The sequence below is a fragment of the Triturus cristatus genome, chromosome 6, assembly GCF_964204655.1.
Source record: "Triturus cristatus chromosome 6, aTriCri1.1, whole genome shotgun sequence".
In the NCBI taxonomy this organism is placed as follows: domain Eukaryota; kingdom Metazoa; phylum Chordata; class Amphibia; order Caudata; family Salamandridae; genus Triturus; species Triturus cristatus.
Window position 1 is genome coordinate 1,079,912,748 of NC_140589.1, and position 72,089 is coordinate 1,079,984,836.

At 43.4% G+C, this 72,089-nt stretch overlaps 1 protein-coding gene across 1 annotated transcript; it reads right to left on the reverse strand.

Annotated features, from left to right (window-relative positions):
* Nucleotides 1-10,377: 10,377 nt before the first annotated feature.
* LOC146821021 (uncharacterized) lies at nucleotides 10,378-45,428 on the reverse strand. The gene is made up of 8 exons (XM_085609785.1): nucleotides 44,944-45,428; nucleotides 44,801-44,856; nucleotides 36,987-37,048; nucleotides 36,228-36,286; nucleotides 22,770-22,810; nucleotides 12,850-13,287; nucleotides 11,677-11,892; nucleotides 10,378-10,641 (listed from the first exon to the last, which is right to left on the reverse strand). The coding sequence occupies exons 6-8, from the start codon at nucleotides 13,285-13,287 to the stop codon at nucleotides 10,378-10,380; spliced, it is 918 nt and encodes a 305-aa protein (XP_085465911.1). The 5' UTR covers nucleotides 22,770-22,810; nucleotides 36,228-36,286; nucleotides 36,987-37,048; nucleotides 44,801-44,856; nucleotides 44,944-45,428.
* Nucleotides 45,429-72,089: the final 26,661 nt, after the last annotated feature.

Genomic DNA, 72,089 nt, shown 5'->3' on the forward strand with positions numbered 1-72,089 from the left:
GAGACTACGCAAGAATTTATTTTCAACTGTCTGAAACCCCACCTGCTGTTTAAATCCCCATTAGAAGAACCATACGACGCAATGGCAAGGCACTTTGAGCTATATACCTTAAGAATGGCTTCTACCAGCCTATCCCCCAGGCGCTGGGCAAACCCTAACAAAGATGTTGTAGATCTAATAACTGCATTTTTAAAAATTTTCTCTTGGGGGGCCCATGAGCCTCTCTCGTCAAATAATACCCCATGGTATGTAAAAGAAGACACCCTAGTCACTTCCACCCCATTACAGTAAAAGGACTTAGTTTTCCTATAGCTTTTGCCAGTAGTCATAGTATGAGACTTCCCAGTGTTAACAATCAGGTCCAATGACCGCATGTAGGCACCGAATGCATCCAATAATCTCTGAAGGCCTTCCGCGCTCCGTGCTAAATGTACGGCGTCATCCCCGTATATGAGAACCGGAACAAGACATTCTCCTACATGGGGGATATCCGGACTCGCCTCTACTAGAGATTTATCCAGAACGTTAATATAAAGTGTAAAAAGCAAGGGCGCCAATATGCACCCTTGACGGATGCAACTCTCGGATTTAAAAGACCCAGTTTGTTTACCATCCTGGGAAGTCCTAACTGATGCTAGAAGGTCCCGATGAAGATCCGCCAAAAAGTAGACTAAACACTTCTCAATCCCCATTTCAAGCAGGATACTCCACAGCTTCGACTTATTAACCAGGTCGAAAGCTGAGGATAAGTCCATAAACGCCATCTGTAGGGATCCTTCTTTAGCTATAGTATATTTATTAATTCAAAGATATAAATTAAGACATTGGCCCATGGTGCTTCTACGTTTCCTAAATCCATATTGTAAATTGGATAGAACCTTATTATCATTGGCCCAATCGGAGACTTTAGCTAAGACCACCTTACCTAATATTTTTACCACTGAATCAATCAGTGATATGGGTCTATAGCATTGCGGGTCCCCTCTGGCCTTTTTTAAAAACAGGAATGATGGTTGAGTCGGACCAAGATACAGGGAACCCTTGCGACCCAGAGGCATTAAAAACATTTGCCAATATTTTTGCCCAAAATTTAGGGTCACATTTATATAGGTCTGCTGGTACACCATCAGGACCTGGGGCTTTGTTACTAGAGGTCTCCTGTATGGCTCTCTCAATGTCTGCCTCATTAAAGACAAATGGTGCTACTTCCAGCTGGGGTGATAGCCTGGGGGAAGAATACGATGTCTCATTAGAACCATAGATTCCTTCAAAATGGGCCAGCCACTGTGCTTCAGTGATGTTGTTATCCTGAATATCATTTTCCAATCCGAAAACAAAAGGGGTATTAACAATTGCCCAGAATCTAGTGCTAGCCTTCAAAACCTCAACGGATAAAAGAGCATTCCATGCCTCTGTCTTAATCTCTGTCTTTCGTGTGTGAACAGCTAACTTATACTGCTTCCGTAGGCTCGCTATCAATACCCTATCGCGGGGTATGCTTTTCAAAGCTAGAACAAGAGAGCGATGAGCACGAGAGCACTTTTCATCAAACCACCTTTTCCCACAGAATCCTCTAGGTCTACAGGCAACGGTAAGATCTGTTGCAATCTGTCTGCATATGCCACCAAAGGCAATAAGGACCTCACCCTTGGGATTTGATGAGTCTGCGCATATTGCAAGCTCCCCTTTCACCTTCGAACACAGGACTTTAAAAAAGGAGTCTAGAGTGACTTGAGCCCATTTAAGCCTCCTCCCTTGATCACAAGTTATCATCGAATTTCCTCCTTGTTTTCCCCCTACCGTATCCATAAAGCCACAGCTATTATCCAATACTAATAAAACAGGGTTATGGTCACTGAAGGGAGACACCCTCGCGTTATAAAACGATACTTTATCTAATAACTGGGGGGACAAAAATATGTAATCGATGATAGTATCACTACTCCTTGACTTAAACGTTGGGCACCAATCTTATTGAGTGAAAAAAACAGGTTCAAAAAGATCGGCTTCGGCCAAAAGAGATTCGAAAGCCTCCCCCTGAGATGAGTGTTCAAAGTGAGGAGTCACCAAATGATTGTGCCCTAGATCATCAATAAAACAATTCGAGCCACACAAAGGTATATTAAAATCGCCCATAAGTACTATATAATAAGAAGTGGATTGGTTTGATTTATAATCTTCTAAAAATAAGTTCAGGAAACACAAATGTTGGTTCCTAAAATCAGATTCCCCCGGAATTATAACAATTTACAAGTAATAGCTTGGGATGATAAGGGGAACTAACTTCTACTGCCAAGCAGCTGGGATGGTCTACCTCTACCCTTTTTAGGAAGCCCTTTAATTTAACAGAAAGGAGAAGCACCTAACCACCTATTGCACTACCTTCTTGTTCTCCACCTTCTCACGGACCAGGTCACCAACTCGAGGTAGCCAGCCAACTACCGGGATCTGAAGCGCAGCATCAGTTGTGGAGGGCAAGTGCCGCCATGTCTAGACCATCAAGGTCAGGGACAAACATCTTTATGCCAAAGAGCATTTCGTATGGGGTCCGCCCACCCAGAGACCTTCTAGGGAGAATATTAAGTGCACGTTGAACGCTAAACAGATGGGCCAACCAGTTCCTGGCAGTACCTAAAACCCTAGCTGTCAGGGATTTCTTTAAGTCACGGTTCATTCGCTCCACAACACTATTGCCCTCAGGCCGGTATGGAGACGAAAATTTGACTTGGACCCCCCAAGATCTCATAGGCTTCTTTGTACGCCTTAGAGGCGAACGCAGGACCTTGGTCAGAATGAAGGGTACCACATGCAAAAATTCCCAATGACACGCAAATCCCTGATGACAGTTCGAGCATCAGTACTGCGTTGTGGCCAGACATTTGCCGAAATGCCGGAATGGGCAGAAGCCATACCTTCGTGATCTGCTGTTATCAAGGAAAGTCTGCAGTGCGCGTTGGGAATCAATCTGTCACCAACGTCGTTAATTCTCACATAGGGAACTTTATCAGGACTTAAATGATAAGAGTATTTAGAAGGGAAACCTCTAGGGAAATCACTTCCCTTCTCTGTTGCAACAATAGCTGCCAAGATGTCATCATCAATCTTACTTTTGGATCTTGTAACTACTGCTACTAGATATGTTGCCACTGCTGTTTTCGCTGCTTCGTCAGCTAAGCTGCTTCCGACAGCGTGTACACCTACTCGCTGGTGCCCAAGAGTATGAATTACATTCACGAGCGACAGACGTTGTTTAAGGTCTGCGACCCAAACCCAAAGCATTTTATGCTTGATTGTGCTACCTTTGTATCGCGATACTCATTTTGAGCCCAAAAAAATAAATTGTCGTTGAAAGACTGAACACAGTAAAAAGAGTCACTCACTATAAGAGTAGTAATTCGAGGATCAGCAAACTCCAGTGCAAGCACCAGAGCACGTAGCTCTGCCAACTGGGCGGTACAATCACCCAATGTCTGCGTGTGCATGACATCAGATTTGAATTCACTATTCACGAAAGTACCCGCCACTATTGCGCAGGTGGCTGAATAAGCATGCTTGGATCCCGTTGCCGGTTGTGCCGAACCGTCAGTGTAAATGACACAATGGTAATCCTCAAGCGGGCGCAAGGACAGAAGAGCTGGATGAACAAATTCATACTGCAAGTACTCCTGAGTCTGCAATGAGGCATCAAAGATGTAAGTGGCATCCGGCGATGTCAAAGAAGTGGCCCATTGTATCCAACGTGGATGTAAAGCTTTAGAATTAGGTACATTGGCTTCCGTTACCGCCTCTAGGGCAGGATACGGTGTGACAACCAACATGCGTTTTCCTTGCGATAGCGCTCTCTCCTTCAGAATCGCCATCTGCACTGCAGTCAAAACCTTTTCAACAGTGGAAAAGCGCATTTCAGTCGATGTGTACAAGTGCCATTTGTAAGCAATGGGGACTGTGTCGCCCTCATTGAACATTAAGTAGGTGAAACCAACCGCGCCAGGCACAATTCTTATTACCAGGTTTGTGTGGGTATCACGCGTCAGTAAGTATTTCGAAGAAAGAAGATCAGACTGCAAACATTGCAGGATAGCTGAATGTTTTGGCAGCCAGCTCGATTTGGAAAAAGTAGGTTGTACCAAGGCATATAGCGGCTTGATACGCTAGGCATAATCGGGAATATAAGTACGGCCGAAATAAAAAAAAAACAGCAAAGATTGTAGTTTCTTCAGTGTTGTCGGAGCACGCAAACATGCGCACTTCTCCAGGAAGTGAGGGGCTAATCCTCGACCTTCGTTGTTGAGTTCATAGCCCAAAAACAACACTGTATACTCTGCAATGTGTGACTTTGCAAAGTTGAATTTGTAACCGAAGTCCGCAAACATGACAATGATGCGGTCAACGCGACACAGATGCTGCCATAATTCGTTGTATGTGAGATAGATATCATCAACATATGAGTATGCATCAGGGTCAATGCTCTCTAACAGAGAGACAACACGAGCGGCAAAGACGCCTGGACTGTTTTTGTAGCCCATGGCTAATCTTTTAAACTGGTATTGCTTGCCGCCGGAAGTAAAGGCTGTCCATTGACTACTAATCGAGGACAGATTATGGCTATAAAAGCCATTGGAGATGTCAAGTGTAGTCGTAAACCTGTTTCTCACGAGACTATCAATGAGGGCAGAACTGTGGGTATTCTGTACGGCTAAGGTCCGACAATGAGTGTTCAAATGCCGGTAATCCAAAACTAGGCGGTACGACCCACCAGGTTTAGTTACAGTGAATAGAGGATTATTCATGGGCGACACACGTTTCAATAACATCTTGATATTCCGCGACGTGCGATCTAGCTTCGCGGCGCATGGGATATTGGGGTTGCGGCTGGGGCATAGACCGTAATGGAATCTCATGGCTTGGCGTCAACTTATCCCACCCAACCTCAGTACGGTACAACGCCGGAGCAAGTACCTGAGCCCACTCTTCTGCAAAGTTCTGATCCTTCGGCACAGTGTGCGCGAAAGATGGGAGGACTACCTCCTTCCCTCTAGGAGCAGCCAAAACAAAAGCTGGGGGCCAGTCTGCCTCTGCTAACAGAATGCCATATGTAAAGGTCAGATTTCCCCCAAAAATCCATTTTATGGTACATTGTAAGTCACCTTCTATTAAAAGGAATATGTCATATAGTCTGTCAGGGGGAGCGACTCTAGTATCAGCAGTTTCTACAGTAATGAATGTGTCAGTTGCGGTCGCCTTCAGATATCGACGCAGTGCTTGCCGCACTACTGTAACCTCCACTGCGCTGTCGAGCAGCGTTAGTGCCCATGTCAGGTTCCGAAGTTGCGTTCTCACTATCTGTGGCATACCTCGCTGTCAGTGCAGCAACTTTCTTCTTTTGAAATGGGGGTCGTTGTCATGCAAACTCGTCCTGTTTTCCTTTACCGTCAGTCTGGCGGGGCTGCTCACGTCCTTGTTGGGCACCCCGACCTTTGCCACGTTCTCCTCCACCGGACTGTGAGACCGATGTTTCCTGTGAAGAACGAGGAGAACGTTGTTGAGGAACCTGAAATCTATCAGGAGACCTAATCCTACTGCGATCGCGCAAATCATATGTGCGTTCAGTAGTCGCTTGGACAGGCGACGCGGGACGAGACCCCTGTTTCTGTTGCTGCTTCCCCTGTTTTTTAGCTTTCCAATTTTGTTTAGGAAAAGCTGGACGGTCGTCTTTAGAAGACGTCCCTGTCTTAGTTTGCGGCTGCGTAGTTGTTTTCTGAACAAAAAGCTTAATCCCTAAACTATTGCGGCCAATGGTCTTATAAGCCTCCGCAATAATCTTTGGTAAGTGCCGGGGTTTATCGACGTCGTCGACGAGGCACAACGCATTCGACACTTGAAAGATACCGCATCTCCCTTGACATTAGCAAGGATGAGCGTGGCAACTACGTCGAACACGCCGACAAGCCTCATCCCTAACTCGACCTCCGCCTCCGGACCGTGTTGATCCTGAACACGTTTGATCACAGAGGGCAGTACAGCCATAGATGGGGCGCCGAAGTACTTCGAGTAGACTGCTGCAAACACTTTACCCCAGTTATCACAATCTGCTACCTGTGGGACCAAGTCTTTCTGCAAACTGATGGTGAGAATCCTGTGTTTTTCCACAGGAGTAGAATTTGGAAAAACTGCTTCCAGCTGGTCAAATTTCTCAGCAAGCCAATAAGGCATATTGTCCTTATTTGGGGGGCGCTTGCCCATTACCGAATTAACTATGACGGGACTAATAGTAATCCCAGCCTGGCCAGCTGGTTGCGCCGCAAACCCAGGTGCCCCCACCTGGACACTGCATGAAACGTATTGCACTAAAGCCCTATGTACGGTAATCAGGACGGTATGGAGTTGACGTAACTCATCCACCGGGGCTTACAAATAACGTGGATGTGGTGTAAACCCCAAGACTGGCCAAGTGGCCCCTGGAATGGACAAGGGGCCCAAACGAACCGGTGTAACCATGTGGGGGAGGGCGCCATTGAACCAAATATGGTTCTGCCAAGCAGAAATTGGAATTTCCTGCCTCCTATATGGCGTGTAATTAGCAGAGACTGCCGTAGTAGTGTTTGAGTGAAACGTATTATCATCCGCATTCACCTCCGGCAAAGTAACCAAAGAGTAAAATAGCTCATAGGGATGCGATGCATCGGCACTCACTACACAGATAACAGACATCCCATTGTCAGGCACCCGAACTGAGTCAAATGACGCTGGAGAGGTGCGTGACTATGCCTTGCAATAGCGACTACAGCCATATGGACACAGAGAAGAAAAACAATCTATAGTAGCACAAAAAGGGTACAAGATAAAACAAAACCTTTTTAATTGTCAAGCTTGAGAGAACCTATACATTAACTATTTTGGTAGGTTTAAACCGTCACTCCCGTTAACAGGAAACAAGAGTGAGGGTATTGTGGACTAATATAAGCACTACTAAGGCGTCTCAATCATAAGACCAAACGCTAGGTGCGCCATGTTGCAGGGATTCTGCTCATGCACAGAACTATGCGCAGGAAACCAGGACCTCAGTGAATTGTGGTGTACCAAAAACTCACCTCAGTACCCAGAACCCCTAACCGACTAGCATCAGTGTCTCATTCGTTCTCCGTATGATCTCAAAGCTACCAATGATTAGACAACCCAGAACAAGCGACTTCGAGTACTCTCAGGAATGGTGGGAATCAGAAACACCTTTTCATTATTATTCTCATATCAGTCCACAACAAGAGTAATCAGAGACACGGTAAAGTTTAAAATGTTTATTTTTATCTACGTGCCCTAAGGAGCAGTACTTTGGCTAACATAAACAGACAAATGATTAAAAACAAAACCATCAGCATTGTTACAATACCATAGAAAATGAAGGGAGAAATCATATTACAAATGATAGTGGAAAACAACCCCCCTTCCTTCGCTAGTAAGCTAGTTTTATTAAACTAATAGAAGGTCTCTAGGCTTGAATGGGGAACCCCATACCGTAAATATCAGCTTAGGTGAATCACATCACAGGATCAGCTCTGCTCTGTGTCTGGAAAAGGTTTTCTCCAAGTGTCTGAATCATGCATGCAAATGCAATATTAAAGGCACCCGAATTTCAGATATTTACAGCTGTGTGCGTGTTATGGCTAGAGCGTGGGCCGATCAACCTGAATTCAAAAGCATACATTGTTATTTGACCTTGACAGCTTCTGCACACAGTGTTCAGACTAAGGTCGCGGTGCACGTCTAGGGATGTGAACAACAGACCGTTCTTATGTGACGCAAAAAGCAAGCAAGCAGTTTGTCTTGTAATAACAGCTACCTGCAGTGTCGTGTGCAAAAGCAGCAAAGTGGCAAGATGGCGTTTTACATCTAAGGCGCTTATGCTAACATGACAATGTGTGTACATAGAACCCCATCTCCACTACAGTATTTGCAGGTGTTAGGAAGACCCCAGTCAGGTACTCCAGTAGAAGTGGCACCGTAGTGGCAGTCTCTCTTTTACTCCTATTCCCCTTTCCCCCTCTTTGCTGTGAGTTGATTCTATATCAGCAGCAGCGGAGTAGGGGAGTTGAGAAAAGTTCTCCTCATCCTGTGGAAGCAAGGTTCAGGTACACAGCTCTGACAGGATAGGCCCTTTCTCATATAGTCTCTACTATCTCTCAGTACACATTTATTACACCCTAGGAAACATCTACTGTTGCCCCTAGGTGTCCCCCATTTTACACTCCAGCATACAACTCTATTCTCTACTCGAAGAACTTGATCTTTATAGGACTGGCCTCATTATGCCCGAGAACATCTTCTCTGTCATCCTCAAGTGTCCCTCTTTTACATTCCAGACATAAGTCCCTCACAATATCCATTTCTAGCAGACTTATTGAGACGTTATAGTACCTTTAATTGTTTATAGCCATTCAATAATGGCCGCCATTTTTTATCCACTTATTTATCTAATATTTCACGTCAGTTGTTACACTCACAGACAGCTCACTGGGTCATGTGACTGTTCACATGAGCGCCGTCACTATTTTTAGACCACTCCTAGCCTCGGCGTCTTTCTAGGTATAGACGGTGTCGAAACCTGGGCCGGGGGAGGCAAAGCCTTATGCATTAGGGGCCAGGCCAAACGCCAGCCTTAGGCGGGATGCCCCTCCCCCGCAAAGTTAAATAGCCTGCGCAAAGGGGTCGACCAGGATTGGTCGCCCCAGAGCAAGAGCGAATCCCCCCAATCTGGGAGCGAGCTGACGAGGAAAGGGGGGGGTTAAATAAGGGGCAACAGGCCCAGACAGGCACATACCCCTTCCTTGCACATTAGAAAAAGGAATTGAATTGCTGCTGCGAACAGCAAGACGGCATCGGGAGCGGCGATGATATTCAGGCTACACCCGTCGGGAACCTGGGTCCAAGAGGTCAGGGGTCGACGACCAGCAGTTGGGCCTGGCGATCGAGGAAGCCAGGGCGGCGGTGCTCACAAGAACGTCATCCGGGGTGGCTGGCAGGCTTTGCGCATGCAGCTGGAGCACATAAGGGCCAGCCGGCAAGGTCACAAACCATGCGGTGGTCGGTACGGGCGGCGGTGCCCCCAAGAGGACGAAGGTCGGTGCGGGCGGCAGTGCCCCTGTAGCCATCATGGAAAAAAAAGACAAAGGAGGTAAGAAACGGGGCTGCGCGAATCTTGTTTACGGCTGTTTCAATTTACAAAATAGAGACGCAGCCATCTTAAGCAAAATGGTAAATGACCCCCCTCCCCCACCCCCCCTCTCCCAGAGCATAGAACAAAGAGAGGATGTAGCCTTATGGTTGGGGCTACCGACCCCGAAGCGGGGGAGCAGGGTTCGAGTCCCGGCAACCACGCTCGACATCCCGCGATTCTAGGCGGGTCACTGGATCTCCCCATGCCTGACAAAAACAAATGTGTCCAGCTGTAACGAAACTGGGGCTCATGCAAAGCGCGCCGATACCTGAATCTTCCAAGACGCTCGGCTCCGAGTAGTAGCGTGGGTGGGCTAGCCATAGAAATGCAACCTGAAATGCTCTCACAGGAGCAATCCCCAAAGATGAGCAGGGAGACATGGCTATGCCAACAATGGATAGCGCTTGCTCGATCTCTCCAACAGTTTCTGAATACTTCCCTACAATTAACAAGCATTTACAATGCAATGGTCTCGGCATTGGTAAAGTTAGAGCTATTGGCATTGTCTATGACATTTTTTTTGGTTAAGTTTTTGTTTTTAAAACATTTAAACAAAAGGTATTGTTATTTCCAATGTCAATACCTTAATCTGTCTTAAATGCGACATCTATTGCCTTTGCACCTACACACAGAATTACCTACACACATATTGAGTAAGCTATTGATACAGTAAATACTAATGTTTTTTTTTAAATGTTTTATAAAGAAAAGCAAACCAAAATGTCATGAGCAATGCGAATAGCTGTAACTTTAACAATAGTAGTATTGTTGGGTGAGCTAGTGTTTAGATAGTGTACTATTACATGAGTAATAGTTGTGAAGAGAAAGAGAAAGGTTTGAATAGGAAGTTCTATATTCTAAATGGAGGAGTAAGTATTCTTAGCAGAGTGCAGTAAGTAATATTGAGAAATTATAGAGATTTTTTATTTTTTTTGTAATACTAGTACCCAATTCTTGCAAAATGTATACATAAGTCATTGTGTAATTATTTATCCGAATGGTGCACATAAATACATGCAAGTACATATCAAACATTATTATTTCTTTGAAAAAATAAACAGTAAGCCAAATGTCATTTGAGATTTTTATTAACTAAAATATTTATTTTGTATTTATTCATTTTATTCAAAGTTACAAAAACAGTTTTTTTTTGCTTATTGCATAATTTAATCTTTGTCTAGAATTTCGATAATGTGTTCATTTTTAAATATTATATTTAGTGTTTTCGGTAGGTGTGGCATAAGAGCCTCTGCAAAGTCCTCAATATCTGCTGGAATATGTAGGTGGTCCATTAAAAGCGTATTGCTTATTTGTACAGATTTTAAATGTTCATTATCTTTAATTTGTATGGTGATGGTGCTTTTTTCCTGAGTGGTATTTTCGAGTCCATATATTGTTATTTGCAGTTGTTCTTGGGGTGGCTCAATTTTCTGCAAAAAGAAAAAAACATTTGTTACGAAACCCATTTTTTACTGTATATGCTTTTTTTTGTTGCTATTTTTTAACGTGCTTTTGAGAGAAATACAAAATTTCTATAGATGCTGAAGGAAGTTATTCAAGATTTTACTGTGAATTGCATTTGTTCTGCGAGGTTGGGAGAATGTGTGTATATTTAGTTAAAGGCAAAGACCCAAAGTGCGTACTTATGTGTTAGTACTTATGGAATTTATGAAGGAGGTGTTGTATTTTTTTTGATGCAGAGTGTTTCTAAATGTAAAGCAAGATGATCTAAAGGTGACAGATATTTATAGAAATGTATGTTTGTGTAGCGCATTATGTGAAAACTTTGCAATAGAATTTGAATATGCAGAGGAAAGTAGTGAGAGAGTGCAAATAAACTAGAAGTTAAGTAATAGGTAATGTAAAAACAAAAAAGTGCATTTAAGGCAGTTTTTTATTAGTATGTATTCCAAAAAGGTAAATATAGACATAGATAGAGAGTTGGATGTTGCTTTGCTTGAGATGTAGTAATGTATGATTTTGGTGCTATTCTGATAGAAAGTTAGTGCTATATATAAAGTAAGCTATTTTATGTTTGCATGTGTTAGTAGGTAAGGTATAGATATGGACTAAAATAGTTACTATGGCATGGTTATGGACTAGCATTTTAAAATGTGTGCAAAATTATTAGACCTAAAGGTGTAGTATGATTTGCAATGTATTTCCCTACATGTTTTGCAGTTTGTCGTTAGGTGTTGAGCTGTAGGAAAGGTAAACAGAAAAGTTGTTTGAGATATGTATATGCATGTATGTAAAGGTGATATAGTATTTTGGTGTTTTATCTATGTGTATGAGAGTTATGTGTAGAATTACAAATTGTATGTTGAAAAAAGAGCAACTGATGTTACTACGTGTGATATAAAAATGGTGAATTTAATTAGTGTTGTGTTCTAGATGTGTAAGTAAGTTCTTTGTAAAGAATGCATTTTTTGTTTTTAGCATCTTTTTTTTTACTTTGTACTTACTTGCAATTGTGTATTTCGAGTAGAATTCAATATTTTTTCGTTGTTAAATTCATGCACTGTTAAATGGGTTATTTTGATGTAGCTCCCAAGTTCGATGGGAAAGTCCGCCGCGTCTCTCCACAGTGTTATTTTCACTGAGTCTGTTGCATCGTTGACTGTTATTGATTTTAGTTTTGTTTCTTGTCCTCCAATGAATACAGTTTTTGTTTCTTCCTCCTGTTAAATTTGATAAACAATCATTGTTATTGGTTCTTGCATAGATAGTATACACTTGTGCTGTATCTTTGTTTATTGGAGAGAACATGCGAATGAAAAGTTTGTTGATTGGTGTTGTGTATTTGTTGTGTAATAGTGTGTGCTACAGTGTGTATGTTAGAGAGTGTGCGGTAGAGACTTTTGTATGGAAGTATATACATGATATAATTTGTAGGAGAGTGCACATAAAAGAGTAGATGATGATATTCTGTATAGCTATCAATTTTACAAGTGTTGCAAATAAATAGTAAAAATACTTTACATATGTTTGAAACTGGTGGGACTGTTCCATGTAATCAACACTTAACAGTGCATTTAGTGTCCGACGTGTATTTTTACAGATTGGTACATTTTTTTCGTAAATTATATTAGTTAAATATAATTTATATTATAAATTGAGCGAGTAGAGTTGCTAGGATATTGTATGTGTTGTGCAGTAAGTATAGTGCTATTAGCAGCAACGTTGTGTATTCTATTTGATTTTCTACATCGATTAGTCCTAAATATAGCCTTCAGATGGTATTTTTTCATAAAACATTGTTGTATGCTTGTAGTAGATTGTACTAGAGAGTATTGGCAAAGTTTATGTAGCAATGAATGAGATAGAGAGTGTTAGTTTTTAACTATATGTAACATTGTGGTGTGTGTAAAAGGAGTAAGTAACAGCTATTACTTGAAATGTTTGTAGATAGCATGTGTGTTGTAGTGAGTGTTGTATATAGTTTATAGTAAAGTGTGCTGCTATTAGTGTGTGTTTTAAAGAGTTGGAGTTACTAAATGTGTTATAGAATGTATGTTATAGTGGTTTGAAGAGTGCTATTACAAAGTGTGTGTGGCAGATAGTGTTGCTGACAGTATGTAAGTTTACTGACTACTACATGCAATTGCTAATATGCACCTTTTTTTTATGATACATACCTCAGATATTGCCCCTAATATGCTCATCAATGACCGTAAATTTGCTTTCCTTATTGTTTTTATTGGAGAAACTGGGGGTGCAGGCGGCTGTAGCAAATATACTGCTTCTTGGGTTATTGTTTCCGGGATTGTTAATGGTGGCATTCTTGAAATCTTTGTTTGTTTCGTTAAGATGATGACATTGTTCTTGTTTATAAAATTCCGAATTATAATTCCATTCCCTTCTTTTGTTAGCTTGAAAAAATCATCATTGTAGCAAGTTCCTTTAATTGACCCACTTTCATCAGCATGAGCAATATGGAATAAAATCTTATTTTCTTGCTTAGCGTTTTTGTAATGTGTTTTTGCAGAGCATTTTACTATGTTTGCTCGTATTGCTTTCTGATACGGTTTGCTTTCCTCGTGTTTGGTTTCCTTAATTTCTTGTATAGAAATCATCTGCAACGAGACAAATAATGTAAGTAGACCTTCTGAATATAGCATGTAAAGAAAGCAAATTTCTAAAGCAAAATAACATACCAATTGATAATTTCAGCTTATTAAATAGCTACCCATAATGCTTTGTGATCGCTATAGTAGGACTCTAGTATACCAAAGTGAGTTACCTCTTCATTAACATATATATGGTCTAAGGTTGAATTGTAGTCTGTTGTGTAGTTTTGTATTTTTTGGTGACATTGAAATCGGTTTTGCATGTATTCTAAAAGTAGTGTTGCATTATGCGATACTTGTGCTAAATCTATGTTGAAGTCGTCCATTATTATATATTTGTAGTTTGGGTAAAAGCCCAATACGCTAGTCAATACTTGAAAAAGTTTTTGTAGTTGTACATGTGGTGGTTTGTATATTATCACAAATAAGTAATCACAATTCTTTATAATTAAAGTAAAATGTAAAATGACAATTTCGTGCTGTGTTTCATAAATTGGCAAAAGGCAAATATTTTTTTTGTAATAAATAGCAATCCCATGCTTGGTATTTTGATTATGGAATTTATCAAATAGCATCAGATGATAGTGGTCAATATATAATGAATTACTGTTCCCTTCCCTAGTTGTGTTTATTTCATTGAGACATATAATATCTGTATTCATGATATTTGTGTCGGCTTGTATAGCTTTGTGATTTTTTTGTAGTGAACGTATGTTGTGTACAATAATATTAAAGTTTAGCAGATAATCACATAATTGTGGTACTGATATTTCTAATAGCATATCTGTCCTTAAGCGGGCCATTTCTTCATGAACCTTTGGGTGGACAACTATTTTGTCTTGCTGAAAGTTTTTAATATATATGTTTTCTAATGATTTTGCTCTGCTTAAAGCAACATAATGCAAATGATGTATTTTACTATTGTTAAAATGGATGTAAAGTGGTTCAATAGTTTCTCCTTGTGTTCTATGTATAGTACGTGCAGATGATTGGCGTAGTGGGAATTGCTTGCGTATTATTGTTATAAATTTTTGTGTAAATTGAAAATGTCTAGAGATAACATGAATTGGTGTCCAATGAGGTGAAATGTTATTGTGATATATGTGCCTATTTTCCTGTCTTGTTAATTTGCCAACCTTTTCTTTATCAAAAAGAATCCATATCACATTTGGAATGCTATTGATAGTTTCTACTAATTCAACTATACCAGTTGCACCATTTGTTAAGCCATCGTTAACATTGATATTGCATGTTAGATCGTATCGTAATTTTAATGCAATATGCAATATAAATGGCAGGCCCATGGTCTTAGTTGCATCTGCAGGTAATTGCATTAGTATTTTTTTTTTACAATTTCGCTTAGGTCAGATGCAACTGTATCTATTGCGGTTGATGTGTTTACAGGGTATTTTGTTATATGTTGTAACAAAACTTCATTATTAATATTATTAACCTCTTTGTTTGTTGCCATTATATAAGGGATGGTTTTGGTAATGTTTTGGGGTGGGTCTAGCTCGCGTGTTTGTATTTGTATAATATCGGCATTAGTTTGTTTTCCTTCTCTTATTCTATTTAGTAATTGAGCAAATGGTAAGTCGTTTAGCTGTCTCATAATTTTTGTTAATTCAAACAACTTAAAGTGTGTTTGCCATAAATTTGTACTTACTGGTCTGTATGAATGTCTAGAATTTTCAAATATGTATGTGTCAAATACTGGTTTTAACTGATAAAAATCTCCAATAGCTAATATGGATATTCCACCAAAAGGGAGTTTGGACATTTTAATTTCCTGCAACCTGTTATGTATAAAATTGAAAAGATTTGCCCCTACCATAGATATTTCATCAATTATTAGCAATTTAAGATGCAATAATTCATTTTAAAGTGCACTCCTGTTCTCATGAGTGAGTGGTTTATGAGTTAGCGATTGCGAAACTGGTATTTTGAATGTACTATGTAGCGTTTTACCATGTATGTTATGTGCTGCTTTGCCTGTTGGAGCTGTAAGCAATACATAAATGTTATCAGGATTTTCTCCTGCTTTGGTATTGTAATAGCGTAGTAATGTTTGGTAAAGGGCTGTAATAAGGAAGCTTTTGCCTACTCCTGCACCACCTGTGCAAAACGTATAGCAAGGTGTTTCTTTGGTTTTTATCCAATGCAAGTGATGGTATATAAAGTTAAGTTGCTCATTTGTAAGATTTTGCATCAAACTGTGATATTGGTCATCTGGCATTATATTATTGGTTAAAAGTTCATCAGTACTTGTACTTCTAATGCCTAAATCAAATGACAAGTCATATAATAGTGGTTCATTTGCTTGAACTTCAGGACAAATGTTTTCGTCGGTTTCTATATCCATTGGAGGTATAAGTAATGCGTCCAATGTACAGTCTCCATTGGCATTAGGTGTTAAAGGGGTATTATGCCTATTATACTTAGTATGATTAGCGTCAATTATATTTTGAAGTTCTAGGTATTTTTCATAATATGTTTCTTTAGTACCAATAATTTGATTTTCTACTCTCCAGGGATAATAAAGCATTAGCAATTCTCTGTAATAATTTTCAGGGTCATTTTTTTTATTAAATCTGCAATAGCGAATTATTTTTTGTTTTTGACGCTTTGTATAATCTGTTTCTGCAGTTTCATTTGGTATATTAATTTCAAGTTCTTCCTCATCCGAGCTATAAAAGTTGTCTTCGGTGAGGAAATTATCATGGTCTGTTGCATTTTTCTGCTTTCTATTTTTATGATTTCCATGATACATAGATGCATAGTCAGCTAATGTACACGTTTCCAAATCTGTAGGATGTTTGCTGTACTTTACTATTACATTATCATATTGTATTTGATTGGATGTATCAGGTAACAAATTTATAGTCTCAATGTCTTTTAATAAGTAGGTACGCTTTTCTGGAGGGCTTGTATTAATGAAAACATACGATCTAGAACTTTTGCGTAAAGGAATTTGAAGTATAAGATAGGCTGCTTCTTGCGCGCTTATTTCTGTACAGTTTAGGAATTTGTTACCTATATTCTTAAGCTGCTGTTTTATGCTTGGATTGTGATAAACTTCTTTTGCTGCTTGTGCAATCAACTTGCTCATTCCACGCTGTGATTTACTAATATATGATACTATATATACGGCACATGCATATGCGTCTAAGATGTATTGTATATCAATGTTTGCTTGCCATGCTTGTAAAATTGTCGTATTGTAGTTATTAATAAAGCATTCCGCTGGTGTTCTTTTTAGGAAAATTGTATTTTTTTCTATAATGCAGCGTATACATATAACATATTGACTTAGATCTAGTTGCATCGTATCTAAAAACTGATCAAAGGAATAATTTGAGAACTCTTGCGTGTTCATAGTTAGGTGGATTAGTTCGATTTTCTGTAAGAGCTCTTGATCAGTTTTGTCTAGTGGTAATGGTTCCAGTATAAAAGTTTCTGGCATTGGATATTTTGGGTACTGGTATTTGCATGTTCTTTTATGTTTAATACGACAATTTTTGGTATGTCCATGCTTTTGTAGGGGCAATAAAGGCCCGATATTTGTATCTTTTTTTTTTGCACAGGTTATATATTTATCTATAAAAGCTGTAACAGTAGTAACTTCTGAAGTTTCATACTGTGGAGCTCTTTCAATCCATATTATTGCATGTATATGTGGTGATCCTCTTTGTTGAAATTCTACTCTATAAAAGTAATCTATCACCTTGCCAATTGGGTTACTTTTATGCAGTGATATACAATTAAAGAATTTCCTAACTTGAAAGTCAAAATGTCGGGCACAAGTAATGGGATTCCTCTGTATTAATTTGCATTTTTCCTCCCATGACATATTTTTGAATTCTTCTTCTGTACATTCTTTTTTTTTCTCAGTCAGTAATAGTATGTTGATTAAATGATACCATTTAGTTTCTGCTGCTGATAATGTTAAAAAAAATGTTGGTATCCCTAATTGTCTTATCATAGCAAATAAGTCTTTTTTGCATTGCTCCCAATATGGTGGTGAGCTACGTATTGTTTTTAGTATTTTATATCCCTCATTAAATTGGAACATGCTATCTAATTTTTGTTTGATGTCTTTTGCTGTAATAATGTTACCATTGTTAAAATATTTTCTAAGTGAGATGTATATTTTGCTCTGTATTTGCTTAATATGCAACTTTTTCAATTTGAAGAAAACATTTGTCATGGACTTCTCTTAAATCATAACTTCTTAATTCCCATTGACATATTGTACTGTAATGTATTGGTACATGCCTTTCTTTGTTTGTTAATGAAAATACGAAGTTACCCGTGGTCTTTAGCTACCTTACCGGGTCCCCTTGTTACTTATACTGTTTCTTTGTTTGTTGGCCTTCGCTTTCCACAAAAAATAGTGGGGAAAGCTAAATATTCAGAATCTTTGTCTTCATATAGACCCCTTGGTGTGTTATATTCTGCAGGTGCTAAGTTAATAATGTTAATGCTTTCTGTAGATATAGTTTCATTAGTTAGCATAGTATCTAAATTCCCAGCTGCAATGTTGTCTGAGGAATCTGACGTATTGTTTGCATCAGAAGTGTCATTACAAGGTGGCATATTATCTGGTGTATATTCCCAATCTTTATTAACAGTGACTCCATATTCTTGGAACATACTGCTAGTAGTTGCTAAATATAGAGCTGCACGCTTTACTTTGTTTGGCCTTACATTTTCGAAATGGGTATAGGATTTATAGCTTAATTTGCGTTTTAATTTTATTGGAATCGTCATGTTATCATTAATTTGTCTTGGTAAAACAGTAACAGTTGTCATAACATCGGCAGGGACGTTAACTACTGCACCTGAGAGAGATTTTTGGAAGCCTCGCGGCTGCGTTCTAATTTGTAAAAAAGGTATTCTTGGCGATACTAATCTCTCTTCTAAATTATGCAAGTGTAATTCAGGTGGGATATCAGGAAATGTCATCCCATTATAGAAAGAACATGGTGGTATTTTGTCCTTGGCAATATATTTGTAACATGTCCGGCATATATCTTCTGTTTGATATTTACTAATGTTACATTCAATGAATTTAGCCCTTTTTTTTAACTTGTGTGTTGTTTGCAAACTTTGTTTATGCCATAACTGATTGCAAATAGTGCAAGCATACTCTGGGCCATATTTAATTTGTGCATGGAAAGTACTAATTGTGGCATTTGTCAAAGATGTTATATTTGTGGCATTAAGTGTATTTTCTGTTTCTTGTGCATGCAATCTTTTTCTGTTACAGTTATTTGGTTGTACTTCTATTGCATTTGGTTCATTGTGAATCCCAGCATTAGGTGTAAATGTGCTTGTTATTGCATTGGGATTGTTAATAGCTATGATAGATTCAATATGACTTGTGGTTGTGGAATTCTCTGTATGCATTTGCCTATCGCTGTTGAGTGTTTCTGTAAGTGTATTTTCTAGTTGTAACTCTATAGGTGTGATATGTATAGAGGCATGTAGAGTTACCTTAGTAGTATGGATATACATGTCTCTTATAGGTGTAACTTTTTTCTCTCTATGTTTTCTTTGTGTTGCCTTAAGTGACAATTTGCTAATTTTGCGTACTGTAACTGGAGTGAAGTATAAAGTAATACTTAATGAATTTGGTACTTTGTTCTGGAGAGCCAACGTTCTGATGTAATCAATAACCTGCTCAGGTGATTTGATTTGTAAAGCAATAGAGGTCCCCTTAGCAGGAGGTATTAATTCCTCATTTTGGCTATTTGAATTAAATACAAAGTATGCATGAATAGTTTTGAATATTGAAATAGTATATGCATTAAAACAAATCAATATACCATTGTTAAAATTCATTGAAGTAAGGGTTCTCAAAAGCCTGGCATTTTGCATTTCTGTTTGCTTCTCCTCCATCGTGAAGCTCTTGTTTTGCTTAATTGCATATATAATGCTATTGTGCTCTATGTAATTGGGTAAATATTGTGGCTGCATACAATTTTCTTTATTAACAGACTGCATTTCAATATATAGCGCATTTCCAAGTCCCATAATAGATTGCAAGTCTTGACTATCCCAACTATGTGCGGGTTTACAGTAGTTATGTAGAATAGCAAATAGACTATTTTGTATAGATTGTGTACACCTTGATGGTAGTGTAAGATTTGTTTGTGTTTGCTGTTTGTCTGTACTATTTACGACATTTATATGTTGTTGTGTTTGTGGCCAAAAAGTTTGTTCTATGTTGTTCTTGATGTTAATATGCATTTTGGACAATATAGTATTGGTGTTACTTTTTGGGCTAAGTATTTTGTTACCCTGAGTGTTAGGTCTGTTTGTAGGATGGGAGCTTTGTGTATATGCGTTAGTATGCAAATCACTTGTTGAGCCTGTGATGTTTTGTGTATGTATGTTTTTTGTATCACAACTCGTGACTCTTGTGTTGTGTCTAAGTGTATTTGTGAGTATATTTGCGTATGTCGGAGTATTATGTGAGTTACTTGCATATTCTGTTGTATCTATGCTAGTGCAGGTAGGTAGCGTCAGTTGTGCAGTTGTTATAGGCACAATGGAATTTTTTGAGGGGGGAATATGCTGAGTAGTAGCTAATGATGCTGATGGCTGTTGTGTATGTCCAAGAGTTATGTTATGTTATGTTATGTTAAAATATTTATACCGCGCACTTTCACCATCGGTTTCTTGGCGCTGAATGACAGGTAACAATGAGCCAGGATGAGAGAGTTAGTCGTATGCAGATTGGAAAAGCAGGGTCTTTAGAAGTCTGCGGAAGCAGTCGTACTTAGGGCAAATACGAAGTGAAGATGGCAGAGAGTTCCAGGTGGAGGGAGCCAGGACAGAAAAGGATAGGCCACCGTGTTTTTTCCTTTTATACTTAGGGGTCTCAAGGAGATTGAGAGAAGCAGATCGGAGAGCTCTAGGAGGGATGTAACGGGACAGGCTTGAGGAAATAAAGATCGGGGCTGCGTCTGAAAGGGCCTTGAAGGTAGAGCATGCCAATTTGAAAATGCAACGTTTGGAAATGGGAAGCCAATGCAGACTGTGAAGGAGGGGAGTAACATGCCGATATTTGGGCTGGTGGAAGATCAGGCGGGCAGCCTGATTCTGCACCAGCTGTAATCGGTGAAGGAACAAGCAGGGATGCCCGCGTACAGCATGTTGGCGTAGTCGAGCCTGGAGGTGATGAGTGCCATAACAACAAGGGTCAGGGCTTCTTTAGTGAGAAATCTACTGATCTTACGAATCCGCCTGAGATGGAAAAAACAGGCTGAGGTGACCGAGTTGATATGAGGCTTCATCGAAAGGTCATCCGAGATGATCACCCCCAGGCTTTTGACTGAGCGCACAGGAGCGGGTGCGGTCCCCAAAGATGAAGGCCAGAATGAGGAGTTCCATGGGTGATTGGAGCCACCTACCAAGACAAGCTCAGTCTTGGTAGGGTTCAACTTCAAGTGACTATGATACATCCATTCCGCGATGGACATCATAGTAGACTGGAAATTAAGACGGGAGGAAGGGGAAGAATCTATAGAAAAGATTAACTGAAGGTCGTCAGCATAGTTAAAGATTGTGACTGGGGAGTTGCGGAGGGAGGCTAGGAGGGGTTGGAGGTACAAGTTAAAAAGAAGAGGGGATAATGCAGAGCCCTGTGGGACGCCGCAAGGGAGGGAAGTATAGGGTGCAGAAAAAGAAGAGAGATGGACGGACTGTGATCGCATGTGAAGGAAGGATCTGAGCCAGTCAAGGGCCACTCCCTGGATTCCGGCATTATGGACACGGTCGATCAAGATGGTATGATCGACCGTGTCGAAAGCCGCCGAGAGATCCAGAAGGACAAGGGCCTGAGAGGTGTTATTGTCGGCACCCCTCCTAAGGGTGTCCATGACTGCTACTATGACCGCCTCGGTGGAGTGGAGGGGTCTGAAACCCGCCTGCTGAGAGTCCAAGAAGGAAGATTCCTCTATGAATGAGCTCAGGCAGCGGGTGACATAGGTCTCTAGAATTTTTCCCAGGTAAGGGAGGAGGGAAATAGGTCTGTAGAGTACCTGCCTTTGATCTTTGGAGGCAATCTCTTTCATTTTCTATGCGAGTTTTTAATGTGTGTGTGAATAAATCTGTACATGCTTTAGTAGAATGCACATAAATATGCTTGTGTAATATGGCACTTGCATTTTTTTCTGCTATGAGCATTGCCTTATGTAGTGAATCTTTTTTAATTGTAATTATATCTATTGGAGTTCATTCATATGGTAAGTAATTACTATTGGGTCGCTTTAGACTATATGCCAGATTTGTTATGTACTGTATAAGCCCTTCAAATGATATTTGTATGGTAATACATGTCCCATTTGGGTGAGGCATTCCTGTGCTGTCGCGGCTATGCAAGTCAAATACAAAGTATGAATTTTCACTGTGCATAATAGCTATAACATACATATCCATGCAAAGTAAAACACCGCAATGCAAATTGAGTGCAGCTCTCAATACTGTTTGCATATTTGGCGAAGATGGGTCAAACTGTTTCAGTATATCCCCATAAGAAGGTTGTTTAAGCTTAAGCGAATAGATAGTGTCATTGTGTTGGATATAATTTGGTAAATCATCAGGATGCATAAGCTGTTCTTGATTTATGGATTGCATATCTATATATAAAGCATCCCCTAAGTCCATAATGGCATGTAAATCTTCTACAGTCCATGTATTAGCAGGTTTGTAGCTATTGTGTATGATTGCAAATGTGCTGTTTGGCAAACATTGTTTGCCCCGTGAAGTAGGAGAAAATGTGTTATGCCCTTGATGATAAGCTGCCTGCAGTATTTCCATGATATTAATAGCGACACAAAAATAATGTTCAAATAAACTGCCGGTATTAAACTACCTATTATAGGTTTGTATTGTAGCGTTCTTTTGATGCTGTATTTTAGTGTTGTAAGTTTCTTGTATTGACTATATATCTGTATGCTTATATACAAGTATAATGCTAACTAGCATATATTAAAATTTATATACACCTTCTAACTTTTCTGAGTAGTTACTATTTATTTGTATAAGTAGACAACTTTGATGCAACTTTCCTTGTGCTGCTAATAATAGTAAGTAATAAATAGATGCTGTTCAGCAAACTAATTTGTGTAAGATAGGTTAGATGTATACTGTATTCAATTTATGCTATATGCATAGGATTCTAAAATGAATAGAAGTGTTTTCTAAGCATGCATTTGGTGTGTGTTTCTATACGCTTGTAGTGTTTCCACGAATGTTCTGCTTTAAGCAAAGCTCAGTGTTTATTAAATAGCCTGTGAATGATATTTACGGATTTGTAAGCAGTAGACTTTCTCAACAGCCTATAGCTATCGCAAACAGAGGTTATGCATGCTGAAAACAATGAGTATGTTTCTAAAAAAATATATATATATTCTAATGATCCCTACTAATTTGTTTTCACCATAGGCTGATGTATCAACAATAAATTAAGATACTTTCACCTTGATGCCTTGAAAAAGAATGAGCAACTTCTCACAGTTATCTATGGAAGAATAAAAACAAGTATTAATGTTGATTTAGCATAGTAATATACAGTAAGTTGTCAATAGTAACGAAATTAAGAAATCATTTTTACTAAAGTTCGATTTAGTACTGTGAAAAGTTTTGCATGGCTCATAAAGTTGGTAGATGTAATAGAGGAAAAACACAAGTAGAAATTTTATTCAAAAGAGTAATACAGATGTAATAATACGGAGATGGTTTGTAGCGTAAGGTTTCTGTCGAGTATGGTAGAAAAAGTGTTGTGAAATGTAGTATAGTGTAGACAATGTGTAGCCAATAAAGTGTACATAGAGAATGTGTAGCAGAATGTGAAGAAAAGAGTAGTAGAGTGTTTTTCTCAGAGTAAAATATTTAAATAGTTGTCTGAAAAAAGAGAAACAGTATGGTACAAAAACAAAGGCAAGAAAAGTTGGCAGTGCTTCACGTAATTCATCCCATGGTAGTCTGCAGCACGGAATTATGCAACATAATGGCGCATGCGCTAAGGTACAGGGGCTAAGGCAGAGGCGCAAAGTAACACGTGTCATGCCACATGTGTGAAGTCACAGAATGTGTGTGCTGTAAAGAGTAGATGGAAGAGATTGTGAATGAGAATGTGCGCTAAAGAGTGTGTGGTACAGAATGTGTAATGGAGAATGCATGGTGTAAAAAGCATTGTGGGCAGTGTGTGCTATTACAGTTGAAAACAGGGATAGGAAACTGAAAAACTTTGAGAAAAAGTTGACAGAGCCTCACGTAAGTAACACCATTGGAGTTCGCAGATTGGTTCTCACCTGCATGCTCACTTTCTCATCATCAGCTATTGTCAACTTATAGGTTTAAAGTATGAAAAAGCAAGGAAAACAAAGAGGAGAATAAAGAAGAGGCAGTGTGTCTTATACGTCAAGGAGTAGCGAGAGGAGTAAGAGTAATGTATGTAGTGTACAATTTTAAAGGATAGTAGTGAGGATAAAGGCAGTAGAGATGTAAGCATTAGCTGTGGTGCATGTTGAGAAGATGTACATAAAAATGTGTGCAACAGGTAGTATGGTAAAGATTATGTATAATCATAGTGCATGAGAGAGTGTGTGGCAGAGAGCATTTCAGAAGTGCATGCAACAGAGTGCGTGCAACAGAGCGCGTGCAATAAAGCGCATGCAACAGCATGCATGCAGCGGAGCGCATGGCAAAGAGTGTTTGTAGAGAAGTAAAGTATATTACTGTTGGAAACATTGACATAGGCAAAGTCCAAATTCCCTGGTAGTGTTGAGTGTTTTATGTAAGTAACACTATTGGGGTTTGCAGAATACTTATTGCTTGTATGTTCACTTCTTCATTATTAATTTTTGGCAGCATATAGCCTGAAAGTCTTTCAAAATAAGGATCAAAAAGAGGCGAGTGTAACGACCAACAGTAGTAGAAATGCAAGCATTAAGTATGATATATGTGGCGGAGGTGTATCTAAAAAAGTGCACTTTAGAGTGTATGCTGTAAAATATTGCATGTTAAAGAGTGCATGCTAAAGATTGCATGGTAAAGACTGCATGGTAAATAGTGCAAAGTAAAGAGTGTTTGTAGAGAACTAAACTATATTGCTATCTAATAAATTCAACAGCTTTAACCTAAAATTTCCCAGCGCCTCATGTTATTAACACCATTGGAGTTTTCTGATTGTTTTACATGTGCATGCTTACTTCCCCATCAACAGCTAATGTCAAATGTGGTTTTATATTCACTTTTTCACGATGTCACACAGGCATTTATACACATCTACACTTACACACTGCTCCTTTCAATTGTCAATTTGAGTACTCCATGCAAACCTTCCATTTTGCTCAGTTCTTTAAAAGCAATAATACATTTGATTGTGCACAGCCATCTATGTATTGCTTTTTTTTGGCCCGACTCTTTTCTCTCCCCTTTTCCATAGCAAGCTATTGTAGAAGAAGTTTGTTTCCCCAAACATGCCCCACGCTCTTGAAATTCAGGTGCGTCTTTTTTTGCTACTTTTCTATTTTGGGCAGCCTGACCTATCTTTGCTGGTGGGCGTGTATCTTTTTTTTTAGCTTTGCCCTTTTCAGGCATATGTTTATGGCTGTGATGCAAATTCTCCCTGAATCAGTATGGCAAGCAATGCTCTATTTTTTTTTCTGTTTTGTTGTTTGTTTGCTTTTTATCTAACTTTTTGTTTCTCGAGCTTAAGCGGTCTGGAGCATTCCGGTGCAGCGGCGTGCAGGGAGTGCTTCCCTCGGTAAGTATGGTGCTGTTTGTGGGACTTAGGTAAGGCATCTTGTAAGTAACTGTTTCTTTTTCTGATTCGTTACAGGTCTTCAGCAGTGAGGTTCGTTCCGGTGCAGCGGCATGCAGGGAGCCTTTTCCTTGGTAAGTATGGTGTTGTTTGCGGGACTTAGGTAAGGCATATTGAACGTTTTGTAACTAACTGTGTTTCTTTGTTTGTTTACAGGGCTTCAGCGTTCTGGGGTGCTCCGGTGGAGATGCCTACATGGAGTGCTTTCCCTAAATGTATGGTGCTGTTTGGGCTATGCATCTAGTAAAAAAAGCTAGCATTAGCTATGATGTTTAAGAGGTGTGCTAAAAATTGTGGGCAGTAAAGTACGTTTATTGAGAGTACGTGTATTGAGAGGGTGCGGGGAAGAGGGCGCGGGGAAGAGGGCGCGGGGAAGAGGGCGCGGGGAAGAGGGCGCGGGGAAGAGGGCGCAGGGAAAGAGGGGGCGGGAAAGAGGGGGCGGGAAAGAGGGGGGCGGGAAAGAGGGGGCGGGAAAGAGGGGGCGGGAAAGAGGGGGCGGGAAAGAGGGCGCATAAAGAAATAGTCTATTAATGGTGAAAACACTGAGCTATCTAAAGGAAAAACTTTCCCAAAAAGTTGACAGTGCCTTACATAAGTAACACCATTGCATTGTGCAGATTGGTTGTCATGTGCATGCTCACTTTCACATCATTAGTTATTGCCAACAAATAGGCTGAAAGTGTCCAAAATGTAGGGGAAAATAAAGTGAGAATAAAGAAGAGACAGTATGTAGTATACATGGAGTAGAAAGAGCAGTAAGAGTAGTGTGTGTAGTGTTTGCCTGATAGTAAAGGATAGGAGGATAATAAAGGTAGTAGAGTTGTAAGCATTAGCTAGGGTGCATGTAGAGGAGATGTGTATTACAATTTGCACAGTAGGTAGTATGTTAAAGTGCATGCCAAAAGATAGCGTGTAGGAAAGTGTGTTGCATAGAGTGTGTGGCAGAGAGGCTGTGGTAAAGAGCTGGTAGTACAGAGAGTGCCATAGAGGCTGTAAATAAAGTGCGTGCTACAGAGTATATGCACCATGCTGTCATATGCGCTAAGTTACACGCGCTAAGTTACCTGCGCTAAGTCACACTTGCTAAGCCACATGTGTCAAGTTACACAATGAGAGTACTGTAGAGAGTGGATAAAAGAGAGTGTGAATGAGAATGTGTGCTAAAGAGTGTGTGGCGTGGAGTGTGTTTTGGAGAATGCATGGTGTAAAATGCATGGTGGGGAGTGTGCGCAATTACTGTTGAAAACAGGGATAGGAAAAGGAAATAATTGCAGAAAAAGTTGACAGAGCCTCACGTAAGTAACACCATTGGAGTTGGCAGATTGGTTCTCACCTGCATGCTCACTTTCTCATCATCAGCTATTGTCAACGTTTAGGTTTAAAGTATGAAAAAGCAAGGAAAACAAAGAGGAGAATAAAGAAGAGGCAGTGTGTCTTTTACGTTAAGGAGTAGCGAGAGGAGTAAGAGTAATGTATGTAGTGTACAATTTTAAAGGATAGTGTTGAGGATAAAGGTCAGTAGAGATGTAAGCATTAGCTGTGGTGCATGTTGAGGAGATGTACATAAAAATGTGTGCAACAGGTAGTATGGTAAAGAGTATGTAAAATCATAGTGCATGATAGAGCGTGTGGCAGAGAGCATTTAAGAAGTGCATGCAACAGAGTGCGTGCAACAGAGCGCGTGCAATAGAGCGCGTGCAACAGTGTGCGTGCAAAAGAGTGTTTGTAGAGAAGTAAAGTATATTACTGCTGGAAAAATTGACATAGGCAAAGTCCAAATCCCCTGGTAGTGTCGAGTGTTTGATGTAAGTAACACTATTGAGGTTTGCAAAATACTTTACTTGTATGTTCACTTCTTCATTATTAAAATTCGGCAGCATATAGCTTGAAAGTACCCCAAAATAAGGATCAAAAAGAGGCGAGTCTAACGACCAACAGTAGTCTAAATGTAAGCATTAAGTATGATATATGTAGAGGAGGTGTCTCTAAAAAAGTGCGCTTTAGAGTGTATGCTGTAAAATATAGCATGTTAAAGAGTGCATGTTAAAGATTGTATGGTAAACAGTGCAAAGTCAAGAGTATTTGTAGAGAACTAAACTATATTGCTATCTACTAAATTCAACTGCTTTAACGTAAAAGTTGCCAGCGCCTCATGTTATTAACACCATTCGAGTTTTCCGATTGTTTTGCACGTGCATGCTTACTTCCCCATCAACAGCTAATGCCAAATGTGGTTTTATATTCACTTTTTCACAATGTCACACAGGCATTTACACAAACCTACACATACACACTGCTTCATTCAATCGTCAATTTGAGTACTCCATGCAAACTTTCCATTTTGCTCAGTTCTTTAAAAGCAATAATACATTATTTGATTGTGCACAGCCATCTATGTATTGCTTTTTTTGGCCCGACTCTTTTCTCTCCCCTTTTCCATAGCAAGCTATTGTAGAAGAAGTTTCCCCAAACCTGCCCCACGCTCTTGAGAATCAGGGGTGTCTTTTTTTGCAACTTTTCTCTTTTGGGCAGCCTGACCCATATTTGCTGGTGGGCATGTTTCTTCTATTTTATCTTTGCCCTTTTCCGGCTTATGTTTATGGCTGTGAGGCAAAATCTTCCTGAAGCAGTATGGCAAGCAATGCTCTATGTTTTTTTGCTGTTTTGTTGTTTGCTTGCTTTTTATCTAACTTTTTGTTTCTCGAGCTTAAGCGGTCTGGGTCATTCCGGTGCAGCAGCATGCAGGGAGTGCTTTCCCCAGTAAGTATGGTGCTGTTTGTGGGACTTAGGTAAGGCATCTTGTAAGTAACTGTTTCTTTTTCTGATTCGTTACAGGTCTTCAGCAGTGAGGTTCGTTCCGGTGCAGCGGCATGCAGGGAGCCTTTTCCTTGGTAAGTATGGTGTTGTTTGCGGGACTTAGGTAAGGCATATTGAACGTTTTGTAACTAACTGTGTTTCTTTGTTTGTTTACAGGGCTTCAGCGTTCTGGGGTGCTCCGGTGGAGATGCCTACATGGAGTGCTTTCCCTAAATGTATGGTGCTGTTTGGGCTATGCATCTAGTAAAAAAAGCTAGCATTAGCTATGATGTTTAAGAGGTGTGCTAAAAATTGTGGGCAGTAAAGTACGTTTATTGAGAGTACGTGTATTGAGAGGGTGCGGGGAAGAGGGCGCGGGGAAGAGGGCGCGGGGAAGAGGGCGCGGGGAAGAGGGCGCGGGGAAGAGGGCGCAGGGAAAGAGGGGGCGGGAAAGAGGGGGCGGGAAAGAGGGGGGCGGGAAAGAGGGGGCGGGAAAGAGGGGGCGGGAAAGAGGGGGCGGGAAAGAGGGCGCATAAAGAAATAGTCTATTAATGGTGAAAACACTGAGCTATCTAAAGGAAAAACTTTCCCAAAAAGTTGACAGTGCCTTACATAAGTAACACCATTGCATTGTGCAGATTGGTTGTCATGTGCATGCTCACTTTCACATCATTAGTTATTGCCAACAAATAGGCTGAAAGTGTCCAAAATGTAGGGGAAAATAAAGTGAGAATAAAGAAGAGACAGTATGTAGTATACATGGAGTAGAAAGAGCAGTAAGAGTAGTGTGTGTAGTGTTTGCCTGATAGTAAAGGATAGGAGGATAATAAAGGTAGTAGAGTTGTAAGCATTAGCTAGGGTGCATGTAGAGGAGATGTGTATTACAATTTGCACAGTAGGTAGTATGTTAAAGTGCATGCCAAAAGATAGCGTGTAGGAAAGTGTGTTGCATAGAGTGTGTGGCAGAGAGGCTGTGGTAAAGAGCTGGTAGTACAGAGAGTGCCATAGAGGCTGTAAATAAAGTGCGTGCTACAGAGTATATGCACCATGCTGTCATATGCGCTAAGTTACACGCGCTAAGTTACCTGCGCTAAGTCACACTTGCTAAGCCACATGTGTCAAGTTACACAATGAGAGTACTGTAGAGAGTGGATAAAAGAGAGTGTGAATGAGAATGTGTGCTAAAGAGTGTGTGGCGTGGAGTGTGTTTTGGAGAATGCATGGTGTAAAATGCATGGTGGGGAGTGTGCGCAATTACTGTTGAAAACAGGGATAGGAAAAGGAAATAATTGCAGAAAAAGTTGACAGAGCCTCACGTAAGTAACACCATTGGAGTTGGCAGATTGGTTCTCACCTGCATGCTCACTTTCTCATCATCAGCTATTGTCAACGTTTAGGTTTAAAGTATGAAAAAGCAAGGAAAACAAAGAGGAGAATAAAGAAGAGGCAGTGTGTCTTTTACGTTAAGGAGTAGCGAGAGGAGTAAGAGTAATGTATGTAGTGTACAATTTTAAAGGATAGTGTTGAGGATAAAGGTCAGTAGAGATGTAAGCATTAGCTGTGGTGCATGTTGAGGAGATGTACATAAAAATGTGTGCAACAGGTAGTATGGTAAAGAGTATGTAAAATCATAGTGCATGATAGAGCGTGTGGCAGAGAGCATTTAAGAAGTGCATGCAACAGAGTGCGTGCAACAGAGCGCGTGCAATAGAGCGCGTGCAACAGTGTGCGTGCAAAAGAGTGTTTGTAGAGAAGTAAAGTATATTACTGCTGGAAAAATTGACATAGGCAAAGTCCAAATCCCCTGGTAGTGTCGAGTGTTTGATGTAAGTAACACTATTGAGGTTTGCAAAATACTTTACTTGTATGTTCACTTCTTCATTATTAAAATTCGGCAGCATATAGCTTGAAAGTACCCCAAAATAAGGATCAAAAAGAGGCGAGTCTAACGACCAACAGTAGTCTAAATGTAAGCATTAAGTATGATATATGTAGAGGAGGTGTCTCTAAAAAAGTGCGCTTTAGAGTGTATGCTGTAAAATATAGCATGTTAAAGAGTGCATGTTAAAGATTGTATGGTAAACAGTGCAAAGTCAAGAGTATTTGTAGAGAACTAAACTATATTGCTATCTACTAAATTCAACTGCTTTAACGTAAAAGTTGCCAGCGCCTCATGTTATTAACACCATTCGAGTTTTCCGATTGTTTTGCACGTGCATGCTTACTTCCCCATCAACAGCTAATGCCAAATGTGGTTTTATATTCACTTTTTCACAATGTCACACAGGCATTTACACAAACCTACACATACACACTGCTTCATTCAATCGTCAATTTGAGTACTCCATGCAAACTTTCCATTTTGCTCAGTTCTTTAAAAGCAATAATACATTATTTGATTGTGCACAGCCATCTATGTATTGCTTTTTTTGGCCCGACTCTTTTCTCTCCCCTTTTCCATAGCAAGCTATTGTAGAAGAAGTTTCCCCAAACCTGCCCCACGCTCTTGAGAATCAGGGGTGTCTTTTTTTGCAACTTTTCTCTTTTGGGCAGCCTGACCCATATTTGCTGGTGGGCATGTTTCTTCTATTTTATCTTTGCCCTTTTCCGGCTTATGTTTATGGCTGTGAGGCAAAATCTTCCTGAAGCAGTATGGCAAGCAATGCTCTATGTTTTTTTGCTGTTTTGTTGTTTGCTTGCTTTTTATCTAACTTTTTGTTTCTCGAGCTTAAGCGGTCTGGGTCATTCCGGTGCAGCAGCATGCAGGGAGTGCTTTCCCCAGTAAGTATGGTGCTGTTTGTGGGACTTAGGTAAGGCATATTGTAAGTAACTCTGTTTTTTTTTCTGTTTCGTTACAGGTCTTCAGCAGTGAGGTTCGTTCCAATGCAGCGGCATGCAGGGAGCCTTTTCCTCGGTAAGTATGGTGTTGTTTGCGGGACTTAGGTAAGGCATATTGTATGTTTTGTATCTAACTGTGTTTCTTTGTTTGTTTACAGGGCTTCATCGTTCTGGGGTGCTCCGGTGGAGATGTCTACATGGAGCGCTTTCCCCAAATGTATGGTGCTGTTTGGGCTATGCATCTAGTTAAAAAACCTATCGTTAGCTACGATGTTTAAGAGGTGTGCCTAAAATTGTGTGCAGTAAAGTACGTGTATTGAGAGTACGCGGGAAAGAGGGCGCGGGAAAGAGGGTGCGGGAGAGAGGGCGCGGGAAAGAGGGCGCGGGAAAGAGGGCGCGGGAAAGAGGGCGCATAAATAAATAGTCTATTAATGGTGAAAACACTGAGCTAGCTAAAGAAAAAAGTTGCCCAAAAAGTTGACAGTGCCTTACATAAGTAACACCATTGCATTGTGCAGATTGGTTGTCACGTGCATGCTCACTTTCTCATTATTAGTTATTGGCAACAAATAGGCTGAAAGTGTCAAAAAAGAAGGGGAAAAAAAGTGAGAATAAAGAAGAGACAGTATGTAGTATACATGAAGGAGTAGAGAGAGCAGTAAGAGTAGTGTGTGTAGTGTTTGCCTGATAGTAAAGGATAGGAGGATAATAAAGGTAGTAGTTGTAAGCATTAGCTATGGTGCATGTAGAGGAGATGTGTATTACAATTTGTACAGTAGGTAGTATGTTAAAGCGCATGCCAAAAGATAGCGTGTAGGAAAGTGTGTGGCATACAGTGTGTGGCAAAGAGCCTGTGGTAAAGAGCTGGTAGTACAGAGAGTGCCATAGAGGCTGTAACTAAAGTGCGTGCTACAGAGTATATGCACCATGCTGTCATATGCGCTAAGTTACATGAGCTAAGTTACCTGCGCTAAGTCACACGCGCTAAGCCACATGTGTTAAGTTACACAATGAGAGTACTGTAGAGAGTGGATAAAAGAGAGTGTGAATGAGAATGTGTGCTAAAGAGTGTGTGGTGTGAAGTGTGTTTTGGAGAATGCATGGTGTAAAATGCATGGTGTGGAGTGTGCGCAATTACTGTTGAAAACAGGGATAGGAAAAGGAAAAAATTTCAGAAAAAGTTGACAGAGCCTCACGTAAGTAACACCATTGGAGTTTGCAGATTGGTTCTCACCTGCATGCTCACTTTCTCATCATCAGCTATTGTCAACTTATAGTTTGAAAGTATGAAAAAGCAAGGTAAACAAAGAGGAGATTTAAAAAGAGGCAGTGTGTAGTATATATAAAGGAGTTGCGAGAGGAGTAATTTATGTAGTATACAAATAATAAAGGATAGTAGTGAAGATAAAGGCAGTAGAGATGTAAACATTAGCTGTGGTGCATGTTGAGGGGATGTACATAAAAATGTGTACAAGTAGTATGGTAAAGACTAAGTAAAATGATAGTGCGTGAGAGCATGTAACAGAGTGCACACAACAGAGCGTGCGCAACAGACTGCGTGCAACAGAGCACATGCAACACAATCTCACACGCGCTAAGTTACACGTGCTAATTAACACAATCAGGGTGTATGTAGAGATTGAATGGAAGGGAGCATCAAGGAGAAAGTGGGCAAAAGAGTGCATGTTATAGAATGTGTAACAGAGAACGCATGGTGTAAAGTGGATGAGGAGGAGTGTGTGTGAAAGACTATAGTTAAGCCGGTAATGAAGAGTGTTGCGCAGAAGGAGCATATATATGCACTATGCAAATAACTGACAATGCAGCACTTAATTGCCAAGCAGTGCATGACATTTCTAAACTATAAACTATATGTTCTGAATGAAAAAATCCATTTTATTGCAAAGCGTGATTTCCCAAAAACAATTGCACAGTAATATCTGCATTACTGCGGTTAATACATACATCAAGGGCAATGTTTGTACAGCAAACACTGAAATTAAGTCAACATTGAGGAGCAATGAAATTATTTAGAAAAGGGTACCTAGTCCCGCAAGCGTAAGTTGTGAAACCCCTCCCACCCCCTCCAAAAGGGTAACAAACACCACATAACCAAATGCCACAGCTAGTATAAGGTTAACCCCCCCCCCTTTTGCCCCCCTCATCACACACATGTTTCAGTTGGTTAAATTAGCATAGCAGCCTCACAGAGCTAACTAAGGTAAATACGCGTTTTAGATGGAACATATACGTAAACAATGTGCCTTGAAAGCATATGCAATGAAGGCCAAAAGGAAGATGGTAAATGTATTCAAATGCCAAGCATGGCGAATAGAAATAAAGGCCAATCTATTGAATGCCCGCACCATAACGGCACTTTTAGGCAAAAAGTGAGATACAAAAGTAGACATGCACAACAAAACATTTACCAAAAACGTTTTGCTTCCTGAAACACATTTTGGCAACAAAAGTAAAACAGTTGTAACATATGTAACAAGTCGCAAGTGCATGAAAATTCAAATGCTGCAAAATTTGTATATTAGCATATAATTGTAGATGGCTGGCAACCGTAGCAAGTTTGTAATGCAAGCGATGCTAAAGTATATTATGCAGAGAGTGCTTTACAATGAGTGTACTGTAGAGAGTGGATAAAAGAGTGTGTGAATGAGAATGTGTGCTAAAGAGTGTGTGGTGTGGAGTGTGTTTTGGAGAATGCATGGTGTAAAATGCATGGTGGGGAGTGTCCGCTATTACTGTTGAAAACAGGGATAGGAAAAGGAAAAAATTGCAGAAAAAGTTGACAGAGCCTCACGTAAGTAACACCATTGGAGTTTGCAGATTGGTTCTCACCTGCATGCTCACTTTCTCATCATAAGCTATTGTCAACTTATAGGTCGAACGTATGAAAAAAGCAAGGGAAACAAAGAGGAGTATAAAGAAGAGGCAGAGTGTAGTATACATAAAGGAGTAGCGACAGGAGCAAGAGTAATGTATGCAGTGTACAAATAATAAAGGATAGTAGTGAAGATAAAGGCATTAGAGATGTAAATTAGCTGTGGTGCATGTTGAGGGGATGTACATAAAAATGTGTACAAAAAGTAGTATGCTAAAGAGTATGTGAAATGATAGTGCATGAGAGCGTGTGACAAAGTGCGCGCAACAAAGCGCGCGCAACAGACCGTGTGCAACAGAGCGCGTGCAACAGAGCGCGTGCAACAGAGCGCGTGCAACAGAGCGCGTGCAACAGAGCGCGTGCAACATAATGTCACACGCGCTAAGTTACACGCGCTAAGTTACACGCGCTAAGTTACACGCGCTAAGTTACACGCACTAAGTCACACAATGAGTGTGCTGTAGAGAGTGGATAGAAGAGAGTGAATTCGAATGTGCGCTAAAGACTGTGTGGTGTTGAGTGTGTTTTGGAGAATGCATGATGTAAAATGCATGGTGGCGAGTGTGCGCTATTACTGCTGAAAATAGGAATAGCAAAAGGTAACAATTGTACAAAAAGTTGACAGAGCCTCACGTCAGTAACACCATTTGAGTTAGCAGATTGGTTCTCACCTGCATGCTCACTTTCTCATCATTAGCTATTGTCAACTTATAGTTTGAAAGTATGAAAAAGCATGGGAAACAAAGAGAAGATTAAAGAAGAGACAGTGTGTAGTATACATAAAGGAGTAGCGAGAGGAGTAATTTATGTAGTATACAAATATTAAAGGTTAGTATTGAAGATAAAGGCAGTAGAGATGTAAGCATTAGCTGTGGTTCATGTTGAGGAGATGTACATAAAAATGTGTGCAACAGGTAGTATGGTAAAGAGTATGTAAAATCAGTGCATGAGAGAACGTGTGACAGAGCACGTGCAACAGAGGTCATGCAACATAATCTCGACACGTGCTAAGTTACACGCGCCAAGCTACACGCGCGAAGTCACACAAGCAGTGTATGTAGAGAGTGAATGGAAGGGAGCATTAAGGAGAAAGTGGGCAAAAGAGTGCATGTTATAGAATGTGTTACAGAGAATGCATGGTGTAAACTGGATGAGGAGGAGTATGTGTGAAAGACTATAGTTAAGCCGGTAATAAAGAGTGTTGCACAGTAGGAGCATATATATGCAGTATACCAAAAACTGACAATGCAGCACTTAATTGCCAAGCAGTGCATGACATTTTTAAGCTATAAACCATATGTTCTGAATGAAAAAATGCATTTTTTTTCAACGCGTGATTCCCCAAAAACAATTGCGCAGTAATATCTGCATTACTGCGGGTAATACATACATGAAGGCCAATGTTTGTACAGCAAACACTGAAATTAAGTAACCCTCGAGGAGCAATGAAATAATTTAGAAAAGGATACCTCGTCCCGCTAGCGTACGTTGTGAAACCTCTCCCACCCCCTCCAAAAGTCTAAGAAACATCACATAACAAAATGCCACTGCTAGTATAAGGTTAAACCCCCCCCCTTTTGCCCCCCTCATCACACACTTGTTTCTGTTGGTTAAATTAGCATAGAAGCCTTAGAGATTTAAGTAAGGTAAAGACGCGTTTTAGACGGTACCTATACGTAAACAATGCACCTTGAAAGCATATGCAAAGAATCCCAACCGGAAGATGGTAAATGTATTCAAATGTCAAGCAAAATGAATAGAAATAAAGCCAAATCTATAGAATGCGCGCACCATACCTGCAATCATAGGCCAAAAGTCTGATACAAAAGGAGGCATGCACACCAAAACATTTGACATAAATGTTTCGCATCACGAAACACATTTTGCCAACAAAAGTAAAACAGTTGTAAGACATGTAACGAACAGTAGCAAGCGCATTAAAATTCCAAGGGTGCTAAATTTGTATACTAGCATATAATTGTAGATGACTGGCAACAGTCGCAAATTTGCAATGCAATCGATGTTAAAGTATCTTATGCATAGAGTGTTTCAGTGAGGATGAAATAAACGGCAAACGAAAGCAAAATGTTACCGTAATGAGGCTAGCATTAGTGGTGAAAGCAAAAAGAGCAAGTCAATGTACTGCGTGTGCATTCGTTAAAGTAGGACTAATATGTTTTGCAAGCAGTTCAGTTCTAAGCTAAAAAAAAATGACGGCATCTAAACGTAACGCTTGCAAATTAAAGGCAGCAAGATACCCAACGATGGCGAAGCGGTACCGTAATGTATATAGTAATACCGGCGAAAGCCAAAAACATCAAGGTTATGTGCTGTCTATGTGTGTCCCTTCTAAATTCTGCCCAATATACGCTCGCCAATTATTTTATTGCAAACTTGACAAAAAAGCGCGGCTCGGAATTTTAAAGGCATTAAGATACGAAGCGCACTGTGGTAACTACAAAGCGCCTAACATGTTTTCAAAGGTTAAGATCGCAAAACCACTGCACTTGTCATTAGCAAAACACGACAGAAAACGTTCAGTGAGTTCATTGTAAAAACGGAAATACAATAGAAGTTGCTTACCTTTTAGCAATAGAGATAGTTTTGCTCGTACCGGATGACCCACGAAATGTCTAGAATGTCTGCTCTTCCAGTTTAGGTCAAGGAAAAGAGAAATAAAAGGGAGTTAATTCAAATGTCTTCTCAAATGTAACCATCTATTCGAAAGCAAAATGCATTGTAAGTTGTATTTTAAGTAATAATTGTACGATTCCGGACAACAGAGCAAGTCTGCAATGCAAACCAGGGAAAAGTTTGTAATGCAGTGTGCGCCTCACTAAGTATGCAATACACGCGTACCGTAATGTGTATAGTAATAGCGGCGAACACCCAAAAACAGCAAGATAATGTGGTGTGCGTGCGTGCTCCTTATAAATCCTGTTAAATCTTTCCTAGCAAGTGATTTCGTTTTAAAAGAGTGTAATCGCGGCTTCGCAAATTAAAGGCAGCAAGATACCAAACGATGGCGAGCCGGTACCGTAATGTATATATTAATCGCGGCGAAAGGTAAAACATTAATGTAATGTGGTGTGTGTGCGTGTCCCTTCTAAATTCTGCCCAACATATGCTAGCAAATGTTTTCGTTGCAGCTTTTAAATAAAAGTGCGGCTTTGAAAATTTAAAGGCATTAAGATACTCAGCGGACTTTGCTAACAATTAAAGCGCATAACATGTTTGCAAAGGTTAACATTGGAAATCAACTGCACTTGTCATTAGCAAACCACGATAGAAAACGTTCGATGAGTTTATTTTAAAAAGGGCAATACAATTGAAGTTGCTTACCTTTTAGCAATAGAGATAGTATACTTCGTACCGGATGACCCACGAAATGTCTAGAATGGCTGCTGTTCCAGTTCAGGTCCAGGAAAAGAGAAATGAAGTGTATTTAATTTAAATGATCTAAAAAATGTAAGCATCGATTCGAAAGCAAAAGGCATTGTAAGTTGTATTTTAACTAATAAATATACGATCCCTGACAACAATAGCAAGTCTGAAATGTAAACCATGGGAAAGTCTATTATGCAGAGAGCGCTTCACTAAGTATGCAATACACGGTAAACGATAGCAAATCGATACCGTAATGTATTTATTAATAGCGGCGAACACAAAAAGCATGCAAGGTAATGTGGTGTGTGTGCGTGGCCCTCATAAATTTTGACAAATATTTCTTATCAAGTGATTTTCGTTTTAAAAGTAAGTAATCGCGGCATTGACAATTAAAGGCAGCAAGATACCAAACGATGGCGAAGCGGTCCCGTAATGTATATAGTAATCCCGGCAAAAGCATAAACATTAAGGTTATGTGGTGTGCGTGCCCCTTTTAAATCCTGCCCAATATATGGTAGCAAATTTCCCCGTTGCAGATTGTAAATAAAAGCGCGGTTTAGAAAATTAAAAGGCATCAAGATACTGAGCGGACTTTGCTAACAATAAAAGCGCATAACATGTTTGCAAAGGTTAACATTGTAAAACACCTGCACTTTACATTCGCAAAACATGATAGAAAACGTTCAATGCGTTTATTTAGAAAACGGCAATACAAATAAAGTTGCTTACCTTTTCGCAATAGAGATAGTTTAGCTCGTACTGGATGACCTGGAACCAAGCAATGTTTTTGAACGGCTGCTCTTCGAGTTTAAGTACAGTCAAACCGGGGGGGCGTGGCCGAGCCGAGCTGCAAGATGGCCGCCGTGTAACGGGGCTCTGCCGGCCGGACAACTAATCCGTCAGACAATCCGACCTTTGCCTTGCTCTTTGACCATCAAAATACACGGCGGGAAGTGCCCTGGTGCAGGGGATCCTAGCGGTGCCACTGCGGTTGAAATCGGCCTCGTAGATCCGGAGCTACTCGGCCGGGCTGGCCGAGCGGCTTTTGGGCGCCGAGTTGGGCGGAGTCTTCTCCTACGCGAGGCCCTGGTCGAAGGCCGAGCTCGTGCAGATGCGAGGCGGCTATCGTGGACCCAACTGAGACGTGGTGAGCCCAGCGACTGGCGCCCGAGCGGCTGCGGTGATTGCCGGACGTGCTGAGACCTGGCCCCTGTTGGAGAACTGGTGACTGGAGGAGGCCGAGCTGGCGGACTGAATGACTGGGCCTACCCGGCGTGGCTGCGCCCTGATCCGGTGACTGGGCCGATGGGCCTGCTGGAGTGAGGAGTTGGGAGAAGTAAGCCGTGGTGCCCGCTGGGTGGGCCCGATCCCCGCCTGCAGGAGGTGATATCCGGCTACAGGTACCTGCCGACGACCTGCTCTAACCATCGTGTGCCTGCAGGCCGGGGAGACACTGCGCTGGAGAGGCCTACTGGGCGAGTGGCCGGTTAGGCCGCCATTGTTACCCGACTAACGCAGACCCGCGCCCTGAATGGGACGAATGCTGGCCTGGTCTTCCCTACTTGGCGGAGTTCCTCGTGCGGAGGGGGTTCCTGGTGGCCTGCTTGTTGCTTGATACCCCTCACCGCCATTGTTGATAGGTGGCGGACACTCGGGGGTGAACCATGGGGAAATCGGACGCCAAGCAGAGGAAGCTCCCCTTCGAGAAACAGCCTTCCCGCGGCACCGATGCGGTGCCGGAGTAGCAGACGGTGGTCCCTGAAACACAGTTGGACCCAACACCGGACGATGATGTCAAAAGTATGTTCCGTGACCTTAAGGGCTGCCTTAAGGAAATTGACGGAAAACTCGACTCCATGGCCCAGCGGCTGGATGGCATGTCGCACAGGGTCGACAAACATGAGGAGCGTATCACGGCGATGGAAGCGAGAATCGCGGACTGCGAGGAGGGCCACGGAGACACCCAGGAGAAGTTGCTCCGAATGGACAAGGTCCTGGAGGTGATACGTGGGCGCAACGAAGATTTGGAAGCTCGCTCCCGCCGAAATAATGTACGAATTATTGGGGTTGCCGAATCCACTAACATTGGCAATATGGAACTATTTGTTGAAGGACTGTTCCGTGAACTTTTTGGAGAGGGACTGTCGGCCATGTTCTTGGTTGAACGCGCACATCGCACGCTGGGGCCACGACCGGTGCCGGGGGCTCCGCTGCGGCCAATCCTGGCCCGGGTTCTTAACTACCGGGACAGAGATACCATCCTGCGGTTGGCACGTGAAAAGGGGGCACTAACTTTTCAAAACATGGCTATCTCCTTGTTTCCGGATTTTACACAGGCTGTGCAGGCCGCCCGGCGCGAATTCATACCGGCCAAGAAAATCTTCCAGAAGGTGGGGACTAAGTATGCAATGCTGTACCCGGCCAGGCTGCGGATCCATCATAAAGGGAAGCCCATGGTATTCACTACGGCGGCAGACGCGATCAAGTTTGCGAGACAGACGGAACGTTCGCAACGTGAGAAGAGAGATGACCATGAGAATCCGCCGATGGGACAGCTAAGTGACATTGAATAACATGATACAAAGACACGCGCGCCCTCTGCCCAACACTGAGTGTTCCTGAGACCTACAAGGGGTGATGGGTCCGCCCCTGAGACTGGGCTGTTCATGCACGATTAACGCTACTGGCACCGTGCGGAAACCTGTGATGAGAAGCATGCAGGGACTTCCAGGCTGTACCTTGAGATACTGATTCAAATGCTAGGCGGAAATGTCCGGCCACCCGGTCGTTGATAGACTGGGGAGTGAGCCGGTGACCCCACGCCCCTGTGGGATGATTCCCGAGACACTATTGAACGACAATTCCAGTTGGGGGGGGTGGTGGGGGGGATGCTATCTCAACCTGATTGGGGGGTTGGAGTGGGTGGGGGGGGGTTGGGGTTATTGTTGGTTGGTTCTACATCACTACACTTTCTGGCTACACCACTACATGACGATGCGGTCCAGACACGGGCAGACTTATTGTGGTTGCGGACTCATAAGACGGGAGGGCGGGGTACCTGCGGGTGGGCCCTTCTTCTGGGTCCCTCGGTGACCACACGCCTCCAAGAGAAATGCACGCACAGGCCGCCCTGACCGCATTGCGCTGCCTTACCTGGAATATCCGTGGTCTTAACGATCACCGCAAAATACGCTTGACCCATGCACATTTGACGCGACACCACATCGATATATGTTTCCTACAGGAAACCCACTTGACTCGTGCCGCCGGGGACAAGCTCAGACATGCACGATGGGGAGAGGTACACACATCGGGTTGCTCCAACTACTCCCGTGGAGTGGCCATTCTTATCCGTAAAGGCCTTCCCTGGCAGACGTTCAAGGTGCAAGCTGATTCGGATGGGCGATACATCATATTACTCGGACAGCTCTTTCATATGCCGATCACTTTGATTAATGTGTATGGCCCCAACTCTGATGACCCTGTTTTTTTCCGGAATGTCTGGCACCTGGCGCAATCCCTGGGTGGGGGTGCTTGCTTGTGGGGTGGAGATTTCAATGCTGTACTTTCACTGGAGCTGGATAGGGAGGGGGTGGCACGCACACATCATCCGCTAGCGGCTGGCCTCATCCGTGGCATTATGACAGATTACACTCTATTAGACACATGGCGCGTGCTGCACCCCGCGGTTCGAGAAGGCACCTGCTTCACCCCGCACAGAGGTGCCTGGTCCCGCTTGGACTACTGGCTATTAACCCCGCAGGTGCATGCATGGGTCTCCGCAGTCACTCACGGGGCACGCACCCTCTCTGATCATTCTCCTGTCGAACTAACTCTGAATGTCCCCAAACCATACATCACACCCTTCACGTGGCGGCTACCACCACATGCCCTGACAGATCAGGTGTTTCGGGAAGAGATTCATCAGCAAATACTTGACTATTTTGAGCTGAATGAGGGATCTGTCGCTTCCCTAGGCACGCTGTGGGATGCCTTTAAAGTGGTGATAAGAGGCCACTGCATAGCGGGGCAGGCCAGGGTCCTAAAGACTATCAGGTGTTCGCTAGGCAAATTAGAGGATCGCCTGCATTCCTTAGAAGTGCAATACTGCTCGGACCCCTCGACGGCCACTTTGGCCGAAACTCGCACAACGCTCACTGAATATCAGGAGGAGGCTGACAGGGAACTTAAGTTCCTGACTAAGCATGCTGTGGCCCGTAGATATGGCGAGGGGGATCGCCCGGGTAGAACGCTCGCCCTGCTCCTGCGCGCTCAAAGACCATCTCCCTTCATTTCCTCAGTGATGACACAGGGAGGGGACACCGTATGCACTCCCCCTGAAATCCTGGATACATTTCGGACCTTCTACAAAGACCTCTACAGGTCGCGGGTGGCCCGCACGCCGGTGGAACTTGCTGAATATTTGGATACTGTACAGCTGATCTGGTTCAATGCGCATCAGCAAGGCTATTTCGATCGGCCTTTTGAGGCTGATGATGTGCGGGAGGCCATAGGCTCATTGGCGGCCGGAAAGGCGCCGGGCCCGGATGGACTGCCGGCGCAGTTCTACAAGGAGTACGCAGATCTCCTGGTCCCCCGGCTGTTGGCGATGTATGCGGAGGCGTTCGAGTCGGGTGTGCTCCCTGGGTCGCTTAGAGAGGCTGTCATCATCACCCTCCTGAAACCGGACAAGGATAGCCAACAATGCGACTCCTACCGGCCACTGTCATTAATTAACACTGACGCAAAGATTTTTGCGAAAATGCTGGCCACTCGGCTACAGCCGGTGCTGCCCATCATGATCCGTCCGGACCAGTCTGGCTTTGTGCCGGGCAGATCGACCTCTCACAACCTCCGTACCCTCTTTGGGGTACTACACTATTTGGCCCCACATGTTAAGGCTGCGGCGGTGCTATTGGACGCCACCAAAGCGTTCGACTCCCTGGAATGGGGGTTCCTGTTTCCGCTGCTGCAGCGCATGGGTGTGAGTGCAGCCTTCATTAGCTACATTAGACTGCTTTATACTGGCATCACTGCTAGGGTGAGAGTTAACGGGCTCGTCTCGGCACCCTTTGCAATTCAGAGGGGTACCAGGCAGGGATGTCCCCTATCGCCTCTGCTTTTTGCTATCGCCACGGAGCCTCTGGCTGCTCGCATCAGGCAGCATCACGCGGCTAGGGGCATTGGGTTCTCGTCGAGGGCATTGACGATATCACTATATGCTGATGATATCACGTTATATGTCACTGATCCTCAGACGAACCTCTCCCCTCTGACGGGAGAACTGATGCATTATGGTCAATTATCGGGGGTGAATATAAATTGGGAGAAGTCGGTAATTATGCCCCTGACGTCCGGGACTCCCCGCTTTACTCCGGATTGCCCGCTGAAATGGGCCACTGGCCCGGTGCGATACTTGGGGATTTGGATTAGCACGGATAAACAGCAAATATGGACGGAGAATTATGGACGGGTGATGAATTGGGTGGAGGAGAGGGTCGACCGCTGGAAGCACTTGCCCCTATCGCTGGCTGGCAGAATTGCGGTGGCCAAAATGGTGATCCTGCCCAAACTCCTCTACCTGTTTGGGAACATTCCTCTGCCCCTGACTGCACATTTTTTGCGGCGGCTACGCTCGCAGATGGTGGAGCTTGCCTGGGGGGGTAAGCAACCGAGGGTGGCATGGGAGACCCTGACTCTCCCACAGCGACAGGGAGGCCTGGCAGCGCTGGACTTCTCCTTATATGCTTACTGTGCACAGGCACAATTCCTGCATTACTGGGCGCATCCCACACCGTTTCAACCACATGTGGCGATAGAGACGGACAGAGTAGCACCGCTGCCGCTGAATGTGGCACTTTACGTGCCACACACCCGGAGATGCGCGGACATAGACCCGGTACACGCACTCAGGTGGGCATGGGATGGGCTGTGGCGGCGGGCCGGACTTGACCTTCTTTATTCACCTTCTGTGCCCCTGCGCGGGAATCCGATGTGGCCGCCGCTGCGCAGCATGCAGACCGGGGAGCGCGCTGAAGAGCTGGGTCTCCGCACTGGGGGCGATTTGTTTCCGGGAGACACCTTCCTAACTCCGGAGCAGATGTGTAATGCAGAGGCCCCGACGATGCTGGACACGCTTCTTTACTATCAGCTCCGTCACTCGTGCCGGAGGTTGTCTCCTGCGTTCCCGGCGCCGCCGCCGGCCCTGCTTGCCTTGGAAAATGTACTAGCTGTGGAGTCCGGGCGCAAACTTATATCCCGCTTGTATGTGCAAATGCAGACTTGTCACCCCGTGGTTCTTCCTGCGGCGCGGGGCATGTGGGAGGCGGAGTTGGGTACGGATATTTCGGAACAACATTGGGACTTGTGCTGTAAGACTCTTGAGATTTTGTCCCCAAACTACAGGCTGCGCCTGATCCACTTCAAATATATACACATGACCTACCGTACCCCTAGTCGACTGCACCGAATGGGTTTAAGGGACACGGATGAATGTTGGCGCTGCTACACTCATGGCGCCACCTTTTTGCATATGGCATGGAACTGCCCTACATTGTCGTCATTCTGGGAAAGGGTAGTAGAGATTATATGCGAACTCACTGGCCTACAGATCCCGTGCACCCCGCAGGTTGCGCTGCTTGGTATTTTGCACATGATTAAGCCCAAACACCGCAAGCTGCCAGCGATGCTATTGTTACTAGCTAGAAGACAAGTTGCGATGCACTGGGGAGTTGCTACGTCACCTAGCATTCGAGCGTGGGTCACGAGCGCAGTCTATTGTCAGACACAACTTGCCCTGTACTGGGAGCTTATGCCGCTGCGTTCCCGACCTAAGGACATTTGGGGGCCTTTCACACAATGGTTGGAGCAAGCTACACTGCAGGCGCTGTGACTCGATACTATTCCCTAAGGCGGACGCAAGATGGGGATGACCGTACTTCTCAGGGGGACTATTTTGGGTGCTGAACTGGTTTGCGATGCCGCATGCGGGCGGGATGGGAAGATCGGCTCCTGTATGCCACGCACTTGATAGTGTAGCACTGAGTTCGTGTGATGGCACCCAAATTGTGATGAGCTGCTCGATGTGGAGGCGTATCGTCATTGCTTGTCATATGTACACAATAGTGAGTGATGTTGTTTTAAGTTTGTTTTTGAAAACTGCAAATAAAAAGAATTTTAAAAAAAAGTACAGTCAAACCGGAGGAAAGGGGAGTTACTTTAAATGAATAACAATAGAGAAGTAACACTTGTTTACGAACAGCACGCGTGTGAAATCTTGTTGTCTAGCCGTATACTAATGTTTGGGTGGGGGTCTTCCTTGGAAGGATGAAAGGAATGTCTGCTTGAGAGTGTGTGCTATCGTTAGTGAGGAGGTGTCAATTCCTGGCGAATTGAATGTGAAAGCATGCATGGGACAGATAGCGATGCAGCAAAAGGAAACGCGGCTCCAACCTGTCTGACCGCGTTCAAAGTTTTTTTGAAAGGGAATTCACCGCAAATGCGCTGTAAAGCTAAAACCTCCTTCACGAATACAAAACATTCTAAATACAGGCAAATAACGAAAATAAGTAAACAAACTTACCTTTAGATGCCTTACCTTAGACCCGCAAAAAGATTAATACCTACAGAGTAAAGCTCCTAAAGCACGATGCTGGCCGGGATCGTCAGGCCCGCGGAAGTCCATGTAAAAACCCCCAAAAAAATGTCTAAGTGAAATACGATTGAGACAAGATGTCTTATTAAAGAGCCGCAAACACCAGCATACATACCGGCTGAAGTAATCTTTGCATGACGCTTCCCAAGGACGGATCGGACCGGGGAATCCCTATTAAAAAAACAGTAAAAATACAAGCGTTAGATAAGGGACAGACAAGATGCTTTACTACAGAGCCGGCAAACGCATTATACATACCCATGGAAAGCAGTGCAAGCACGTTGCTTCCCGGGAATGGGCCAGAGAGTGGCATACCTGCCAAAAAAACCGAAAGAAATGTAGTTCTGTAACAGAATGAGGTAATGCCTAGAAAAGGTGAAAAAACTTCAAGTGACCTGTTTATAACTGCGTAGCACCTACCATGCGATCTGCAAAAGACTGTCACTCTCCCCCAATAGCAGATTCTGTTAAAAAACGTGCCCTTACGATAACTCCCAAACATTACAATCACAGCAAACGAAATTTTACATTGAACATATTACGTTTCAAATAATTCAACTTACCTGTCTGTAGCTGCGTCCGCCTACCGTGAGATCTAGAAAAGGGTGACACTCCCACAACAGCAGATTCAACCCAAAAACGTGCCCCACCCTCACGTACGCAAATATTGAATTGCACACAATACACGTGACTGTACTTCCGTTACAAATTCTGTATTCCAATGAAATAAACCGTCTAACATACAACCATAAAAAATTGAAAACATCTCAAAAAATTACAGCATCGATAACTCTCCAACATTATAATTACCGTCAAAGTAATTTTAGAATGAACCTAAAAAGGTATAAAAGATTCGCACTTACCTGTCTGTAGCTGCGTCACTCCTACCGTTCGATCTGGAAAAGGATGACACACTCCCAATACAGCAGATTCATCAAAAAAACGTGCCCCACCCTGACGTAATCACATATTGAATAACACACAATACACGTGACAGTACTTTCGTCACAAAGCCTGTATTACAATCAAATAAACGTTCTAACATCCAGCAATAAATAAGAATAAACTTAGAATAAAAATACATCAGCAATAACTCACAAACATTCTAATCACAGTAAAAGTAATTTCCAAGAGAACATAACAGGTATAAAAGATTCGCACTTACCTGTCTGTAGCTGTGTCACGCCTACCGTCCGATCGGGAAAAGGCTGACACACTCCCAAAACAGCAGATTCATCAAAAAAACGTGCCCCACCCTGACGTAATCACATATTGAATCAAACACAATACACGTGACAGCACTTTCGTCACTAAACCTGTATGACAATTAAATAAATAGTGTAACATCCAGCAATAAATACGAAAAACCTTTGAACCAAAATACATAATCAATCACACAAACACTATAATCACATTAAAAATAATTCAAAATAGAACATAACAGGTATAAAAGATTCGCACTTACCTGTCTGTAGCTGCGTCACGCCTACCGTCCGATTGGGAAAAGGATGACACACTCCCAATACAGCACATTCATCAAAAAAACGTGCACCACCCTGACGTAATCACATATTGAATCAAACACAATACACGTGACAGTACTTTCGTCACAAAACCTGTATCACAATCAACTAAACAGTCTAACACCCAGCAATAAATAAGATAACCTTGTATTACAAATACATCACCAATAACTCAAACATTATAATCACATTAAAAATGATTTCAAATAGAACATAACAGGTATAAAAGATTCGCACTTACCTGTCTGTAGCTGCGTCACGCCTACCGTCCGATCTAGAAAAGGATGACACACTCCCAATACAGCAGATTCATCAAAAAAACGTGCCCCACCCTGACGTACTCACATATTGAATCAAACACAATACACGTGACAGTACTTTCGTCACAAAACCTGTATCACAATCAACTAAACAGTCTAACACCCAGCAATAAATAAGATAACCTTGTATTCCAAATACATCATCAATAACTCAAACATTATAATCACATTAAAAATACTTTCAAATAAAACATAACAGGTATAAAAGATTCGCACTTACCTGCCTGTAGCTGCGTCACTCCTACCGTTCCATCTTGAAAAGGATGACACACTCCCCCAACAGCAGATTCATCAAAAAAACGTGCCCCACCCTGACGTAATCACATATTGAATAACACACAATACACATGACAGTACTTTCGTCACAAAGCCTGTATTACAATCAAATAAACGTTCTAACATCCAGCAATAAATAAGAATAAACTTAGAATAAAAATACATCAGCAATAACTCACAAACATTCTAATCACAGTAAAAGTAATTTCCAAGAGAACATAACAGGTATAAAAGATTTGCACTTACCTGTCTGTAGCTGCGTCACGCCTACCGTCCGATCTAGAAAAGGATGGCACACTCCCAATACAGCACATTCATCAAAAAAACGTGCCCCACCCTGACGTAATCACATATTGAATCAAACACAATACACGTGACAGTACTTTCGTCACAAAACCTGTATCACAATCAACTAAACAGTCTAACACCCAGCAATAAATAAGATAACCTTGTATTACAAATACATCATCAATAACTCAAAAACATTATAATGACATTAAATATACTTTCAAATAAAACATAACAGGTATAAACGATTCGCACTTACCTGTCTGTAGCTGCGTCACGCCTACCGTCCGATCTGGAAATGGATGAGACACTCCCAGTACGGCAGATTCATCAAAAAAACGCGCCCCACCCTGACGTAATCACATATTGAATAACGCACAATACACGTGACAGTACTTTCGTCACAAAATCTGTCTTACCATCAAATAAACAGTCTAACACCCAGCGAAAAATAAGAAAACCTTGTATTACAAATACATCATCAATAACTCAAAAACATTATAATCACATTAAAAATACTTTCAAATAAAACATAACAGGTATAAACGATTCACACTTACCTGTCTGTAGCTGCGTCACGCCTACCGTCCGATCTGGAAAAGGATGACACACTCCCAAAACAGCAGATTCATCAAAAAAACGTGCCCCACCCTGACGTACTCACATATTGAATCAAACACAATACACGTGACAGTACTTTCGTCACAAAACCTGTATCACAATCAACTAAACAGTCTAACACCCAGCAATAAATAAGATAACCTTGTATTACAAATACATCATCAATAACTCAAACATTATAATCACATTAAAAATACATTCAAATAAAACATAACAGGTATAAACGATTCACACTTACCTGTCTGTAGCTGCGTCACGCCTACCGTCCGATCTGGAAAAGGATGACACACTCTCAAAACAGCAGATTCATTAAAAAACGTGCCCCACCCTGACGTAATCACATATTGAATAACACACAATACACGTGACAGTACTTTCGTCACAAAACCTGTATCACAATCAACTAAACAGTCTAACACCCAGCAATAAATAAGATAACCTTGTATTACAAATACATCATCAATAACTCAAAAACATTATAATCACATTAAAAATACTTTCAAATAAAACATAACAGGTCTAAACGATTCACACTTACCTGTCTGTAGCTGCGTCACGCCTACCGTCCGATCTGGAAAAGGATGACGCACTCCCAAAAAATCTGTTTCATCAAAAAAACGTGCCCCACCCTGACGTAATCACATATTGAATAACACACAATACACGTGACAGTACTTTCGTCACAAAATCTGTCTTTTAATCAAATAAACAGTCTAACATCCAGCAATAAATAAGAAAACCTTGTATTACAAATACATCATCAATAACTCAAAAACATTATAATCACATTAAAAATACTTTCAAATAAAACATAACAGGTATAAACGATTCACACTTACCTGTCTGTAGCTGCGTCACGCCTACCGTCCGATCTGGAAAAGGATGAGACACTCCCCAAACAGCAGATTCATCCCCAAAACGTGCCCCACCCTGACGTAATCACATATTGAATAACACACAATACACGTGACAGTACTTTCTTTACAAAACACCTGTATTACTATAAAATAAACAGACTAAAAATTAATCCTTGCTAATAAGACCTGTAAGTTACCTTGAGACGAGACTAAAGAACAGTAAATGTATACAAACCATTCACTTACCTGTTTGTAGCTCTCTTCCGCCCAATGTAGCATCTGAAAATCAAATTACAGTCAACAATCGCAGATTCTCAAGAAACCGTGTGACGAAAAGAGACATAACAGCCAAGTAGAAAACAATCATCAGCATATTATTTTTACCTCCTAATTACTCGCCAAGTTCTACTTTAAATGTATAAAATATATACACTTACCTGTTTGTAGCTTTGTTCCACCTGCCGTAGCGCCGTGAAAACAATGAACAGTCAACATCTGCAGATTCGCAACAAACCATGGCCCAACCCCCCTAAAAATACACAACACTTTCGACACCCAAAAACCCTATTGCTATACTACAAAAATCCATAACAAACAAAACTACTTAAAAATAAATCGTCTAACACTACACCCAAAAGTAATTAAATGAAATTATGTAAAATGGCGTACTATTACCTAATAGCCGAAGTTACGCCGCTGCACCGGAACGACCGTACAAAAATGGACACATAACAAAGAATTAGATATTACGCATAGACATATTATATTTACCTACCAATAACTCTGAAAGTCCAACTTTAAACGTATAAGAAAAATGCACTTACCTGTTTCTAGCTGTCTTCCGCCTACCGTAGCATCGGGAAAACAATGAACAGTCAACATCTGCAGATTCACAACAAACCGTGGTCCAACCCCACGAAAAATACCCATCACTTCCGACGCCAAAAACCCCTATTGCTATCCTACTAAATCCATAACAAAGAAAACAACATAAAGATAAAACGTCTAACACTACACCAATAATTTAATGAAATGATGAAAAATGGCGTGCTTTTACCTATTCGCTGAAGTTACGCCGCTGCACCGGAACGACCCTACAAAAACAGACACATAAAGAATGAGATATAAATCATAACATATTATATTTACCTCCCACTAACTCTCAAAGTCTATCTTTAAACGTATATTAAAAATTCACTTACCTGTTTGTAGCTCTCTTGCGCCTACCGTTGCATCGTGAAAACAATGAACAGTCAACATCCGCAGATTCACAACAAACCCTGGCCCAACCCCAGTAATAATACACAACACTTCCGACGCCAAAAACCCCTATTGCTATACAACCAAATATATAACAAACAAAACTACCTATAGATAAAACGTCTAACACTACACAAATAAATCTTGAAATGAAATGTTGAAAAATGGCGTACTCTTACCTAATCGCCGAAGATACACCGCTGCAACGCAACGACCCAGACCGCTGAAGCCCTGTAAATAAACAGAAAACAAAACCTAATTACTTCAAAAACATACAATATGCCTTACCTAACTCCCGCAACCCCCACCATACTTACCGACTAAAGCGTTCCCTGCAGCCGCTGCACCGGTACGAACCTCCTAAGACAGAGACATAGCAGACACTTAAAAAACAATCACAAACATATTTTATTTCCCTCCTAACTACTCTCCAAGTTCAACTTTAAACGTATAAAATATATACACTTACCTGTTTGTCGCTTTCTTCCACCTGCCGTTGCGCCGTGAAAACAATGAACAGTCAACATCTGCAGATTCGCAACAAACCCTGGCCCAACCCCCCTAAAAATAAACACTTTCGACCACCAAAAACCCTCTTGTTATACTACAAAATCCATAACAAACAAAACAACTTAAAAATAAAACGTCTAACAGTACACAAAAAAATAATTTAATGAAATGATGTAAAATGGCGTACTCTTACCTAATAGCCGAAGTTACGCCGCTGCACCGGAACGACCTTTCAAAAATGGACACATAACAAAGAATTAGATATTACGCATAGACATATTATATTTACCTACCAATAACTCGCCAAGTCTAACTTTAAACGTATAAGAAAAATGCACTTACCTGTTTCTAGCTGTCTTCCGCCTACCGTAGCATCGGGAAAACAATGAACAGTCAACATCCGCAGATTCACAACAAACCGTGGCCCAACCCCACGAAAAATACCCAACACTTCCGACGCCAAAAACCCCTATTGCTATACTACTAAATCCATAACAAAGAAAACGACAAAGATAAAACGTCTAACACTACACCAAAAACTAATTTAATAAAATGATGAAAAATGGCGTACTCTTACCTAATAGCCGAAGTTACGCCGCTGCACCGGAACGACCCTACAAAAACAGACACATAACCAAGAATTAGATATAAAACATAACATATTATTTTTACCTCCCACTAACTCTCAAAGTCTAACTTTAAACGCATAATAAAAATTCACTTACCTGTTTCTACCTCTCTTCCGCCTACCGTTGCATCGTGAAAACAATGAACAGTCAACATCCGCAGATTCACAACAAACCCTGGCCCAACCCCAGTAAAAATACACAACACTTCCGACGCCAAAAACCCCTATTGCTATACAACCAAATCCATAACAAACAAAGCTACCTAAAGATAAAACGTCTAACAGTACCCCAAAAAATCTTGAAATGAAATGATGAAAAATGGCGTACTCTTACCTAATCGCCGAAGATACACCGCTGCAACGCAACGACCCAGACAGCTGAAGCCCTGTAAATAAACAGAAAACAAAACCTAATTACTTCAAAAACATACAATATGCTTTACCTAACTCCCGCAACCCCCACCATACTTACCGACTAAAGCGCTCCCTGCAGCCGCTGCACCGGTACGAACCTCCTAAAACAGAAACATAACAGACACTTAAAAAACAATCACAAACATTTTTTATTTCCCTCCTAATTACTCTCCAAGTGCAACTTTACACGTATAAAATATATCCACTTACCTGTTTGTCGCTTTCTTCCACCTGCCGTTGCGCCGTGAAAACAATGAAGAGTCAACATCTGCAGATTCGCAACAAACCCTGGGCCAACCACCCTAAAAATAAACACTTTCGACCACCAAAAACCCTCTTGTTATACTACAAAATCCATAACAAACAAAACAACTTAAAAATAAAACGTCTAACAGTACACAAAAAAATAATTTAATGGAATGATGTAAAATGGCGTACTCTTACCTAATAGCCGAAGTTACGCCGCTGCACCGGAACGACCATTCAAAAATGGACACATAACAAAGAATTAGATATTACGCATAGACATATGATATTTACCTACCAATAACTCGCCAAGTCTAACTTTAAACGTATAAGAAAAATGCACTTACCTGTTTCTAGCTGTCTTCCGCCTACCGTAGCATCGGGAAAACAATGAACAGTCAACATCCGCAGATTCCCAACAAACCGTGGCCCAACCCCACGAAAAATACCCAACACTTCCGACGCCAAAAACCCCTATTGCTATACTACTAAATCCATAACAAAGAAAACGACATAAAGATAAAACGCCTAACACTACACCAAAAACTAATTTAATAAAATGATGTAAAATGGCGTACTCTTATCTAATAGCCGAAGTTACGCCGCTGCACCGGAATGACCCTACAAAAACAGACACATAACCAAGAATTAGATAAAAAACATAACATATTATATTTACCTCCCAATAACTCTCAAAGTCTAACTTTAAACGTATAATAAAAATTCGCTTACCTGTTTCTAGCTCTCTTGCGCCTACCGTTGCATCGTGAAAACAATGAACAGTCAACATCCGCAGATTCACAACAAACCCTGGCCCAACCCCAGTAAAAATACACAACACTTCCGACGCCAAAAACCCCTATTGCTACACAACCAAATCCATAACAAACAAAACTACCTAAAGATAAAACGTCTAACAGTACCCCAAAAAAATCTTGAAATGAAATGATGAAAAATGGCATACTCTTACCTAATCGCCGAAGATACACCGCTGCAACGCAACGACCCAGACCGCTGAAGCCCTGTAAATAAACAGAAAACAAAACCTAATTACTTCAAAAACATACAATATGCCTTACCTAACTCCCGCAACCCCCACCATACTTACCGACTAAAGCGCTCCCTGCAGCCGCTGCATCGGTACGAACCTCCTAAAACAGAGACATAACAGACACTTAAAAAACAATCACAAACATATTTTATTTCCCTCCTAATTACTCTCCAAGTTCAACTTTAAACGTATAAAATATATACACTTACCTGTTTGTAGCTCGCCTCCGCCTACCGTAGCGTCGTGAAAACAATGAACATTCAACATCCGCAGATTCGCAACAAACCCTGGCCCAACCCAGTAAAAATACCCAACACTTCCGACGCTAAAAACCCCTATTGCTATACTAATAAATCCATAACAAATCAAACGACCTAAAGCTAAAACGTCTAACACTAAAAAAAAAAAAAGCAATGAAATGATGAAAAACGGCGTTCTCTTACCTAATCGCCGAAGGTACGCCGCTGCGCCGGAACGACCCACACTGCTGAAGACCTGTAAGGAAACTGGAAAAAAACACAGTTACTTACAAAAGCTACAATATACATTACCAAAGTCCCGCAAACACCACCATACTTACCGAGGAATGCGCTCCCTGCAGCCACTGCACCGGAACGACCCACACTGCTGAAGACCTGTAAGGAAACAGAAAAAAAACACAGTTACTTACAACACATACAATATACATTACCAAAGTCCCGCAAACACCACCATACTTACCGAGGAAAGCGCTCCCTGCAGCCGCTGCACCGGAACGACCCACACTGCTGAAGACCTGTAACAAAAAGGTCAAACAGTTACTTCCCAAACATAAAGGATGCCTTTACCAACCCACCCCCCCAAAAAAAGATCACTTACCACACAGCTCCAGGAATCCTTCGCCTCACAGCAACCGACACAAAATGACCTTCCAAACAGGGAAAACAAAAAAAAAAAAAACACGCCCAGCATCGGAAAAAGGGGACAGCCGGCACGATTGAGACTTCTTGGAAAAACCACGCCCCCCGATCCGGAAAGGACGGGGCATAATCGGAGTGACTGACCTCTTCTCCAGTGGCTGGCCAGCATTTAAGAGGCCAGCCAATGGAGAACAGGGGAGAAGAGGGGCGGGTTCAAGCCCCTCTTCTCCAAGTCATTAAATCTCGCGAGCGAGACTGCGCAAGCGCAGCCTTCGCTAGCCGAGACCTAAAAATTAGGGTAAGCATAAAGAGAAACAACGCGAAACTCCCGCTCACGAGTGAGCACTAAAATGAAGAGAGCGCCACCTGCTGGCCAATGACAGTTTAGCTTCAGAAAGCAGTCCGGCCGCATAGCAATTGATATTCGCCCTTCAAATGTTTATGTTCCACAGCGTTTTAACACCGGTCAGGTGGGCCCACAGCGGGGTTTTTCTACACCCCTGGGCAAAATTTTGAGGTTGTAGACTTGTTTTTAGATTGCTAGTCAAGCAGTGGGTAGAAGCGACAGGTAGAAGTCTGTGTGTATGTGTGTGTACGCACACGGTTATGGGGGCAAAGATTCCACTTATCACAATGTACTGCTGCTTCTTTTGAGGTCTCAGACTGGAGTTTGGCGGCACATACAAGGTGACTCAGGAATGGAGTCGTACCGTAAATACTTGGGGTAGGTCAAATCGTTGCTTGTGCTTCCTATTGGCTGTACTGCTGCCTCTGGCTAATGTCCAGGCACAATTAAATCAAGAGGGCAGTTCACGCGCCTTCCCACGTCTCTAGGAATTATTTAACACTAAACATTTACATAATGCACTGGCCAATTAGGTTTACTCGTGTAATCCTCTGCTTGGGCACGTGTTAGACAATTTCAAATATTGGCAAAGGAGCTGCAGAGTAATGGATTGGTGAGGCCAGGGTGACACGACCTGAGCAAAAAGTAGCGCCGGGATTAAAACTCAAGCGACCAGGTTCAGCGATGACAATGTTACACCAGGAGCAGAATTTGCTTTTGATGTTCTGATGTCTCGTCGTTAAAGCGCCTCGACCGCTCCTCAGTACATGCTACTCTTCCCACTGTATAACCCGCCCAAAAACAAGACAAGCACTTAGGGCTTTCAGTTTAAAATCCAAGTTTAAAGTGGGTCATCTGCAACAGAGGCATTCGCCACCGAGCAATCTCCCCAGAATTAGAACATGCCACAGACAAGTTCTACAAAGATTTCTGCAGCAGGCGCATGAACTGACTGAGCTTTCAGTCAGCATTTGATTGCATCTGTCTTGCTCCTACTTTACACGCCTGCTAATGAGAAGGATGAAACAAGAACGTTTCAACAGCATCAGGATTTAATTTATTTACACAGCAAATGTTAGGTGATAGGGCACTGCGTTCTGAAAAACAGAATCATTCTGGGTGAAGGGGAACAGGTCATACAGTGTATTTACCCACGTAGATTACTCAAGTGCACTCTGTACCTGGAAACACACAGAAAATATCTCTCTGCATCACAAACAATAGAAAACAAAATAGGTCACAAAATACGTGGATTCATTAAGCGTGCACACAACAGTGTACAGCAAGCATGTGTTAAGCATGCTGGTACACCTTCCTATACTGAGTGCTTACCATGACATAGCCCAGGAGAGAGTAGTAGCATCATTTTCATCACACCTCGGTGTGAATTATTGCAGCGCGCCGAATGTGTGACACAGCACCAGGTGCGGACCAAAGGAAAATCAGTTTCAGAATTCTGTGATGGCTTCTTAATGTCCCCACACAAATTGCCTAACTTTTAACCAAATTGTGAGACACATGTAAAATCTTATGAGGTTTGATTTTATGCTTGGGGGCCTCTACAGCAGCACACTGCCCTGGGGGATGGTCAGAATTGTCCAACTCAACACAACCCCCAATTAATGCATCATGGCGGCTCATGTAGCATGTTTACCAGTGAAGCTTTGCAAGTTTTGGTCAGTCAGACCAGGAAACCCTGGGTCAACGAAGCTGAAAGCCGTGGCTAGCAGTGGGTTTCAATCTTTGCTGCATACTCTAGGGTCGCGTCATGCAGGTTTCAGCACACTTAAGGGCATGCGGGGGCAACCACCCCGCCATCTGTTGAAGCGGGCCCCAGAGGCAGGAGCCCACGAAGAAAAAAGGGGCGCAAGGGAGTGAGATAAAGGCCTCCCCAGACGAGGACAGAAGTTGGGCGGGCGGACCTAGGCGGAAGGGGGGGATCTCCTTCCGATCGTGAAACCGTAGGTAGCGTGGCGGAAGGAGCACAAAAAACCTAGAAAAAGAGAGAATTACTTAAAGGTAGAGGGAAGGCTAACGATATCCTTGTGATGCCACACGGCAGGGGCACTGAGGGAGCCAAGGGCGGCCTACAACCATGGAAAGAGTAGATGTGATGCTCCCGCAGGACCCTTAGGATGCCTCACGGCTAGGGTACCGAGGGAGCAAAAATGGAAGGACCCAGCCTCATAATAGATGGAGTAGATGCTCAATCAAGGTCCTTGGAATGCCACACGGCAGGGACCCCGGGGAGCAGGGAGGGCCCACGAAAGGGTAGGGCAAGCGGACGGCACTTGCAGCCCAGGCAGGTCCCAAATCGGTAGCAAGTTGAAGCCTTGACCCGTGAACATAGGCCCAGGAAGGTGGCCACTCCCGTCCCCATAAGTTGAGGAGGCTGGCCCCACGCTGCAATGACAAGAATTGCAAAGACAAGGAAGTATATTCGCAGGAATATTAAGAGAGCAATATGATAACCAAGATTGTGCAAACGTATAAACATGTTATGTTGTTGAATAAACTGTGACCTTTTTTGGCACCAAAGCACATTGTCAGTGGTTGATTTGATGTGCATGAGGGACGCAGTTGTTGGAGGAAAGGAAGAAGGGGGGGCAACTCGCCTCCTGGAAGGGGTTGAAACCAGACCGGGGGAGGCGAAGCCGGATCCATTAGGGGCTTGGCCAAATGCCAGCTAGAGGCGGGAAGCCCCTCCCCCCACAAAGTTAAATAGCCCGCACGAAGGGGGGGCGACCAGGATTGGTCACCCCAGGGGCAAGAGCGAATCCCTCCAATCCGGGTGCGAGCTGACGAGGTGAGGGGGGGTTAAATAAGGGGCAACAGGCCCAGATAGGCACATACCCCCTCACCTCGCAGGTTAGAAGGAATCCCACCCACCCACACCAGAAGGAGCGGGCATCGCAGACGCAAGGGGAGAGGTGAGGCGGAAGGAGCACAAAAAACATAGGAAAAGAGAGAATTACTAAAAGGTAGAGGGAAGGCTCACGCAGGTCCTTGGGATGCCTCACGGCAGGGGCACTGAGGGAGCCAAGGGCAGCCTACCAATATGGAAAGAGTAGATTTGATGCTGCCTCAGGACCCTTGGGATGCCTCACGGCTGGGGTACCGAGAGAGCAAAAATGGAAGGACTGAGCCTCATGATAGATAGAGTAGATGCTCAATCAATGTCCTTGGAACGCCACACGGCAGGGACCCCGGGGAGCAGGAAGGGCCCACGAAATGGCAGGGCAAGCGGGACGGCACTTGCAGCCCAGGCAGGTCCCAAATCGGTAGCAAGTTGAAGCCCTGACCCGTGAACAGAGGCCCAGGAAAGTGGCCCCTCCCATCCCCATAAGTTGAGCAGGCTGGGTCCACGCAGCAATGAAAAGAATTGCAAAGACAAGGAAGTATATTCGCAAGAATATTAAGAGAGCAATAGGATAAGCAAGATTGGCAAACGTATAAACATGTTATGTTGTTGAATAAACTGCGACCTTCTTTGGCACCAAAGCACATTGTCAGTTGTTGATTTGGTGTGCATGAGGGACGCAGTTGTTAGAGGAAAGGGATGGGGAGGGGCAACTCGCCTCCTGGAAGGGGTTCGGCTGCTCGTGCTCCATCAAGCAGAGACCGTGCTCTTTCGTCTCGAGGCGTTCTTCTCCGATGATGCCCAGACCCTGACAGACCCCCTGCAGACTTGCTTACCACGTAAGGCATTTCGTGCAGATTGGGCTTCCGTGCATGATACCGTGTATGCATTTTCCTGCATTACCCCCCGATGTATCACAGTAAAACATACATTACATTGTTTTCTTGCCAATTGTTAATACGTTCTCCATGGTATATTCTCACTTTTGCGTATTTGGCCTGCATAAATGTTTTCTGTGGCATTGGCCATGTCTGGATGTACACATTTAGAGGATGCAGTTGGGTTGGTTAGTTACTGACGTTGTGTTGCAGTTCAATGGGTTTTCTCTATCTTAGAGGCAGCATAGACTGCGTGTTTTGAGCAAGCTGGTATCCTACACACATCTTCTTTGGAGATCCTGTCCCTTAGCCCTATCATAGCCTATTCTAACGAGTTGTTTAACATGTACTGTATTTAAAAGGGAAACGATTTACACAGTAATAGTACATTCCATCTTCGGTCTTTATGTCTCATCTAGGAACCTTCCAGACAGCCCTCATCTTGGATTGTCTTTAATATTCAACACTGCATATTGACTATTTCTTCAGTGGGCTCCAATTATTTTATAAGTAACTATGTCCTCTATCCATGTTGGTATTCTGTTCCAATGTATACGCGAATTATTAAATGCATGTCACTTTTTCTCTTTCTTTGTCCAGAAGATAGGTTACATTCTCTTATGAGTTCTGTGAATTACTCAGCCCTCCATTAACCGGGCGGACATACTCCTTTTTGAGGGTAACATGTTGATTATATGTGCGGTGCATCTTTATCTCTTTCTTAGTCTGGGCACCATTCTCTGACTTTATACACTGTGTCCTATCTGTAACATATATATCTATTTGTAACGTAGTCACCATCTTGGGTAGATCGCTTAACACCCCCAGCAAGCCACTAGACTTTATTCACTATCTTTCTCTTACTTTTCACTGCTAGCCTTGTCAGTATTTTGTTTGAATTTTTTTTTTTAATCTTTATAATTCGTCGGTGGTGAGCCTACACTATCAATATTCAGATACAAAGCAATCAGTGATTATGTTGTTTATTCTGTGTATTAATGCTACAGGAGGGACAGTCCATATGTGTATTTTGTTTTGTCTACGTCTACAGAAATTTGATCTTATCTACTGTGGCTTTTCCTGAAGAAGGAACTGCTGTGCCGAGAAGCACGTAGGATACCATCCAGGTTGCAGCCACTCAGTGACACAGACACGAGTTTTAAACCTATCTACCAGCCTGGATCTACAGCCTTTTGTTATCGATGACCAAATTACAAATCATCAAAAAGATGATAAGACTCCAAATATGAAAAACATATAGATATCTGTCCTGAAAGTTATATGTCTTTGATGTATATATTATGATTGTTGGGAATGAATAGTGTGCAACAAACGTGAATGATGACATGGTTGTGGTGTGCCTGTGGATTGCTTTACATTTGATTTGTGCATATATTTATTGTCCATTCTCCAATAAAAATCAATTTTGTATTTTGCAATAGACACAGTTTGTTATTGTCCCTCCTTATGCCAGAGAATGATTATAGTTATGCTGTATATTATGTTTGAGTTGCACTAGGAATTTGCATTATATATTATTTCCCTGCCTAGAGGAACTCCCCATTAGTAGCAGGAGGCCCTTTCTTATTTACGCTCATCTTCTAAGGGTAATACATATGGGTATTTTGGCGGATTTAATATTTGAAGCTCAATACCTCATAGCTCAAAAATATGCGATTCTCTATAAATAGCGTCTCTGATGATAGTAGATCCCCATTTGGTAATTGTCGTCTCTGATGTCCCTTTTATGAGAGTTTGGGTGAATCTCACAGAAATAAGATCAGCTGATGTTAGATTTTTCAGTAAGGGAATGTGTTGCAATAAACGGAGCAAATGTCCTCTACTTAGTTTGTCCAGGGGCCTGATAGAGATAAAATGAGGGATAAACGCCAGGCCCGAATCGTCATTGTCATCCACCGTTGAAACTGCTCCTGTTGTGGTAGATTTAACTGTCTCCCACAGTTGGGAGGTACATATTATGTTACTGATACCACCTAAAAAATCGTTTGACTGAGTATTTATAAGAGTGTTACTATGATGAGTTTGGCCCGAGTTGAAGTTGGAATAATCATGATGATGTGGCCTTCTGTGTTTCCTGGCAATGTCATTCCCTCCAGTCGGGAGGTAGTTCTGGAGTTACTTGTTCCTTGCTGTCCCAAGATATAGGTTAGGGCCGGTTGGATTATTACTTAAGGCGTGTAGGAAAGTCGGATCTGCTTCTATGGTTACCCCCACTTTTTGCCTGGTGCTAAGCTGTTATTGACTAGTCTGACTGGGATCCTGCTAATCAGTACCCCAGTCTACTTGCTTACTCCATAAACTGTTATGTAATGTACTTAGATACACCCCAGATTGGATACTGTGGTACCCTTATAAGTCCCTAGTATATGGTACTAAGGTACCCATGGCATAGATACCCCAGAGGTCTCCCATGGTCTGAAGCATGCATTATGTCACCCATGGGAGACTATTCAAAATGGAACTACAGGCCTGCCATTGCAGCCAGTGTAAGCTGGTGCTAGCACCACTTACTAAAGATATAGGTTTCCTATATCTTGGGTCACTGCACTTAAAACATATATGTCACCCCTATAGCAGGCCTCTGCAATCCTGAAGGCAGGGTGCTTGGTTCTTAGTAAGAGGGTGCCCCTGCATGAGCAGGAGACCCCTACAGCCTACAGAGTCCATTCTCCTGGGTTGTCAGTGAAGCAGCCATATACCATATAGAGGGGCACAGCGTAATTACGCGATGACCATCTCTAAACTGGCTGCAACAAATCCTATCATGTTTGGTATCAACCATGTTGGAATCATACCACCACACTGTAAATGGTGTGGAAGGTATGATTCCAAGCACTGGAAGAGCCCTCCTTTAGGCTCTCAGTGTTCCCGAAGCCAACCTTATATACCCGGACAGCACAAAATGGTTGCTGCCGACCAGAGACACATTTCTGCCCTCCTGCTGCTGAGCCAAGCTCAAGCAGGAGAAGGCAGTACAATAGGCACCCTGTCACAGGGAGGTGTAACCACCTCCCAGACAGGATTAAGTGTATTGGGACCGGGTGGGTGCGCTTTTCATAGCCAGAAATCTGCATGAGGGGCACATTTGGTGTCCCCGTGCATAGTCCAGTTCAAACCAGTCCTGGGAGCCGTTGGCTCCCGCTCTAGTGGGAAACTGGACAAAGGACATGGGAGTAACCTCCCTCCTGTCCAGACTCTCCCCTGGAAGGTTCCCCTGAATCGTCCCAACACTTTTCTTAGGGTACTTAAGGGCTCACTTGTGGGTGGGTCCCTAGATTCATCGTGGGACAAGATTCAGATCAGACACTTCTTCTACCTTCTGGGCACTCTGGACTTTGCTGAACTTCGTTTGGGTTTGACTTCGCCTTCCCTTCCAGTCTGCTGCATCGTCTGTGCATGTGCACCAAACAGGAACCTTCCAAGGCCTGTGGGCATCAAAGACACCTGAAGGAATCTCCCTTGAAGTGGTCACTACCCTTCATTTGCAGGCACCGCAACTAAGTCGACCGGTCTGCTGATCCGGAGCTACTCCAGACTCCAAAGGGTTCTGCAACACAGGTGGTGGTTTTCCAAAGCTCCCGAGCCCTCTTGCCAAGTTTGAGGCCGTATCCCTCGTGGGGACTGCAATAACTGAACTCCTGTGCACTGCATCAACTTGCAGTTGCAAAGGCTTGTTGGTTTCCTTCCAGCGAGATCTTTGGGCTCCAAGTAGCCCCAACCTTAAGCACCTCTAGTGACTAGAATCTTCAGCCACAACGCATTGTGTGCACCATGGTTTGCATCTATTGGTGAGCTGCTCGAGGTCCTCTTGCGACTCCAGTGCCTCCGACCTGTGGGTTCTTTTGAGGGTCACCTTTGTTTCTTTTGGGCTCCCCGATTGCTTGGGCCTGCTCTGACTCCCTTGCTTGTGGTGAGTCCCCTGGACCTTGCTGGTCCCGACTTTGCTCCTTCTTCTGCTCCTGCGTTGGTTGCGTTTGCCAAGGCTTGTTGGTGCTCCTGCCGGACACCGACCCCCTCAGCACTCAACATCCTCCTGGTCCTCCTCAGCGTCACCTGGTCCTCACAGCTGCAGAGTCAAGGTCGTCATCTCTCCTGCAACACCCAAAATCGGAGGGCATTCGTCTTCCAAGTCTCCTGGTCACTCCTGAGTGACATAGACTCTGTCCCTACTGCTTGCAGGTACCTCTCATCTAGAATCCATCCTAAGATTCCACTGAACACTTTTTCCTTCTCCAGCAGCGGCACTTTCAATGTGCTTTGCACACGTGGCTTAGTATCCCATCCTTGTCGCCAGTGTTAAAAAGACGTAACACTGAGTAAGTGAAAAGGAATCTTTAATGCGTCTTGCGCCACCAACAGGTTCCAGTCAGCTGGAGGCAGCTGTGGAATCTCCGCTCACCAACTGTCAGAACATTCCAAGGGAAGAGCGAGGGCGGAGGGAAAGGCAGAGTAGGGTAGAACCAAGTGGATTACAACTCATCCATTGGTTTTGATGGCGGTTTCTGACACCACTTCACACGTATGCACCCGCCTTTCCTGGTGTAGGTAACTAGGGTATCCACGGGTGGAGTGGCTCTCCAACCTTCTGTATTCCACTGAGTTTCTTCAGGGTGCACTGGGAAGGGTCCTTAACCTTTAAAAATCCAACCACAACTTCCATGTAGACTTGTACAGAGCATGCAGTCATGTTCCTACACTGCACACACTCTCCGTGAGGTCCCTACCTACTTACCTTGGGTGGTTCTGTGGGTCTCCAGCACTACTACGTCCTCTCGACATCCTCCTGACCTGAGTGATGGTTCTTATACTACTATCTTAGTATATGGTTTGGTCTCCCCCCCCCCAGGGGTCCACTGTATATTCTGTGCTATTTACTGTGTTTCTTTGTTAAGTATTTGTGTGCATTGTGCATACCTCCGGGTAGGAGATATTTGTACTTGTTAAAGAGTATTATATAATGAATACATATTTTTATAAATACTTGGTGTGGTTCCTTTTCACTTAATCTAGCTATAAGATTGCATTCTGGTCACACAAGCTGCTTTACTCTCCTTCTGGACTAAGCCTGAAGGCTGCTTTCCACGGCTACCACTTAGAGAGATTTCTAAGGTTGCCTAAGACCTCTTAAATCACCATATGGGTTGTCTTGACTGGTGCAGGCTGCCCACTTACATAAGTGGACATCATATACCAGGCCAGCTTCTCACAAGGTGTCTCTAGTATCCCCTTTATATGGGGGGAGAGCTGAGTTGCAGTTGGCCTGAGCATTATGATCACCGAAAGCTTCTCTGGTTTCCTGGTGGATTGATATGTGAAGCCCTGCTTGCTTTTGAACCACTAACCTGGACATGACAGGCAAGTGAGTGTCCCCTATGTAGTGTACTGCTGTTTGTTGTACCGTCCGTTCTATGTTGGAAAAAGGAGTAAATTCTGGGGTGGTTGGTACTCCTAGGTCCGGTCTGGTGTTTCCCTGGGGAACCTTGTAACTTAAGGCTGACTCTATATGGTTGTGGGTCTTGGGTCAGCACTGGTGGTATTCTGAGTTGTGACTCTTGCTTGAGGAGTGTTGGCCATCTCAGTGGGTGTTTTTATGGTTTCATGTCCGTTGGTAACCGACGGGGAGATTATTTTCGTTTTCTTTAGGTTACCTGTCTCAGAGTGCTGATGCGTATAGATCCGTAGTGTTTCCTCCATGCTGTCTTGTGAGCTTGTGTTTTCTGTGGGCTTGCTGCTTAATTTGGAGTCTCAGTTTGAAAATCAGGTACAGCTTGCAGGCATTGCCTTGTTGGGATGTACTTGATGTGCTGTGTGGCCCCACTGTCGGCAGTCTCCGTTTTGTAAAGAGCTGTTTTTTAAAAGGTTTTTTAAATTTCTTTTTTGCTCTTCGCAAGAGAGTGCTTTTAGAGACACTGGTCCCTTCCACAAATAAATATAAATGGTAATATAACACAGGACTACACTGTAAACTGTGTTCTCCAAATGGACAATTATATTTATTGAACAAGTAATTCGAAAGAAAAACAAGGTAAAAATGAAGTGCAGTGGGTAAAAATGGGGTTGGAAATCACCAGATTTCCAGACCTCAGGCATTCACATTCATAATGTCTTCACATATATATTTACAACAGTCACAATTGTAAAAAACATCTTATGCGCCACAAGAATCATAATAAGCAATTCTGAGTCAAGATGTGGTTGTCGGCGTGGTCAAGCGGTGAAGCGAGATGGCCGCTTAAAGCAGTAGCTCCGTCCTTACCGTTTCCCCCAAGCACATCTGATCCACTAATCTGTAGCCCAAGGTGATAACCTTCGATTGGAGAGAATACCCATACCTGTCCTGCAGCTCCTGGGTCCGGCAGCCGTCTACCGCTGAAGTGGTGAGCCCCGTTAAGTAGCGGCCTGCATCCTCGCCCAAGCCGGGACCTGCCGTGCTGACTGCTGCAGCGGAGGGCGTGACAAGGTGCGGCGGCGGTCTGGACGGGCTCCGAGGTCTTGGCTTGTGTGCTTGGTGGTGGCAGCGGCATGATCAGTGGCGCCCAGCAGGCCCCCGACACAAAGTGACAGAAGGCAGCGGGCTGAGGAGGCTCCGTGGGTGAAGCGTCACAGTCACCAGCTCTACTGAGGAGCAAGGATAGACTGCACGGCTGCTGCTGCGACGACTCGGCACGATCCGCGAGAGGCTGTGAGGAGCGCCCTGAGATCCGCACCTGGGCTGTGTTCTGCTTTCTGCACCTCACCATAGTGAGCAGCGGCAGAATAACGTGGAGGGACCCCACCCCCGTGCCCACCCCCAGGGGCAAACGACCAGTCACGCTGCTGTTGGGAGACTCCAGTGAGGCCAAAACTTATACATGTGGTCAGGAACGGCTGGATGTCCCGGTATCAGGATCAGAGCCCCTAAAGACTGAACTACTGGGTGGCCAGGTGATGGACCCCTTGGAAGAGTAAGGTAGCAACACTGCCAGCGCCGCATTAATTAGCCTCATCAACTGGCGGGCCGGAATCGTGCCAACGGCCCAAGAAAACCCGCCGATATAAGAGGCAGACATTTGAATAGAGGCGACCAGTGCCCTGCCCCGATCCCACTACTCCTCAACCCTGCGTGAGTGTGGCAAACGTGATGGAGTCCACTCTACGTAGTACCGAACACCAAGGAGAAAAGTAAAAGGAGACGGGCCGCGACCTTCACGCCCCTGGCTGACGAGAATGGAGAGGACCAAAACGAGGGGTCCCAAAGCAGTCCAATCGAATAAGCTGGATCGCTACGCTTTCACAAAAGAAAAGCTGCAAGACATACACACCAGGAGTAAATCAGTAGGTGAGGTGGGGGGAGCCAGGACCTAACATTGAAAGATGTGATGGAAGCGATTGCGGGGGTCAAGACCTCATTGGAGCACAAGATGGACTCAATATCGATTGAGGTCAATCTTATCCGAGCGGACCTCACAAAACTCAACGAGAAGGTGAAGCAGGTGCAGATCACCACGACCAGCCTGGTAGACGATGTCACGCAAATCCAGGGGGATGTCCATGACCTGCAAACCTTCCGCAAACTTGCCAAGCAAAAGCTGGACGATTATTAAGGGCGTCTCCGGGGGAACAACCTACGCATACTGGAAGTGCCAGAGAAGGCGAAGGGACAGTCACCAGACCTCTTCGTGGAAGAACTTATCCCGAACTACCTGCAACCTAAAGACCTCAGAAAATTCTTTGTCATGGAGAGAGCGCACAGAGTCCCAGGAGGTCGTCCTAAACCGTGGGCTCCCCCTGCTAGCCAGGATACTAAACTTCAGAGACAGGGACGTGATTCTCCAGAGCGCCAGAGCAGCTACCCCACTCCGTTACGACAATGCCATGATAACACTCTTTCCGGACTTCACACAAGCGGTGCAGAGACAGAGGAGATCCTTCCTGATGGTCAAGAAGAGACTCTGAGACAGAGGATTGAAATACGCTATGTTGTTCCTGGCGCGGCTTCACGTGGAGGCAGAGGGACGAGCCTGGTTCTTTGAGCACCCAGAGGCGGCTGGCGACTGGCTCGAGAGCCGAGCAGAGCAGGACTATCATCCCCATGACCAGGACGGTGATCCCGACACTCAGCAGAAGGGATGAGCGAGGCTAAATAAGACGTTGAGTCCTCTCCTGGATCGAACTAAGACTTCGGCTGTGATTAAGGTACAAGGGACCCACAATTGATTAGGCCTTATAAGGGTCGCCCCTCAGTAACTAGCCTTAGGCTAAGGGGTCTGTCCCGCCTTGGGACTTATATCGTAATGATGGAAAAGGGGGGACGGTGAGCCAGAGTACTGCACCCCCCCCATCACCCCCCATGTTTCTTCTTTTAGTTCACGGGTTGGGCGACAGGTGAGTTCTACAATGGGCAATTCTACGCCCAGAGGGCAGGAAAGCAGGGAGGGTGTTGTTGGGTCAGGAATTTACACTTGTTTATTGTTAAGGTTTTATCATCGACCATACTTACCAGCATAAAAACGGAGGATGCAAGGATTTATCACTACACCAATGAGTGAGCATTGGGATAAAAGTGCTAAAATATTGAGCTGGAATGTTAATGGGCTTGGGGACAAAGTCAAAAGGAGTGTCTCAAGCGGCAAGCCCATGGCATTATCCTGCTTCAGGAAACACACTTAGTGGGAAACTCCTGCAAAGCGTTGCATAGGTGGGGATACAAAATGATGGCACTCGCGGGTTTCACGACCAGTTCACGGGGGGGGGCGGCATCATGATGAAGAACTCCTTTAACCTCGTAGTAATTTCCACGTGGACAGACGACCAGGGCCGATACATAGGAATTACGGGTCAATGGGAGGGGCGCACCATAACACTTATGTCGGTGTACGTGCCTCCTGGCCTGCAAAACACCACCTTTGCAGACTTGGGCACCATATTACACTCCCTACCAGAAGGGCTCCTAGTGATCGGAGGCGACTTTTAATGCAGTGGTTTCGGGTACGCTGGCCCGCCAACCTCCGTGGGAGATAGGCCTGTCGTCTAGATGGCTGCCTGACTTTCTGGAGGCTCTGGGATTAGCTGATGGATGGAGAACAGACAACCCTGGGACAATCCAGCACACTTTCCATTCCGGGGCTCACCATAGCCTCTACCGTATAGACTACATCCTAACCCCCGCATCGCAAGTCACACTTATCCGCGACATCAAACACCTAGCTAGGGGCATCTCTGATCATTCCCCGGTGTGGGTGCACATAGTCCTTGGCCAGGCGGGATTTGGGAAAATTGCCCACATCAATCCATGGTATCTCCGAGACCCCTTAATCCGCAAAGAACTTGTCAGAGCTATAGATCACTATTTTCAAGATAACAAGGGTACTGTGGACTCCTCTCAGACCCTGTGGAAAGCTTTTAAATCTGTAAAAAGGGGTCAAGCCCTGTCCTTGATAGCTGGATTAAAAAAAGAAAGGCAGAAAGAGGTCTTAACGGTCGAAGCGGAGGTCTACCGGCTGGAAAGGGACTTAGAAACTGGATTGCACCTGAGAAATTGCATCTTTTGCGCCTCAAGCAAGAGGAATATAAAGCTCTAGCGACTGATAAGGCTAAGAGTCTGGGGAGAGAGAAATTGGGCAGAATTTATGACCTGGATGATAAGGACGGAAAACTGATTGCATGGCTTGATAAGAAGGAGTGGGCAAGTCGCTTGGTTCCGGAACTCAGGGGTGAAGGGAACATCGGTATAACTGACCTACAAGATATCGTGAATCAATTTGCCCGCCACTTTAGGGCAGAGTATACGGCCACTGCGCCCTATGCCATATATATGACTCACACAAATTATTACAGGATATATCACTACCCAAACTATCCGAAGAAGACCGTAACTTTCTAGACAGCGACTTGACTACTGATGAGATAGCGCAGGCCATTAGATCGCTCCACTCCGGGAAGGCCCGTGGCCCAAATGGGATTGAATTATACAAACTCAGGCCTGACAAATTAAGACTCCTATTTAAAAGCCATGTTTGCTGAAAGCAAGGAGCTGGGGACACTACCTAGAGCAGTGGTTCCCAAACTTTTGACTCCTCAGGACCCCCACTCAATCACTACTGGAAGCCGGGGGCCCCCAAGCAATTTGTACAATTTCAATTTCAAAAAATTAAAATAGTAATTCGCAAAAAATACACAAACAAGTACACACCAAACAAATACTTGCATTACTAAAGCTTTTATTATTTTATATTGAAAAATATGCAAAAATCAAAACATTTTAATGGGAAGGATGGTACTGCATCTCGGCGACTAACTTTTCAATGTTTGGTTTTATTTCGGAAAGTTGAATCCTTAGGTCAGATTCAACATTTTGTAAGCGATTTCTGCACTTATTTTTAAGGTACATAAGATTTGAGAAAGCCTTCTCACGTAAATATGTGGTGGGGAAAGGAAGTAAAACCTTAAGTGCCTTGTACGATCATTCAGGGTAATCTGTTCGCACATTGGGAAGGGAACTGTTTAAGAAGTTGGCTGTACTAAACTCTCAAAAAATCTCTGTGATTCACTGAGCTACATTTAAAGTGAAGTGAAGTTATGGTTGGTTATAACACCTTAACATGGGTTTTTTTTTTAACTCAGAAATTCACTTAAAAACCCAGTTCAAGTGAAGTTATGGTGACAAAACAAAGCCTAAAAACTGAAATTCACCAATCATAGTAAACACTGCAATCCATTACTGATGCATCAACCATGCAAACTATTACGTGCACACAAAACGCAAGGCTTATGACCTCACAGTGTTTATACTTGTTTGTTTTTCTAATAAACCATTTCATAGATGGGTGGGGGCGTCCGCTGTGAACTGTGATGGAGAAGCAGGGATTGCTAAGAGCAGCTTATGACAGACGTCTGCCTTCTCGGAGGTGGGACCCAGACCTGGACAAGAAGTTACGAGACAGTGTGTTGCATTCTGTAATCAAAGCGGGTTTAGATGACGCTGCTTGTTCAGAATCTGTGCTGCTGTCCTAGCCACAGCTGCTACTTAAAAAATCCAAATAGCGTTGCCATTTGGTGTCAATCGGGAACTGTTATTCATCCATTTACCGTAGTCTTACTTCCGTTTACAATGAGAACGTCAGTCTTCTGAGCCTGCCCTTTGCAACGCAGCAACATGAAGTAAAACTCTTTCTAGCCAATACTATTAGCAGTCATTCAGAAAAATCTCGGAATTGTACCCCAGGCAGCTCCATAGTCAAGGCTGGGGAGGAATGCCCTGCCTGCTAATGATGCAGATTGCAACCAAACAAAGAGAAAAACAACACCAAAAGCGAGCCGGCTAATGTTAGAACAAAAATCCATCCTCCCGGTGAAATTTCAATCCTGATGCACGGAGGTGGAGGCCCGCGGGATACTAACGGCCCCGTCCAGAAGGTGCGCAAATGGAAACTGCTGAGGCCTGAAATAAAACCTGCTTCCGTTTTTTCTAATTTTATCAAGTCTGGGAAAAGGCGATCCCTCCAGTTCATATTGATCAGTTCCGTTAAGGTCATACGTTTATTACCGTATCTTGGCCCAGCTGATACTCAATATTTCTGCCTCTAATTAAATCAACATTAAAAGCGTGCTGATCTCAGTGACTTGCATACTAAGTACGGGCAGAAGCAAAGACAAGGTACCGTAGTAGCAAAGCGGAAAGTACTGAAAATTTGCAGTTGCCATTACTAAATCTGAAAACATCAGTACATTAGCAAAAGCGCACACACAAATTAAACACTTACATGCAGTTCCAGACGGAGAAGAGCCCTCCTGCCCGTTCGACATGCTCCAGCCTCCAATGCTCTTCAATCTCGACACACATCTGCTTTCAGGGCAAATGGGGACATATGGTAGTAAAATACCCTGGGCCTGGCCACAAACAGAAGAGGAAACCCACGCACTGCCGTGCGAGCGCGACGTCGGGTGACGGGCAGGAGTGAATAACACAATAAGGGCAATCACCGTTCAGCTTGCACCTATAGCTGAATGGTGATTGGCCAAATTGTATTGCAGTCTTGCCGCCCCAGCGCCAACAACATTCACACCTCTTATGTGCTGTGAGGGCGAATGAGCGTTTTGTTTTTTACACCGGCGGTAGGCACTCAAGTCCTGCGGACCCCCTGGGAATGTGTCACGGCCCCTCATGGACCCCTGGGGGTCCGCGGACCAAAGTTTGGGAAACGCTGACCTAGGGATCAACGAGTGGCCACTATAGTCACAATTCATAAAGAAGGCAAGCCCAGGACTGAATGCACCTCTTATAGACTGATCTCATTACTGAACGCGGAGCCCAAAATTCTGCTTGCCACTCGCCTAGTCAAAACTATTGGGGGACTTGTGCATCCTGATCAGTCAGGCTTTATGCCACACCGCAATTCGGCTCTAAACCTGCGTAGGTTGCACGGGGTCCTGGGTAGAGTACCCACCATCCAAGAACCGGCGATAATTGTATCGTTGGACGCGACAATGGCTTTTGATACCATCGAGTGGCCATATCTCCTGCAGTACTTGCCAAAATGGGGTTTGGACCAAGCTTCACTCAATGGGTGCGCCTCCTGTACTCCGAGCTCATGGCATAAGTCGTGGTCAATAATAAAAAGTCCGATACATTCATGCTGAGTCGGGGTACCCGCCAGGGATGTCCCCTTTTCCCCCTTCTGTTTGCCCTAGCCCTGGAACCATTGGCAGCATAGATTCGAAAAGACCCTGTGATACGTGGTCTGCGTTGGTCCCCCGACTTGGAGGACCGTATTTCGTTATACGCAGATGACATACTACTGTATCTGGCCTCCCCCAGACGATCCTTGGTGGCAGTCCTGGATATACTAGCAGTTTTCGGCAGATACTCCAGCTTCTCCGTTAACTGGGGTAAGTCCCTTCTATATGTCTTCAAAGGAGATCCTCCCTCACCGCCGCAAGCCTGCCCAATTCAAATCAGTTCAATAGGCTTCAAATGTCTTGGGATTTTTATCTCCTTGAATCCAACGCTCCGTTTTAATAACAATCTCCTCCCGCCACTACAGAGGCTTAGACACGACATTGATAGTTGGAAAGCGCGTCCTCTCTCGCTACTTGGCAAAGCAGCTCTCTTTAAAATGATGTCGCTACACCCGGCTTCTGCACGCTTTACAGAACTTGATGGACATTGTCCCGACGTCTTACTTTAGAGACATTGAGGGCCTTCAGAGGGACTTTTTATGGGATGGAAAGCCTCGTATCGTGTAACACAAGCTCACGTTGAACTGTTATGACCAGGGTATTGGCCTCCCCGATATCAAAAAATACTATTCGGCGGCACAGCTTGCAGCCATCAACCATGGTACTTACGGTCGACCTGACGATCCTGGGTATCTCATGGATAGGTGGCTCCTGCCAGGCGGCAACTACAACAGGGCACTCTACTCCAAACCCAATCGGCACACACTGACGGGCCCCACTAAACACTCAGTTCACATTTGGCACACCGCCACTAAAACCCTAGGCTGGGGACAGAAACTCACATTAGCAACCCCCTTATGGGATTCTAAAAAGTTGGGTGACTTATGGAAGTCAAAGGGATTTGATAAGTGGGACCTTACTGGGATTTCGCAGGTCAAGGACATGTGGGAGAAGGGCAACGTGAAGATATTTGCCCACTACAGCGGCAACATATGTTGGCTGACTCGGAGCACTATCGGTACCTACAGGTCTGCCATGTGCTCCAATCACACCTCCCTGGTGGCTCTTCCCCCCCTGAATCCTCTCCGTTGGAAGATAGACTACTTGATGGACACCCGGCTGAGAAAACCATATACTTAACCTAGAAAAAGCTGATAAATCATATGGCGGACCCCCTACGATCCCTGCGGGACAAGTAGGTAAGTGACAGCATTGAGCTGGACGACGAAGAGTGGCAGAAGGCGATCTCCTCCCCCAGAGTAGTGGCAATTCCAGCTAGACTCCGATTAGTACAACTCAAAATTCTTCATAGAGTATATCTTACGGGTCCCCTCCTGGTACACATGGGAAGGGCTGAGTGAGAAGAATGTAGATGAGGGTGCGGCCACGAAGGTACACTTATGCACATACTGTGGGAGTGCGAACACATACAACCCTACTGGCGGCGAATACACGATATCCTGAGTGAAATACTCATGGTAGTTCTCCGCCCAGAGGCACGTAGGTGCCTCCTGAATGTCTGGGAGCCCACGGACTTGAATAGCTACCACACACAATCGGTCACATTGGGGTTAATGGTGGCAAAGAGGAACATTGCACAATTGTGGGGGGTGGCACATCCACCCACTGTGGAGGCCTGGGAAACGGACCTTGATAGGTGCATGTATAGGGAAAAGACTATCTACGTGGCCCGGGGCTGCCCCCAGAAATGGTCCTGAATCTGGAGCCCATGGAATTCCTACAGACGAG

Bases quoted from the DNA above. Each gene is read 5' to 3' on its own strand.
- LOC146821021 (XM_085609785.1), bottom strand. From the start codon at position 13,287: ATGATTTCTATACAAGAAATTAAGGAAACCAAACACGAGGAAAGCAAA. The intron at 11,893-12,849 runs GTATGTATCATA...CAAATTTAACAG, and splicing joins TATTAGGGGCAATATCTGAG to GAGGAAGAAACAAAAACTGT. The intron at 10,642-11,676 runs GTAAGTACAAAG...TTCTTTTTGCAG, and splicing joins CTCGAAATACACAATTGCAA to AAAATTGAGCCACCCCAAGA.